This window comes from Leucopleurus acutus (genome assembly GCF_964270905.1).
Source record: "Leucopleurus acutus genome assembly, chromosome: 1".
In the NCBI taxonomy this organism is placed as follows: Eukaryota; Metazoa; Chordata; class Mammalia; order Artiodactyla; family Delphinidae; genus Leucopleurus; species Leucopleurus acutus.
The window spans coordinates 73,644,578-73,713,154 of record NC_139142.1 but is presented as its reverse complement, the minus strand read 5'-3'; the positions used below and the strand labels follow the sequence as shown (position 1 = coordinate 73,713,154).

Below are 68,577 nucleotides of genomic sequence, written 5' to 3'. Positions count from 1 at the left end.
CTCTCAACGCACTCGGGCACCACGTTGTGCAGGTGGCTGAGGTGGAAGTGCAGGGCAGGCCGGCCCACCAGCTGCTCCTGGCACAGAGGGCACCGGTACTTGGGCTGCACTGCGTGCTGGGAGAGCGCGTGTGCCCTCACCTGCTCGGACTCTGGGCTCAGGAAACTGCAGTATGGACAGCAGAACACCTGGGGCACACAGGCGGTGGGGGGAGGTGTCAGGGAGGGGTGGGACTCACCATCACTCACCCGGACACAGCCTGGTCCTACCCCTGCTGGAGGAGGAGTCCCAGTCCTGAAAGCTGGCTCCTCCCTCGCTTCACTTGGACAGGGACAAAGGCCTAGGCTGGGCTGCCCCGGCTGGCCCGCCTTCTCTGTCCTGCCCTCTCCCTCCATCCTGGCCTCTCTCTTCCCCTGTCGCTGCTGCCCTACTCCGTTCTCCAGCCGACAGGACGGCCCTGTACCTACCTCCTCTGATTTAGTTTTCTTTTCTTACCTGCCCCCACCCTGCCTGTGCTCCTCCGTGAAATAGCTCCCCTTGCTTCTGGCACTTCCTGGACCCAGAGGCTGCTGAATCCCTGCCACTCGGCCTCTCCAAGGTCCCTGGACTAAGCGGGGCGCTCCCTACCTGTCTGCTCGGAAGCCGGCTTTTTCTCCCTCCTTCCCACTTTCTTTGCCTGCCTTTTTCTCCCCTTCCCTTTTTAATGTAAACAAACACCACAGCTCCCCCAGTGGCCCTGGAAAATTCTGGCCTGGCGCTGTTGGCGCATTCCCGCCCGTACCTCCAGAGGGTGGGGCTGGGGAGCCTGGGGTGGGGCGTGAAGGCCCCCCTACTTCCGCCTCAGTCACCTGACTGCCTGACCTGCAGCCTGCATTTCTGTCAGCCTGCACTTCCTCTCCTGTCGCCTGTGCCACTGGTCCAGGCCCGCATGTCAGGGAGGGGGTGGCCGTAAAGGAAAGGTATTCGGACGCTCATCTTAACGCACCTAGAGCCCTGGGAGCAGATAGCTGGAACAGGAGTTAGGAGGCAGGGGAGCTGAGGACATAAGCCGTCACTGCAGCAGTTTGCAGTCGTAATACACACGGCATATTGCAGTCCGGTTTGGAGAGCTGGGAGGCACAGGGTGGCACTTCAAGACCAAAGGCTGGGAATCCCCTCAGAATGAACCCTTTCAGGCCACAGAGCTAAGCTACTCTTGGGCCCTGCCTAGGTCAGCCACTCGGAGACTTGCAGAGCTTCCTGTCTGCGTGGATCATCTGGGTCAGTTCCTCTAGCCTGAGGAAGGAGGTGCCAGGGCAGTTCCACCCAGGCTCGGGGTTCTCTGTAGAAGATGAACTTCACATCTTTCTGCTCCCAACAGGAATAAAGAGCTGGGCAGCAGCTAGTGTTTTATTTTTGCCTTTCTCTTTTCATTCTGTCTCCCTCTGTGCTCCACCCCTCAGGGCCGGCTCAGCTGGTGCTCACATCCGGTAACTGGACCTAGGTGCAATTTCTGAAATGTATTTGGAGTGACGTAAGTCACAAGCATGATAAAATTAGATCTGCCTTTGGTCTGAAATCTCTTGTCTGTAAAGACCTACTAATTAGAAGTTCAGCCTTTAGGATATGAGCAGATCTCAGTAAAATTAGACACCCTCCCCCAAGATCTTCCCAGTTACCCCGGTTCTGACCGTGGTCTGGCCGGCACTGTCTCCAGGAGGGCCAGTCTTGTTCTCTGCCTCTTCAGAAGCTGAAGATGAAAGGAGAGATTAAGAGACTCTGACAGCCCCTCCCTCTTCCTTTCACAGACCCCCGGCCCTTAAGATGACCTGATTTGTAGCAGAGGGCTTCCAAGGTAGGGGTGGGCTCTAGTGAAAGGGAGAAAGGGCAGGGAAGCACAGAACTGCGCTCAGTACAGGGAGTGGAGCTTGGCAGGGCTGAGCCCGGTTAGCGGGATGGCCAGAGGGCAAAAGCACCCAGCTTTCTGTGGCTCCACCTCCCTTCCCTCTGATGAGCCCTTTCTTTTGATCACTTTAGCTCCTTCTGCACAGGAGGCCTTGCTGGGTGTCTGGATTACCGCAAGGTCCCATGAGCACCTCAGAATATATAATATTAGGACTGGGGGGTGAGGAGGGCAAGGGATGGAGAAAGAAATGGATCAGACGAGCAACTCACCCAATTGTTCTGTCTTATTCTGGGCCTCTTTCTCAGGGGTGGGTGGCTCAGCTAAGGGGGTGACAGGAGCCTTCCCTGTGTAGGATGAAGAGAGAGTCAATTTAAAAGGATGAAGCATCAGAGGAGGGAGGACATAGGGCAGAGGAGGGAGGACATAGGGCAGAAGAAGCAGGACAAGCAGCCAGGCAGTAAAGGGAGAAGATGGATAGATGAGTCAATAGGCAGGAGAGGACAAAAAGCCGCCAAAAAGAAATACAGAGGATGAGGGGGGAAATTACAGTGTTGGAACTGGTAGAGCCTAAGAAATCATCTCTGCGAGTCTAGCCCCGTCATTAAAGATGAGGGAACAGGTCCAGCAGCAGGCGATAGAAACAGGACCAAACTTAGCTCCCTGTCTTGACTGATCCTGGAAGAAGGGAGCCCAGAATTGTAGAGTGAGGGGCGCCGAAGAGGGCAGGTGAGGTTGAAAGGAAGCAGCTGCAGCGAGCAGGAGGCGGCAGGTCTAGCTGGGAGAGGAGATTACCACTCAAGCAAGAATTGACAGATGTGTAGGAATTTATTTTCGGTGGCGGCCTAATTAAAGTGCTAAAGTTCCTTAACTCCATTCAGTCCTGCTCCAGGATCGTTAGCTATTGATCTGGGCCCCTCCGGCACTTAACTCCAGCCAGTGTATTGGCAATTCAATTAGCACCAGTCAATGCTGCCTGTTCCTGGTTCCTGCTGCCCCTGCCCTCACCCTTGCCCACCGCCGGCCTCTGCAAAGCCCGGACACCTGTGCCCAGCTCTCACAGCCCCTTCCAGGCTCTTCTGCACCCTCTGGGTCAATGGTGCCTGGCGGGCTCTGCCCAGTCTCTCTCGTACAACCTCAGCTGCCTAAGGGGGACCCTAAGCCCAGCCTTCGGACTGAAGACCTCCTAGGAGACAGGAAGAGGCTGGGGAGCTCATCAAGGGCCTCCCATCCTGCTGCCTTCGGGCCATGCCCCCAGCTCCCACCTCCTTCTGACAAGTCCCGGCCCAGCCCAAAGCTGATTCTATCTCTGTTTTTCTCCCTTCCTCTCCTTCTGACCAGCTGCTGCCACACCCCACACACGCCCCGCCTCCCGCCCACCCCAAGCTTTGCCAGCACACAGTCACCACTCGGAATCACTGGGTGGTTCCTTCTCACCTCCCTTCCTGCTCTACCTCTCCACCCAGCAAAATCCCTGCTCTTCTCTGCCTCCTCCTCCAACAGCCTCTTCTCCCCCACTTCCCTCGGCTGCCCCAGTGTTCCTAAAAGCCAGTTTCAGCAGCCTTCCCAGCGCCTTTCCGCTTGCTCTGGACTGTGCACGGACCCAGTTCTCGTCCCCGTGCCACTTTCTCCTGGGACCCCAGCTCCCGCCCTGGCTGCCCTCCCCGCCCACCTCTTCTTCTCCAGTCCCCTCTTCCTCACCGGGAGGCTGGAGCTGCCCGTGGCTGAAGCTCAGGATGCTCTGAAGAGCTGAGAGCCCCTCATCGGCTGCGGGGCCACTCTGTAGCAGCTGCAGGCGCCGCTGGGCCTGGGCATCGCGGTGGGCAGGGGCGCGCAGGTGCTGCAGCACAGCCAGGCGGGAGGGCGTCTCCCAGGCGCACAGCAGGCAGCGGAACAGCCCCAGCTCCGTCCCCGCCGCTGCCCCCTCCATCTCCAGCAGAAACTGGAAACGGGAGGGAGGCTGCTCAGGCACAGAAGGACAGATGGATGCCCCCAGGTCCTGGGGGCCCCTTTGCCTCCCCGGGGGGCCTGACCAGCAGCACCTCGACACCCCTTCCTCCCTCTTGGACTCTCCTCTTCCTTCCTTTGGCCACCTGAGTGTGACTGCCTTTTCTCCACCATCTCCTCCTCTTCCTACTACCAATCCTGGACTCCCTCCTAGTATATGAATGGAATCTGGTTCCATCCTCTTGAACTTCTGGGGACAAGATGGACTGAGCAGACACAGAACCCTCCCGCCAGTCCCAAACGCCAGAAAAGTTGAATAAAGTACCGGAGTCACTTGGTCAGAGTCCACCATCCTTTGGTCTTTCTCCACGTCTGTCTCCAAATAGTTTTTCCCCTGGTGCCCTGGCCTTTTTTCTCCAATCCCGCCCCCCTGGGTTTTCGCATCACCTTCCCACTCTGCATCTCCTTGCTCCAGCCCCGTCCGTCCCCTTCTCCTCTCCCCCTCAGGCTCTGTGCTGTGCCCTTCAAATCCCAGACCCTTCCTGCCCTGCTCTCACCTTATAGATCTGGATGTTCTCTTCGTGGGCCGCACCCCGGGCGTGCAGCTGCATCTTCTCCTTGCTGTTGGACTCAAAGTCACAGATGTTGCAGCGCAGGTGCAGGGTGGGGACAGACCCATAAGGAGCCCCATCTCCCAGGGGCACTGGGGAGGGGGTGCCCACGGCCCCGCCCCCCTCCCTCAGGTGGGCCGCCAGCTGGTACTTCTGAGCATGTTTGTCGGTCTTGAGGTGGAGCTGGAAGTTGGCCTTGAGCTGGGTGCCATAGCAGCAGAGCTTGCAGCGGTGGGTGTCACCAGCTACCTCCTTCCACTCGGCCTCCGGGAGGCTCCGGCCCACGCTGCAGTGGTAGAGCAGCAGCTCCAGGCTGTCTGTGCTGAAGGCCTGGCACACGAGGCATCGGAACACCTTCAGGGATGGGCTGTCGTCTGGGGGCGGCGAGGCAGGCAGCCCGTCGGACAAGGGGCCCAGAAGCTGACTTTGAGGCAGGTGGGCATCCGGGGAGGGGCTGCCGGGGGCTACGGGACAGAGACAGGTTAGTGGCCCCAGGAAGGAACAGGGAAGGGTCAGCTTGCTGTGTGGGAATGGGAGGGGTGGATGCTGAGGGAGCTGGGGTTATTTGAGCGGCGGGGCTGGCCCTGGGGAGAAAGCAGGGAACTGAGTTTGGCCCCGAGGAAGGGAAAAAGAACAACCAGGGAGCTTACCAGCTGTGGGGAACTTGCGGGCAGGTGCTCCGAGGTGGTGGAAGCCATTGAGAAGCAGCTGGGCTTCCAGGGGCTTGTCTGGCCTCAGCCCGGGGCCAGGCAAGGGAGCCTGAGGCTGCCCTAGGGCCTGCGGTCCGAAGTACTGGAAGAGGTCAGGGGAGGTGGCAGGGGCAGCCCCTGCTGGGGGAGGGGGGCCTGGCCCCACCATCCCCGGCGGCAGCCCCAGCGGCAGCCCCTGGTGCAGCATGAGGACGTTCTGCATGTGCTTCTCGGAGGTCATGTGGATGCGCAGATTGCGGGAGATGTTGGTCTCGTAGCTGCACACCTTGCACTGCCAGGACGCTTTGGTCTTGGGCTCCTTGTCCCCCACGGGGGGCGGAAGCGCTGCCTCTTGGGGGCTCCCCTGCCCCACCGGCCCCGCCTGGAAGCCCTGCAGGTTGGCCAGGTGCTTGTCGGACTGCATGTGGATGCTGAGGTTGCCCTTGGTGGTGGTGGAGTAGTTGCAGACGTCGCAGCGGTAGGGCTTGTAGCCACAGTTGTAGCTCTCCCCCCGGGCGAGGCGGGGGTGGGCGCCCCCAGCGCTGCAGTAGCTGCAGTGACTGTTGCTCTCAGGGTGCTTCTCCCGCATGTGCACATCCAGGGTCTGCTGGTACTTGTAGTGCCAATTGCACTTGGGACACTTGAGCGTCTTGCAGGAGTTGCGCGAGTGTAGCAGAGCCATGTGGCTGGACAGGCTGAGGCCCTGGAAGGCCGCAGGGGCCGGGGTGTAGTCGTCGGCTGGGCGATAGGGCTGGGGCGGGTCACCGGGGTCTTCGGGGGAGCCCACTGGGGCAGGGAGAACGCCCCCGTCCTTGGAGGTGGGTGAGCTTTGGTTGAGCGAGGGGCAGAGCCCTCCATCCTCCTCTTGCCCCTCAGGGAACCAACCTGGCCCTGCCTCGCCTGCCAGCGTCGGCGATTCTTTGGCTTGGCTTGGGCTGGGGTTCCAGGCGGCTGGGGTTGTCAGCGGGGAGGGCGGGCTGAGGGCCATGTCTTCTTCCACGGGCAGGACAGGGGCCTGGGCTTCGGCCGCGGCGGGGCCATCCTCGGTCTGAGCCGCGTGGGCCTCCATGTTCACGGCGCTGCTGTTGTCGAGGGGTATTTCTAAAGGGGCGTGAGCAGGCAGCTGTGGTTCCAGGAAGCTCAGGAGGGCCACGCAGCCCTCGTCCCCCTCCCGGAGCACGGCTGGGTTGCCTGGCAGGCCCTGGTATTGAGCAGCGGTTAGCTTCACCCCGTGAGACTGTGTGTGACCCACAAAGGCCTGGGGCCTGCCGAAACCCAGGCGGCACGGGAGGCAGAGCCAGAAGAGTGCCCTGGGGTCTCCTCCCTTGCTCCCCATGGGGCCATCTTTGGGATCTCCAGGTGGGTTTGGAGCCAGCTGGTAGCTCCAGAAGGCTCCATCCCTTCCCTCACAGGTGGCCGGAGATGGCGCTGAGGTATCGTGGGACAGAATTTGGTCAGAAGAGCTAAAGCCTTGGATTGGGTCAAAGCCATGTTGGATGTGAAGGGCAGTGAGGTGTACAGGGGGTGGGTGGGCAAGGAGGGGCAGGCTGGGCTCTTCCTTGATGCCTGCCTCACCCCAGGGGAAGCCCTTTGGTAACGGGAGTTCGCTGCCACCTGGCAGGGACAGCTTGGCCACTAGGCAGGCCTCACCGCCAGCCGTGAAGACTAAGTGGTCGCTCAGGTCCACAGGAGGGAGCCCTCCTCCTCCCTCCCCCTCTTCCGCCCCCAGGCCCTTTGGCGGGGAGCCACCACGGCCAGGCTCCTCTTGGGGCTCCCCTATCTCCTTTGGTGGGACGAGGCCACAGCCTGGCTCCAGGGGCTGCCCCCCGGGCTCTGAGGACCTCATGCTCTCAGAGGCGGAGGGGGCCGCAGGGGTATCTTTGGTGACAGGATCAGAGGGGGTGCGGGGGGAGGAGGTGTCCGGAGGCGGGGACGGGGCATTGTGCCCAGGGGAGGGGGTGGTGCCAGCGGTAGAGGACGAGTTAAGGGTGGCCATGGCAGACGGAGGAGAGCTGGGGGTTCATTTCAGCGTGACAGCCAGGACCCTGTGGGGGAGACACGGAGAGAGCGGAGCTGTGAGGTGGCAGCGGAGACACCCAGTCAGGCAGTAGATTCTCCGGATCCTCCGGCCCCACCCTCCTCCCTGAGCGCCGGATTCAAGCACCCCTTTGCCAGCTTGAGGCTTCATTACCTTAGCGTCTAACAGACTTCAAAGTGAACATGTCCAGAATCAGAACTCTTTATTTCTGCCCTGAACTTGTTTCTTCCCATCTTCCCGATCTCAAAACTTGGTACCACCATTTATCTGGTTGCTTAGGCTAGAAACCCAAAGTGTCCTCCCTCTCACCCACAGGCAGGCAATTCGACAGCACCCTCTCAAGCGAGCGCCTCCGCCTTCCATTCATCCACGTCTCCCGTCAGCACCAGCCTGGCCCAAGCCATTACTGTCGCTTGCCTGAACGAGTGCAACAGACTCCACGTTGGCCTCCACTTCCACTACTGCCCCTCCTTCCGCTCAGAATGATCTTTTATTTAATTCTCATTATGAGAAATGCCAAACATACATAAAGATAGACCAAACAATATGAGGAACCCATTTGTACTCATCACCCAGCTTCAACAGTCTCCAAACTCAGGGCCAATCTTTTTTTTTCTTTAATTGAAGTGCAGTTTGTGGCAATCTCTGCTTACAGCAAAGTGACTCAGTTACACACACAGAGACATTCTTCCTTATATTCTTTTCCATTATGGTGTATCACGGGATATTGAATATAGTTCCCTGTACTATGCAGTAGGACCTTGCTGTTAACTCATGGCCAATCTTGTTTCATCTATATCCTCACCCACTTCCCCTTTTCCTGTATTGTTTTAAAGCAAATTTCAGGCATCATAATCACCTTTCAAAATGTAAACCATACTATATTCTGCTGAGAACCCATCAGTGAGTTCACTGCACTGTAAATAAAATCCAAACTCTGCTCCCTGATCTACGAAAAAGGCCTATTTGATCTGGCACCTGCCTACTTCTGACACATCTTTAATACTCTCCACCCCACCTGGCTGGCTAACTCCAGCCCACTGACCTTCTTGGTTCCTCAAACACACCAAGTTCATTCCCACCTTAGCAGCTTGCCCGAGCTGTTTACTCTGCCTGCAGTGCTCTTCCCCCGGACTTCTGCCCAGGGGCTCCTTGTCATTCGGTGTCTGCTTAAATAGCACCTCTTCCAACAGGCCTCGCCTCTCTACAGAAGCTAACACAACCGGCGGCGGGGGGGGGGGGGATGGGGGGAGGGGGGGGAGGGGGTATTTTCTTCAGAGATTCATCACTACCTGATATTTCCTGGTTTTCTTATTTCTCCCTTCTAGAAACTAAGTTCCATGGGCGCAGGAACTCTGCTTTATTGGTTGCCCTATCATTGGTACCGAGAAAGATGCCTGCCACATACCCATACATGTCTGTTGAATAAATCAGCTCTGGGAAAGACCCTCAGATTTTCCATACCCTGAAGAGTTAGTTTCCCAAAGTCAAGGTCCTCTTGCCAGAGAGGCCACAGTGACTTTCCTCTGGCCTGCAGACACCATGCTGCTCTCAGATGCGTTCCATAGCCATCTCTCATCACAGGTGGAAGAGCTTCTGGCCAATTGAAAGACAATGGCTTGTGTGAGATGAGCCGCACCCTCCTCCTCCCCAGGGATTAAAAAAAGTAACAGTAATAATATTAAGGTACATATAGCATGGTCCTGGCACTGTGTTAACTGCTTTAATCAATTATCTCATTTAATCTCAGGACAACCTTATTTTATGGGTGAGGCACCCAAGAAAGAGAGGCTGAATTAGCTGCTGATTGTCACACAGCTCCAAGGCGGTGAGACTAGAAAAGGACTGGCGGGCACGGAGCTGGACCCCAAAGCTGTGGCCTGGGCTCCTCCATCTACCCGGACTGCCCCGCAGACACAGTACTGGCGAAATGAGCCTCCCGAAGTCTAGAAGTCAGGATTCCTGAGCTGCCTCCAGCTGACCAGGATTACCGAGCCCCACCCGCTTTTTTACCTTGGTCTCCCCTCAAACTCACCAATTCCCCCATGCCTCACCATCCCATGCTTCTCCCAGTGTCCCAGGTGGCCTGACTCCTCTTCCGTTCTCAATTATCAGCAGATATCGAACGATTAAACCTTTAGCGCTCAGGCCAGAGTGCTGCCAGGAAGTGGTGTGGCCTCTCCCGCCTTGGGCAGCCTCTAACCCTCACCTTCAGATTCCCTGATTTGGAATGGGTCCTTGGTCTGGCCGCACTCAGCCTGGAGGCCCCCATTCCCACTTCCCTCCTCCTCCTGGGGGGCCAGCCAGGCCGTGAAGTCGAAGGAGGAGCCATTAAGGCGCTCCGCGAGGGGCTGGCTCTGCATGCTAATGAAAATGCAAATCAGCACCTGGGCCGAGGTGGGTGGAGAACTAACAGGGAAGTAAAGGAATTGGACGGGGGGGCGGGGCGGGGGGGCAGTTATCTTACATAACCAGAAAGTAGAAGCCCTGAAGTTGTGGGATAAAGGTATTCTTCCTATGGAATCCTTGGGGTGCCGGGGGAAGTGGGGAGATACATGTGCTGGAGTGTGAGGGCCTGACATTCCACTGTCACCCCCATAATGGGGGCTCACCTGGTAGGAAGAACTGAGACCGGGCAAGAGCGGCCCCTCCTGGGCCCTGACACTGAGGGCTGAACCTGGTGGGTGCTCTCCCCGTGCTGGCCCACCTCACATCCGTCAGCAACTTCTCTCTGGCTCCCGAATCACAACTGTAGATCAAACTGCAGAGGAGGGCTAGGAAGACCTAAGCCCCAAATCCTCTCTCCAAAGCTTTTACTTCCCAGGACTGGAAAAAAGACAGCTGATTCCTAGCTAGAAACCAAAGGAGCTTAGCTTTGGGCTAGCTAGTGGGTGAGACCTGGATCAGCGGAGGGAGGGTAGGTCTGAAGCTGTTTAAAATTGCAAATCTCTTCCCCCCCTCCCCCTCCCCTCCCCCCTACAGGAAAGAATTTCAATTGCAAATTTATCTCTGCCTCAGTGCCTCTCTTCCCGCTCCCCCCACTGCCACCAACTCCCCTCCCCTCTTCTTCTCTGTGCTTCTCCCATCACCCACTATTTATTACAAACCTTGAACTGCAGCAATTATTTTTTCACTTTCCCCCCCTCCTTCCATTTTTCTCCGCCTCAGTCTTTTCTTCTGTCCCTCTCTGAATCTGTGTCCCTTTCTCTGCCCTTCCTACCTTGACCTCAGTTTTCATCTCTTTCTGGAGACAGGTTCCCACGCACCACGACCAGGCCCAGAGTCTTATTCTCCCTCAGACCACTGTCATTCTTCCTGTGGTTCCAGGCTTTCCTTAAGGGCATCTCCTCTCCCTCAGGGTACACCTTAGACGTGGGGAAAGGGAGAAGGCAAGCCCTTAAAGGCCCTGGCATTCCTGCGTGTGGAGGAGGGAAGGAGGAAGAGGGCGGATCGGGTGTAGGGTGGAGGTGGGGGGATAGTCAAAAGGAAGGACCTGGGTAGAGGCGAGGGCCGGGGGCCCGCGAGGAAAGGGGTTAGGGGAGACAGAGCAGGCAGTGGTGGCGGTGTGATTAGAGCGGAGATTGATGTGAAGGGGCGCCACAGACGGCAGAGAGAGTCAATAAAACGAGAGGATCACATTAGAGGCGACAGAAAGAGCTTTAAATTACAAGGCTGCTGCCACCGAGGGGGATGGGAGGAGGCAGGCCTGGAGCCAGGGGAGGGTGGAGAGTTCTGAGGGTGTAGTCATCCCCTAAGATGAATCATCTAGCTCCAAAATGGCCCTCAGCCTCCAGAGCTCCCTTGCTGCCCCTTCATTCCATCACCCTCCCTAATGCTTCCTTCCCTCACAGCGTGAGGCGAAAGGGAAAATGGAGAGAAAGCTATGGGGAAACAGAAGAGATTTTTGGGGGGTATTGCCCTCTTCCTCTGTCCAGACCCAGGTCCCTTGCTATTCCTCAAGGAGAGAAGGAAAGGATGGCAGTGCTACTTCTTTCAAAGCTCAGCTAGGGACTTGTTGCCCCATCAACATAATCCCTGAACATAATCCCTGAGATATTCTTCCATGGGAGGTGGGCAGAAAAGCACCCTGTAAGTAGCTGGACAAGAATTCCTACTTCTTGAAATGTACCGTACTTAGAACAGGAAGATGCCAGGGAACCAGGAGGCTTCAGGACAGACAGTAGGACCCAGAGAGCTACAAAGAAAGACGTTATGAGAGGGACAGAAAAGCTTGGATGTGAAGTGGAAAGCTGCAAAGGCGGGCTCTGAGACCACAAAAGACAACACTCTTTGAGACTTCAGAACCCGAGAATTACAGGAGCCAAAGGAGCAAGGGCAAAGGAAGGACCAAAGAAGTGAGGCCTGAGAAAAGGAAGAATGTGCCCCTCACCGAGGAGGCGCCAGGCCGTGGGGCCTGTAGAACTGGAGGCAAAGCTGGCCAGGGGCACTTCCTCTGGAGCTGGAGCCCCAGCAAGACCAGGACTCCCCTGGGCTGGAGCCCCCTCCCACCTCTGGCAGAGCTGGAGTGGAAAAGTGACACGACTTCCCCCTAGTGGTTATGGAGGGAACATCACCGAGGAGAGGACAGGCCCGCAGGGACAGACTGGCTTTCTCTTCCCAGCTCCCCTCCTTAAAATAAAAAACAAAAACCCCTCTCCTTTCTTTTCTTCAAACCCAACGACAGGGCAAAGTCTTCCCCAGCAAAGTCGGCCAGAGGGCACTGGCACATTTGCTTACAGTTTGCATACAGTGATTTCCAAGTCCCAGCCCTCCAGACATTTTTGCCTTTCACTTTTCCAATTGTTCCATCTATCCTCTTTCCTTGGAGCCCATTTTAGGGACCTTTTCTTTCTTCTCTCTGAAATCCCTGCCTCCAGCCTGCCCTCTTCCACACTAACTTTGCCCTGCCCTTCTCCCCTTTCGGTTTCAACCTGTTGCTTTTAAGAGGCAGCCACAGAGGGGAGGGGAAGAGAAGCAGGAAAGATGGAGTGTGTGTGCCCACATTAGGGGGATCAGTCGGTACCAACAGCAAATAAACTCTAAGCAGGTGAGATTTCTTTTCTAAGGCAGTGGAAGAACATGGGCTATGGATTCACTTAGACCCAGGTTCAGTCCTGGCTCCCTGCCACTCACCAGCTGTGCAGCCTTGGTAAGTTACTCATCCACTCTGTTTTCTCACCTGGAAACTCCCTGGCCCTCACTCCCAAGTGCTCTTACAGGACAAGGGTTTACAGCTGGCTTTGTGCTGTTATCTGAGCCTGGGTCTCTCCAGTACACCTACAAGGTCACATAGCTGCCACCGCTGTCCTTACCCAGCTGTTGTGAAGACTAGTACAGGTAACATGTGAAAAGTGCCCATACTGGTGTCTATCAGGTCAGTTTCTTTCCTTCTCTCTGGCTCTCCGCCCTCGCCACCCCAAGAGGGGAGCAAGGTGTGTGCAGCTAGGCTGACGCTTTCCTTCTGTCTTGCCCCTTCTTGACCTGGACTCATCCTCTCATCTCTGCCCTTTTTGACTGAGGGCAGATTCTTTGGCGGGCAGGATTTAAATCTAGTCTGCCCAGCAGCAGACCTCATTTCTCACCAGGCCCTCTTGATTGCTGCGTCTAGAGACATCCCATTATCCCAAACCAGAGACTGGAAGCTTTGCCCAGGCTCACACTTGCATCAGAACTATTATGGCCTCTCCTTGCATTAAAACTATCACTTTCTCTGTCTCTAAAGCTTACCTTCTGTATTTAAAAAGAAAACAAAAAAAGGTACTCCTATTCCTCCATTTTAATTCTACCTATCTCTCCTAGACATCTCCCTGGCACCCCAATACTTGGGGAGTGTTTACTTTGTGCAAGAGAATTTTTGTCCTAAAGAGAGAAAATAAGAATGGCAGGAAATGAGACAGGCAGGAAAAGGAGTATCATAGAGGGTAAAGAAAGACAGCCAAGGCAGAGAAGAGGACGGAGGAAGAAGGGAGGGAGAGGGAGGGAAGGAGCGGGGAGCTGGATCTCGATCTGTACATGTAAATACCGAATCTTGGAGAATCTTGAATCTCGTTGAGGGCTCCCAGTTTTGGCAGCAGATTGGGCAGGTGGCCTGTCCCCAGTGAGAGGGATGGAGCAAGTGAGATGCTTAAGGTGGGTGGGGGGGAACTGGGTGGGGTGTGAGGAGAAAGGAGAGGCTGAGAGGAAGAAGATGGGGGTGGGAGGGAGTAGACAGGGCTAAAAGGGAAGCTGTGCATTAAAACCACAACCAGAGAACATCCATCCACATTTGTGTGGCTTTGTTGAGAATGTGCTGCAGTATGTCTGCTGCTAGAGGAGAGGATGTTGTGGAGAGGAGTGGAGCCTCTTGCCAGTGCATCTCCCTCAATGATGCCACAAGTGTTAGGACAGCAGTGTGGAGCTGTGTGATCTTGTAGGTGCACTGGAGAGACCCAGGCTTAGATAACCACGCAAAGCCAGCTCTGAACCCTTCTGTATGAGCACTCCAGAGCCAGGGGACAGGGAGCTGTGCCCTTGAACTTAGATTCAGGATCCTATCTGATCCTGGCATGGGGGACCTCTGCAGAAGACCTTTGATCTCCCTGAGCTTGAAAAGAATTACGTGCGATTCTTCTAGAATTACTTGGAAGGATACCATTGTAAGTGGCTGTGTATATAAATAAATCCTTCTGGTTCTCTGATTCTGCATGAACCCTTGTGATAGTAATGACTCTGTTTAAATACTATTAAAACAACAACAACAACAACTAATAATAGTATCTTTAAATGTTTACCTTGTGTCAGGCACTGTGCTGAGCCCTCTGGAAGCATCACATCACCTAATCCTCCACTACAATCTGATAAAATACATACAGCTACTCATTCCCATTTTACAAACATAGAAACAGAGTTAGATGGGTTATGTAATTTTTAAGGTCTAACAGTTGGAAAATAGAGTTGAGATTGGCCTCAGGTAGCCTGACCCCAGTGCTCTGCTCTCAAGTTAATTTGTAAGCTTCTGAGCTCTGGCTGGTAAGCATTCTGAATGAGATCCTTGAGTCTGAGTGTGTTACTCTGCTCTTATGTGTGTTGCTTTGAGCATATGTGCTGTCATGCTCTCCTTTGAGCTTCAAAGTGTTAGATGGCCTTCTCCCAGTTGTTAGTGTTAAGATGGGCCAGAACAGGCCACTGCTTTGTGCGACTCCAGGGGGCGCTATTCGCATTGCAGTCTATGCACGGGCCCTGGCCATTCTGTGTGTGTGTGCGCGCGCGCGCGCGCGTGTGTGTGTCTCTCTCTCTCTCTCTCTCTGCTGGGGGCGGGGTTGTGGTGGGTATCAGATTTCTGATAACCTCTCTGAAAGTTGGAAGTCTACACATGTGTATTCTTAATAGCATATGAACTTCAGAAAAAACGGTATGGTATTATTTTAAAACATAGCCTTTAAGGTCAGACACCTGGAATCAAATTCTAGTTCTAGTCCCTATGATGTAGATGTCCTCGGGTAGGTTGCTTAAAGCTTGTTGCTTCATAAGTAGAATGGGGAATAGTTCCTCCTGGAGTTGTGCCCGTTGAGACGATCATTACTGAGACTGGCACTTTGCATGTGATCAATAAATGGAAACGATAATTGCGCGTCCACGTGCCTTATTCCCCGAGTTCGGGTGTGCGTGTATGTTTATTGCTTTTTATTGTGTGTGTGGCTGAGGGCCTGGGTGTAGCCCTGTCCCGGCGCCTCTTCGGGGTTAGTGAAGGGTCTCCCCGAGGCTCTCGGTTGCACCCGCGTGGGCCCTGGGCTTCCCGTTCAGCGGGAAGTGGTGTCCTGTGCGGGTGTGCTGCCACGTGCCTGGCGTGCCTGTTTGTGCTCGGTGGCCCGGCTGGCGCGGGCGTGTTTGGGGTGGTGGCAATTACTGGATGGCCCAGCCCTAATGAGTGTGATCTCGTTACACTCTCACCGCCTCTAATGGAGCTAACCTCATTTCACAGCCGTTAGAGATGGAGATGAGGCCCCGCCCCCGGCCCCGCCAGCTGCAGCTCCCGCACCCCGGCCACGTCCTTTCCCTCCGGCTCGCCATTTCCCCGTGCCACCGCTCCTCTCCCTCCCGGTCCTCTGCTCCTCCTTCCAGGCTTCCCTCTCCCGTTCCCCATTGTTCTCTTCCCTTCCCGTCTTTCCGCGCCTCTCTCCCCTGCCCTCCTCTTCCCTCGTCCCCCGTCCCTCCTCTCCTCCATTCCTGGCTTCCTCTCTCCTTTCCTCACCCCCTCCCTCTTTTTTCCCCGGGTCCGTCTGTCCTCCGCGCCCTCTTCTCCGCGCCCCTCCCCCGCCCTTCCCTGCTGCTGGCCCTCCCCTCCCCCACGGTGCCCCGTCTGGCCAAAGGACAAATCTCAAGGGGAAACCAGCAAAGACAAACAAGGTGCAGTGACTTCATTATCGTCGTTAATTTGCCACTTCAGTTGCTCCCACAAGGGTCAAAGCCGGCACGGCTTGAACTCAGGACTGACGCGGAGGCTGAGCCGGCCGCCTGCCTTTTCCGCCTTAAGCCTCTTCCACAACCGCTCGGCCTCCCTCCTCCTCACAGCCGTCATTTCTCTGCAGGGGGTCAGGCTCCGGGTTTTTTCTCTTCCGTTTCTTAGTCCTCGCAGCCTCAGCCTACCGCCTTCCTTCCTTTTTCATTTAAACCGTGGCCTTCTCTCCACCTCTCTCCCGGCTCCAAGTCACATGGTTTTTACCTTTGACTCCCTCTTTCTCGTCCTATTCAGCCTGCTTCCGCTTTTCCCACTCCTCCCTGCCCCGTCCATCCTGAACCAGTATCTTGGTCTTCCCTCTTCTTAACCTCAAGCACACTCCTTTCCCTAAATCACCGGGATTTATCTCTAGGTTTTGAAAACCACATAGCCTGATGAAGCTGGGGATGGGAGGAAGGAGCAGTTTGTGGTCCAAACAGGAAAAGTGGTACAGAACATGGAAATGGCTGGATAGAAAGGAAGACAACTGTGATGGGGGGGGGGGGGCGTGACAGGCACACGAGTCAAAGCAAGCAGCAGAATCTAGACTCAGACACCTGAGACTCAAGACACACTGGGCCCCAGAGAAACAACCTTGCCAAGACCAGAGAAAAAGGAGGGTGGGCCAGAGGGCCTTGGGCTTGAGACTGGGGGCTGGGGTGGGGTAGGGGTGCATCACCAACAAAACAAGGAGTGAAAAATCTGAGGATGGAAATGGCGTTTACCCCATCAGTTCCTCAGGGAAACACAACCTAACACTCCTGTCCCACCCTCTGCCCTCCTTCACTGAGAAGCCAAATGATTGGCAACTGACTCTTGACCTTTAGCCCAATGCCAGCCCCAAAGGGAGAGGCTGAGGGTAGTTGGCTGTAACTGGAGGAGGCACCAGGGAAATGTCCACACATGAAGTAAACGTTTCTTCACCCACCCCTGTCCCACCTACTCTGCACATCGAAATGCCACAGAGGACCAGACACAGTATATGAATGCCCTCTTCTCTCCACAGAGAGTGCTTGCTACTTATGGCCCTCTAATTTCACAGGCCCCTGTGCCAACACTGTACCACTGGGTGGCCCTGCTGTGATTCCAAGGCTGGAACCCTGGCTTCAGTGTAATACCATATTCCTGCCCCAATACAGAGGCAGCTCCTGTTCTCTCTGAAAGAGAGATTTTGAGGGGTGCCGAGCTGTCTTGGGAGGGATTAGGAAAAGGTGTCTTCTTCCAGGTGCACGGCAGTGGTACAGCTTGGTGACAGGACAGCAGGTGGATCTCAGCCCTGTTACCCCTTAACTGGGCACCCTAGACAACTGGACACAGAGGCCCTGGTCTGCACAAGAGCTTATAAGAGGGGGATACTGAGAGCCAATGGGATTACCTCAGGGTGCTGAAAGGCACCTCTAAATCCTTCACCCTGTCTCACCAGCCTGGCGGGGGGGAGGACGGGTGGGCAGGCAGTCCCCTGGGGCTTTCCACAGTGAGGCAAGGGGCTCTAGAAAAGTGAGGGGTGGGATGACTGAGAAGCCAGAGAAGAAAGATGGAAAAGTCAATGAAATGAGTTTCTAACAGTGAGGCAAAGGACCGCCGTGTCGACAGCCTGTCGCCTGCTGCAAAATATGTGCTGCCCAAGTCCATGGCGGTGGCTGACAGTGCATCCAGCCGCCGCTGTCCTCCCCGCAGGCCCCCGCCCACTGGCCCCTTCTCCAGCTGCCCTGGCCTTTCTTATTATAGCTAGACTCTCCCCCAGGGCTCCCAGCTCGCTTCCTCTCATCCCGAGCTTCTTTCCTAGATTCCTTTGATCCATTTGCCACAGGAACAGGTTAAGTTATAATTCCTGATTGGGTGCATCTTTCTCCTCTATGGCTTCCATGTTTAGACTCCCCGCCCTTCAGACCTCAGAGCTGTGATGAGCTCCACATCTCCTGCCTCTCCCTCTTTTACTTTATGTCTCTCGACTCCAGCAACGCATTGCGTAGTCAGATGTCAAGGCCATCCCTCACAGGGTTTCTTACATCCAAGTCTGTGCCTCTTTCTGCCTTTTGGCCCACTTGGCCAATGCTGACTTCCTTGTAAGTGTCTGGATTTGGACAGGGTGTTTAGGATGGGCCTGGAATTGATTTATGAACTCTTTGTGATCAGCACGTGCATGCGCACGTGTGTGAGTGTGTGTGTGTGTGTGTACTTAATTTATATATGGCAGATTCAATTGTGGTTTCACGATTGGGAATGGGGCGGGGTAAGGATGCTACTTCCAATTCAAAATCTCCGACTCTATCTTTAGAAACAACTCTCAACCTTTTCTGGAAACCACCTCCTTTCTCTAGCCTCCTCCATATCTTCCTTCTGGGCTCCTAAGACTGTTCATTCATGTTTTCCTCCCATTATCTCTGCAAAGACTCCCCAGATCAGCCCCTAGAGTCAGCCCTGGATGCTTCCAAGTGGGCCCCTAACCCAGTCTCTCCTCTCTCTGCCTCAGATCTCACAGTTGCTCCCCTCCAGCCTTTTCCTTCAGTGTCTGCTTTCCCAGCTTGCCCATTTATGCAGACTTAGGCCTGAGGGGCGGGGTGAGAGGAAGGTGGGCAAGTCTTTTCCTTAGCCTCTCCCTATTAATTTGACCTCTTGATCAATAGATATTAAGCATCCTCTGTGTGACAGACATTGTACTAGGTCCTGGAAAACGATGGGAAACTAGACAGATGCAGCCCCTGCTCATATGGCCATCAGGACTCACCCTGGATCTCTCACCCGACAGCTTCTCTCAGAGTCCCCCTTTTTTTTCCCCTCCCTCCACAGCCAAGTTCCACCATGCCCTCTGGCATTTCAGAATCCTTCCCTATTCTGTATCCCTGCTTCACACAGCTCTCACACAGCTCCTATCCCCTCTAATCTGCATTTCCAGCTTCCGGCTCCATTCCTAAACCCAAAGCAAGGTTCATCTTACATTTTCAGGGACTCCCCTCCCTGCTCACAGAGCCCTTCTCCTTTCACATTCTGTAAATGCCATTTCCAGCTCTCTTCCTTCTTTCCTGCTTTTCAGTCCCACCATCCCGTCCTCAATGCCCCTGTCTCCTGAGGTCCCTTTCCCTTGCTCCTGCAGGCTCTAGTGAACCTCAGGTGCTCACAAACAAGACTTCATTTGGAGCTAAGAACAGCTCCAGGGCAGCAAGGTCAAGCTACCAGATGCAGGAATCCTACAGATTTGACTCTGGCCCCGGCCCCATATGTGTGCAGCTCCCCAGCAAAGCAGCAAGTTGCTCCTCTATGGGTCTTAAGGTAACACCGGCTGCTCTGACATCATGGAGGGAGGACCCCTGTCAGGTTGCCAAGGCAACACCAGCAGTTTATGACATCAGAGGCTGGAGGTCTTTGGTGCTCAGGGGGCTAGAAAGATTCCAGTTCCTATCAGCTGAAGTAAATGGGAATTCTACTTTTTCATGTCTTTGCTCACGTTGCCCTGGCTTGGGGTTGAAAAGCAAAGGCCTCCGGGGGGTAGTGAGGGATTTGGCCAATGGAATGAGCCAAATCTCTCCTTCTCTTCACCAGATATCTCTGCGCTCTCTCTCCTCTCCTTTGGCATCTCCCTCTTTTGGGGCTTCGCCCAGTGGTATTTCTGCTCTGCCTTTTTTCCAAATCGCCCCTCCTGCTGTGCTCTCTTTGCATCCATCATGCTGTGTCCTTCTCACACCAGAGGCATTTGTTTCCTTTGATATCTCATCTCTCCTCTCTCCCCCTACCAAGCTCTGTGCAGCTCTGATCTGCTTCAGCACTCCTCCCTTTGCCTTCCATTTCCCTTCTTTGTACCATACCCTTTTCCCACCTCATCTTATTCTTCCATTCCTCCTTTCCCCCATTTTACCACTGTATTTATTCAGTTCATATTGCTTTTTGTGATGACCTTCCTCTTGAGAAATAATCTATCCTTTCTCTCCCTCTCTCCTTCTGTATCACTATTAATTCATGTTTTATTTCATTCTCCCAGTTTTTCATTAATCACCCTTTGGTTCCTCCCCTGCCCCCCCATTCCACATGTATTTTCATCCCTTCCTTTGCGCGTTCCTCACGTCATGCATTTCTCTACCCCATGCATTTATTGCACCCGGCCTCCCCTTCCTTTCTGTCACTCTATTCACCTCTGAAATTTTCCATTTTCTGCCCATATCTACCTCCCCCTTTTACCCTTCAAGCTCCTGAAGTCTGGAAAAACAATAATGGGCGTAAAACAAGGTAAACTCTCCAGACTCTCTATCCACCTTTCCCATTCTTCAGGCTGAATGAACCTGGCCCCTTGCATAAGATATCAATCGCTTCCGTCACACTAATGAAAACTGCCTCGTAAAGAATTATGCTGAATCCAAATATGATAAAGAGTGAGGACCCGGAAAAAAGATGAATTAGAAAGTAGAGAAAGAGCCACAGATGTCTAGAATGAACTGAAAGATAAGGGGCAACCAAGCAGGGTGGAGCTTAGAATCCCAGAGAACGTCCCTTTACAAAATCAAAGTTGACAGTGAATGAACATAATGGCTCTGACTGATGAAGGGGTTATATGCCCCTGGAAGTCCAGTGAGTTGATTTCTTGGCCTGTTTACGTGCTTTCACAAACCATACTTCCCAACTCTCCCAGCCCCTTTGCTCTCTGGTACATTCGCTGCTGCAGTTAAAATGCTGGGTGAGAAGGTAAGGAATACAAGAAACTTAGGGTGACCAAGGATAAATGGTAGGAGGAGTGCAGATTGTGGGAACAAGGGTGAAGAAGAGGCAAAGGAGATCATGGGAGACAGGGATGGGGAAAAAAGGGGGTGAAACAAAATGGGGAAATGAAATGATATATAATGGTAAAGTGAGGGAAGGGAGGAAAACCAAGTCAGAAAGGAAGAGGTTTGTGGTGGGAAGCTCCTGGAGAGGCAGATGACACACAGGAGACCAGAGGTGAGGTCCTGATGGGGGACACAGGCACATGGCAAAGGGGACAGTCAACAATGCTAGGAAGTTCCAAAGCTCCCTGGGTGAAGATGGAAGAGGAGGCCATCCTGGCCATGCTGAAAGGGCACTCGAATCCTTGGGGGAGACACATCTGCTCCATCCCTCCACTCTTCCAGGCCTCTGACCAGTGACTACCACAAACATCAGTCATGACTGATAAGCAAACTCCAAAGCGGCCTGAAAAGGCCAGAGATATCCATTCAGACCCTGAAGGAAAGGGCATGGAGTCCTAGGTGGGTAGAACAGTCAGGCAGCCAAGGTGTAACACACAGTGACAGGGACACACAGGGAAAGGATCACCCGGGTAGGAGGTCACATCCGGAGATAGTGACACACACACAGACTCGGAGATGGATGGGTGGGGAGAATGAATGAGGTGCAGAATGGCAAAATCCAGAGGTAGGGACACATGGACAGAGACCAGCGGGGCAACAGGAGCAGCAAAACGCGTGGTCGAGTTCTCGTTGATAGGGCTATTCAGAGAGAGGGACAGACAAGAGCAGATCGAGAGCTGGGGGCCAGGAGAGACACACTTCACCTTGAATAGGAGTAGAGGCCTCCCCTCACCTACTACTCACACCTTTCCAAAACAAAACAAAACAAACAAAACCCAACCCCCCAAACCAACAAACAACTCAACTTCTGGCAAAACCTAAGATCGAAGATTAAGGGTATCCACGTCCTCTCCCACCCTCCCACCCCCCCCAGCGCGCTTGCCCATCCATCTGCCTGCCTGCTAGCCGCCGTTCCTCCCCCATCCTGCGGCCGGCGGGGGGCCACCGAGACCCAGGCGCCTCCAGACTGACAGCTCCGAGCCCCCGCACTCTCCGGCCTCCCCTTCCTTCCAGGACCCCCGCTCCCTGCACAGCTCGGCGCGGCCCGTCTAGGCTCTCGTTACCCTCCATCTGTCCGGCTGGCTCCTGGTCCAGCCTCGAAACCTTTCCCTTCCCCGTCTCTACCTCCACCCCGGCATCTCTCTCTTCGCCCCATTCCCGCTCGCAGGCCCTCTCCTTCCCTCCCATACCCCTGTCCCTCCTTCTCCTCAGGCTCTCGGTGTGTCCGTCTGTCCGTCCGGGTCCCCTCCCCCAGTCCCTTCCCGTCCCTCTCCGTGCCCTCCAGCGGCAGTCTCGGAGCGCCTCCTCTCCCCTCCGTCTCAAGCTTCCAAAGAGCAAGGAAGGGAAGAAGAGAGAGGGAGAGGAGAAAAAAAACCAACCCAGCAGCATCGGAAATCGATGCACTTACACCTCAGCTGGAAGCAGGGACGGGAGTCGAACCGCGGCCGCCCAGCAGCGCGAGGCGGGGAGGGGAGGGGGTGGCTCTTGGAAGGGACTTCTCCGATGTGTTGATTCCTTTTTTTCCCCTCCTCCTCCCTCCCTCCAGCGCTCACTCCGGGGCGTCGGGGACGGAGATGGAAAAAATAAATAAATAAATTCACGGCGGTGAGGGAAGTGAAGGAAAATAATCAATGCTATTTGGCTGCGGCTGAAGTGTTTTCCCGGCTTCGTGAGGGGGTTTCCATTGATTCACCCTGGGCACTCGCTCGCTCCCTGCCTCCTCCTCCTCCTCCTCGCCCTCCTCCTCCTCCTCCTCCTCGCCCTCCTCCTCCTCCTCCTCCTCGCCCTCACTCCTCCGCCTCATTCACTGGCTGGAGCCGAGGCGTCCCACACAATGGAATAATCAATACCCAGGCGCCCGGGGCGCCCCACTGAGCAGGTGCAGCGGCCCGCCCGCCGCGGAGTATGCCGGGAGTTGTAGTCCGCCCGCCCCCGCCCCGGCCCCCAGTTTCTAGAGCTTGTGTCCGCCTGCTTGGCTGGACTGTGGGCGGGACCCGAGGCCCTGGGACAGGCGGACAGCGGTCCCGGCCACCTACTTGACTGTGGGGCCAGGTCCAAGCCGGTGCCTGCAAAGAGGGCAGGCTCCTTTAAACACTTTCCTGTCTTCTCCTCCTCTTCCTTCTGCCTGCAGAAATCGCACACGTGTTTTGTAATTTTGTTTTAAATCAGCTCTAGAGCAAGTCCTGGCTTCTGCCAGCTTCCCGGAGCCACTCGAGGCCTATCTCTCTTTCTTCACTCCCTTCTTCTTGCTTTATTAGTTCCTGTCCCTTCCAATTGGGCACTAGAACCTTATCTTCCATAGCAATTAGTCTTGGTCCCTGGGAGCTTCTGTCTCCTCCACGTGGTCACAGAGTCCCCAGAGTTGGGTGGGGGGAGGGGAGGTTCTGGCTCCCCATCCTCATCTTCAGTTTATCAGCTCCTATAAGCTCTCCTATATTCTAATAACAATAGCTGCTAAAATTAATTGACTGCATAGGGACAGTTCCAAGCACTTTTACATATATTAACTTATTTAATCCTCACAACTAGTCTCATTTTACAGTTGAGGAAACCAGGGCACAAACAAGTTAATTAACTGGCCCAAGGTCACACGGCCAATAAGTGACCCCTCCAGGATTCAAATCCTGATAGTCTGACTCCAGACCTCACACTAGCTGCTATAGCCTACTTCTCTTAAAAGAAAAAAATCCTGGAGTTCACAGGAAAAAAGGAAGGAGAAAGAAACTAACATTTTGAATCTCTGTGATGTGACAGTTTGTCACTGAATTCCTCACACTTAACTGTGAGACAGTCCACATTTTACCAAAGAGAAAACAGAGGTTTAGGGAGGTGGAGTTGCTAGCCCAATGCCAAACACCAGTAAAGTGAAGATGGGACTCAACTCCAGGTCTGTCTAGCTTTGGAGTCTGGTCTTTCCTTTTCCTTAAACTGCTGCCTTGGCCCTACTGGACTGGACTTTATAACTCACAGAAGAGATTAAGTCTTCTTCCTCTGGGCAACAAAACTGATAAGCAAAGGACAGATGAAAAGCAGGCCAGTGAAAGGAATTAGGAGCTGGGGTCCCTCCCCTCTCTGCACATTGGTACCTGTCATAGGATGTGGCGGGGTACGCCTTAAAGAGATCCCAAGTTCAGGATGCCATGTCTGTAAACCAGTGTCCTCTCCACAGTACCTCCCATGGGTCACGTGTTTCCAGAAACATACTGGGGAGAGGACAGGTATTGAGAACCTAGCACTTCGCACCCATCATAGGAGCAGGCCCAGGAGTTGACAAGAGCCACTGTTCTTCAGCAAGCTACCTTACTCAAAGAATCAGACATGCAGTTGATGCCTCCAGCTAATCATAGCCCTGGGAGGGAGTAAGGAGAAGAAGCCTTCTCTATTTTGTCTCCCAAAGCAAAGGGCCATTCTCATGTCTTCCTATATTTTAAATGAACATAAGTATTTCTCCTATTCCTGACAAAGCCTGCTCAGGGGCCACTGGACAAACTCCTCAGTCTGACACTCAAAACCTTTTCCAACCTGCCCTCAAGTGTATTTCTAGATTCATTTCTTTCCTCTTACACATGGGCCAGGTGCTCTCCAGCTTCTGAGCCTTTGCTCATGCTGTTCCTGTCACCACCTTGGTCTCCAACCGTTGAAATCCCATCATGTCTTTAGTTTTCATCCAAAATATCACTTCCTCCTCTTACAGAAAGGCTCCCATCCACCCTTCTCCTGAACATTCATGGGGATGTATTAACTCCCCTTTAAAACTCCAGAGTCTAGAGTAGCTGTACTGGTCTTAGTTATCCTTTTTTTTTTTTTTTTTTTTTCCCTAGCTCATTCCCACTGGCCTGCATTCAGTGGGACACCATAATAGTTAATAAAATATTTGCTGGACAGCGTCTGAGTGAGTGGCTTGTATTCCAGGCCCATCTGCAAACGGGGTGAGGGGGTTGGAGACAGGACTGGGGCCTCAGCTCCTTTTCCATCCGACTCTCTCCAACTTTAGGTGGAGTCCCGCTGGCGTTAATCGCAGCTTTCCTGTCACCATAGCGACGGGTGGGGCAAGAAAGCAAAGTCTCCCTTTGGAACTACATCTCCCATCATGCACGCGGGCCCCAGGGTGCCGACTCAGCCGGCGGCCTGAGAGCCGGGCCGCCCCCACCCCCGAGAGCGGCAGGGGTCTGGGAAGAGAAGCAGAGCGCAGGGAGATGGCCTCTCTCTCGGCCCACCGCGGAGGTTGCGGCCTCCCATAAGCTAGCAGGCTTCTCGGGCCCCGGCCTGCCGTCGGCTTCGCCACAGCGGGCCTAATATGGCCGCTCGTGCCGGGATCTCCCGGGTGTGCAGAGAACCGGGCCGACGTCCGGGGCCAGGAACTGCTCCCGGCATTCCTCGCGGGCGTGGCGTGGGCTCCCTTCCCCCTTCTCCAGGTCCCGCGAGAGGGAGATCCTGGGGCTTTGAGGTGAGACCCGAGGCTCCGCTGGCCGTTGCTGTGGGGGGATCGGGCGGGGTCGCCACCGGCAGTGAGCCGCCGTCCTCCCGGGGTAGCATGGTGTCTAGCGGGCGCGTTGAAAGGACACCCGCTACCCGCTACACCTGCTTTCTAGAGAGCCCTTTGGATTGAGGGCATTTTCAGCAGTGGAAGGGGTTTAACTGGAGACTTATCCCTATTGCTGAACCTTAGAACATCAGAGACAAGAAGGGGCCATCCATCACAGGCAGGGAGGAAGGGCCCCCAACAGAGAGCCCTGTGACAGTGTGTGCGCTTCCTAACTTCTTCCGGGGGTAGGGGTCTTTGGGAGCTCAGCCAATGTTTGTTGATTGACTGATTGCAGGTAGCATGGCCCAGGGCCTGATTGAAGTGGAGCGAAAGTTCGTTCCCAGCCCTGGCACAGAGGAGCGGCTGCAGGAATTGGGGGGTACCCTGGAGCGCCGAGTCACTTTCCGAGACAGCTACTATGACACCCCTGAGCTGAGCCTCATGCGGGCTGACTACTGGCTCCGACAGCGAGAGGGCAGTGGTTGGGAGCTCAAATGTCCCGGAGCAGCAAGTGTCTCAGGACCCCACACTAAGTACATGGAACTCACAGCTGAGCCTGCAGTTGTGGCCCAGCTCTGTGAGGTGCTGAGGGCTGAAGTCCCGGGGGCTGGAGGCGTGGCTGCTGTGCTGGGCCCGCTGGGGCTGCAGGAAGTAGCTAGTTTTGTGACTAAGCGTAGTGCCTGGAAACTGGTGCCGCGCGGAGCTGATGAAGAGGAGCGGCCGCTCAGGGTGGACCTGGATACAGCTGACTTTGGCTACGCTGTGGGTGAGGTAGAGGCCCTGGTGCAAGAGGAGGCCGAAGTCCCAGCTGCCCTGGAGAAGATCCACAGCCTCAGCAGCATGCTTGGTGAGGGAGACAGGCCCTTCTGTGCTTCCCTTGCTCCTCTTCTGGGTGTACCCGCTGGGCCAGTTAGTGGGGAGGGTCTCGAGGCTATTTCTGGGGAATTACTTTAGCAATTTTCTAGAGGACCCGGTTTGCTTAGGGCTCTATCAAATCCGGTTTCCTCTTTTGCAGTAGTTGTTTAACCTGGATTGAATCCTTCCATGTGTCTCTAATCCATCCCAGTCGTTGTAGTTCTCATACCTCTAGTCACTGCAAGTGTCCTTCAGTTCTCTTTGTCAGTTGTCCTCTTCCATCTTTCCATCCATCCTTCCTTCCCCCAACTCCTGTCCTCTCACTTTTACAACTAAATCCTCATTTAATTTGTCCTGTTGGCTTGAGTAAAAGGCGAGAACGTTGTGTCTATGTGACAGCGGGGCAAACGTTAGCAGATTAGTTTTTCCATTCCCAGGCTTAGCTCCCTTGTACACAGTTCATCCACAGGAGTATAGTGTCGTGCATGCCGTCGGGCCTTACAGCCCTAGAATGCTGCTCTTGCCTCCCCAGCAAACCCACAGCGAGTTCCCTGCTATCTGCCCGGCATGCTGCCAGGCACTGACATTTCAGACACTGGCTTATTGTGACTCCACAGCACACAGGCTAGAATTCCCCGTGAATCCCAGCCCACGGCTGTAGCTGCGTCTCTTCTTCCTACGTCCCTTAGTTTCTCTCTCTGTGTGCATCTCTGCATGTGCTTCATTACCAAGCTAATGAGCTTTGGCCTGGCTGGATAGGCTTTAATCTTGATTGGGGGGCAGACGCAGTAATTGAAAGGAGTCGCTATTGAGGCACCCTCTGTCTTCATGGTGCCCGAGTGCCTTTCACCACTTCTCGCTGGAGGAGAGGCTCATGCTTGGCTTCCCAGGCCCACTCCTGCCTCAAGTGGCCCTCTTAGGCCCCGCTTCCCTAGGCTAATCAGGGAGTGGGCTGGCGAGTTAGAGAAGCTGGTTGGACGGTGTTCGGAATCCCAGTGCTGCCTTGGAAACAACTTTGGGGTCCAGCTGCGTGGGCAGGGAGAGTCAAAGCATTTTCGGCTCTGTCTGGTTCTCTGCTCATTCTCCTTTTGCCTGTAGGTGTGCTGGCGCAGGAGACGGCACCTGCCAAGCTGATTGTGTACCTACAGCGCTTCCGGCCTCAGGACTATCAGCGCCTGCTAGAAGTGTACAGCTCCACAGAGAAGCCTTAGGGGACTGGAAGATCCAGACGTGACACTGGGCTAGGGTGTCACTTGCCCGATGGGGAAGAAAGCTCGGGGTCGAATGAGGTTCATTCCTGGGCTCACTGTGCCTCTTCCTCTCTGGCTCCCCTTCCCACGGTGACTCCTCTCTCTCCAGCTCCGCCTGTTCCTTCCCCCTACCCTCAGCTATCCTTCCTGGAGCCCTCCCTGGCTGCCCCCTCTCCCTCATCCGTCAGATGCAATCTGTGGGCCGCCCCTCTCCCCTGGCCGCTAAGCAGCCTCCATTGATTTCCGCTCGTGTTTATAGGATTTCCACTTAGCCGTGATCAGTAGTTAAGCACAGGAAAATCCCTTGCCACCCTCCCTCCCTTGGTCGATGCCATTGATTCTGCCAGCGGCTCCTAAACCGCCTTACAGCTGAGTTAGAGATGAGGGGAGGCAGCAGGGATTTCCCTGCCCTGGGGTATGGGGAATAGCAGAAGGCTGGGGAAATGGGTGGGAGTCCCTGTTAGAAATCTAGAAATTCTGGTTTGATGTTGCCCCTGTGCCCTGCTCTGGCCCAGAGGGTAGAGTGCCTCCTGTGGAAGTTTAGGGGCACATTTGCCCCCCAACCTGGAAAGGGGTAAAAAGAGAACCTTTGTTGAAACCAGTTCCAAAGGCTTAGGGCAAGATACCTACTTCCTGTGTAAGAAGGCTCTTCCCTGGCTGTGCTTCACATACGTTTTCTACCTCAAATATGGCTTCCCCCCTCAGGCTTTATTGGGCTTTCACTATTTGTAGGGTTGGGGGCAGCCCCCCCACCCCAGTGGCAAGTACAGACCAGAGTGCCACCTGCTGGCTGTCCTCAGATAGCGGCTCCCCTGGGCTTGGGGACACAGGAGGGTTTCAGGCTGTGAGTGGAGGCCGAGTTACTGCCATGTCTCCACAGGCAAGTTGTTCACCTCAAAGATTTCCTGCACCGACTGGCCAAAGTGGTTGTAGCTGAGGCGCAGCTTCAGCCGCAAGGGGGCCTAGGAATAGGAGAGCAGAGACCAGGGTAAGCGCCAGTGACTCCCCCTTCACTGGGTCTTAGCCTCGAGGGGCTCCTGGACCTCACCTTCTTAGGATTGAGGATTCTGAGGAGCTGGGTCATCGGAAGGCCACCCTGAGCTGGAACTGTGTCCCCACTGGGAGCCTGTAGCTGCAGCTGGAAACTCTGAACACAGGAGGTTGGATGGAGCACACCGCAGGGAGCTGGCTGGGCTCAGGTAACCCCTCCACACCCAACAGTTTTAAACCCTCTTCCCATAACTCCCCAAGTGCCTGTCTCTGGCAAGTCACTCCCTTCTCATCTCATCCTCTCCCCCACCCACCTCCTCTACTTAGTGGCCTTTTCTCCTAGAGTACCGAGGCCACCTCTGAATCCCAGTCTTCTACAAACCTTGGGCACAGCCGCCTGGCAGATGAAGTGGGTGACATCACCCCCTGAGGTGTTGGTGGCAGTGACAGTGATCAACAGCAAAGTAGGGGTTCCAGGGGGTCGAACAAAAGAAAGATCCAGCTGTAGTCCTTCGCGCTCAAACACTTTGAGATTTGGGATGGGAGCTACAGCAGGGAGAAAGAAGTGGCTCAGCGTATGGGCTGAAGATAACGGTTCACTCATTCAATAAAAATTAAACGAGCACGCATTGGGTGCAGGGCCCTGCTCGAGATGCTAGTGACAGAGTGGAGAAGATGCGGCCTCTGATGGAGCTAACAGCCTAGTCGGGGGGAGAGAAACAATAAACAAGAAAGACAATCACAGACTGTAACTGGTGCTCTGAAGGAAACAAACTATGCCAGGATAACGGGGGGACTAACTGAAATAGGAGAGGTAGGGGAAGGCATCTGACAGTTTAGCTGAGGCCTGAAGGTTGAGAATGAGCCAGTCATTTTGATGTGCTGGGGAAAGGGCAGTCCATGTGAAAAGAATAGGAACGCCAAGGGCTTGAGGTGAGAGGGCCTGAGGAGCTGAGGGGGCCAGTGGAGCGGGTAGTGGGAAAGATGTGAGGTGGGCAGGGAGGAAGCAGGGCCCGCAGGCCAGGGTAAGAAGTCTGGAACAAAGGGAAGATACTGGAGGGTGTCCAGGAGGAGACTGGCATGATGTAATGAAGCCTTTTACTAAGATGGGGATGTGATGGGGGTACACAGCAGGGAAGAGGGTATGAACCTGTCCTTGGCTTAGAAGGGGAAGCAGCCTATTTCCACCGCCCCTTCTTTAAGACATCTCCCCTTTGCTGAGGCTTACCGGGGGGTGGGGGAGCACAGGGAAGGTTGAGGAGGTTTATCAAAGCGCCTCCTGGGGTGGGATCCAGAGGGGGAGGGTGCTGGGCGTCCCCAGAAGGGCCATCCAGGAGATCTAACAGATCCAAGAGCTTTGAGGCCTGGGGGAGAGGGCAGAAGTGTCAGGGCTGGGTATGGAAGCTGGACCATGCTCTTCCCCCTGGGACTCCCGGCCTCCTCACCTCGGGTTCTGTGGGGACAGGGGCTGCTTCCGAAAGCTGGGCTGTTTCTTTGCTTTCCTTTGCTTCCTCATCAACCTGAGAGCTACCTCGCTCCACAAGAGGTATCTTTTCCAGGATGGCAGCCCTGGGAGGATGGAATGCAGGTGTATCCCTCTGGGTAGACCCTGGGCTTTGCGCAAGAGGCACGTGGGAGGAGGGGTAAGAACATGGGGAGTCCTGGGCACATGGTGGGTCAGAAGTGCCCCTCTGATTTCCTAAGGCGGCACAGTCTTGCTGGCCTTCAGATGAACAAGGATGGTGGGAAGCCCACTTAGCTTCAGTGAACTGTGAGTAGGAGGCTCTGACTGGATGAGGAAGGACACAGGTGAGGATGAGACCCCTGCACCCAGAAAGGGACAGTGGGGAGTGGGCCAGGGGTTGGGTCCCACACTGCGGCAGAGTGGCGCGCACACCTCATGTGGTCATACTTCCGGAAGAGGGTGTTATACTCCACCGCCCGCTGCTGCAACTCCACGTCCAGGCAGCTGCTGTAGATGGACACAACCTGGCAGATGCGGCTGGGCCGCAGGGTGGTGCGTGAGTGGGAAGGCTCGTCTGCCATGCCCTTCACCTTCAGGATGCGGCAAGAAAGGAAGAGGCCCCACAGACCACGGAGATACCCATGATTCTTGGCTCAAAAGGAAGAAGCTGGGCTTCCCTGGTGGCGCAGGGGTTGAGAGTACGCCTGCCAATGCAGGGGACGCAGGTTCGTGTCCCGGTCCGGGAGGATCCCGCATGCCGCGGAGCAGCTGGGCCCGTGGGCCATGGCCGCTGGGCCTGCGTGTCCGGAGCCTGTGCTCCGCAGTGGGAAAGGCCACAACAGTGAAAGGCCCGCATATCGCAAAAAGAAAAAAAAAAAGGAAGAAGCTAAGGACGGAGGAGTGGGGATCGGGGTGTGGGCCTGGACAGAAACTCAGAAACTGGGGGGCACAGTGAAGGGACATCTCTCAATGGAGGCACCAAGAAGAGGCTCTGTGGGAGGGGTTGGGACCCACTCTTACTTGTTGTCCCCACGGAGCCGGGTGCTGAGCTTCACGAGGGCTGTGAGGGCATATCCTCGGGTGGCCGGCAGGGACATATGGGACTGCAGCACCCTTTCCAGCAGTGCCAACACCTCCTCTTCCTCCACCTTCCAGGGGGACACAGGGAGTGACCCTGGGGCCAGCCCTGCCTCCCCTGGTATGTCCCTCCTCAGTGTATCCTCAATGCAGGACCTACCTGCAGGGGCTCAGTTTCCTCACAGCTCCCTTCCAGCAGGAGGTCCCCATATTCCCCGATGCACCAGGTTGCCACCTGCACCAGCGGTTGCTGCATGGGATGAGAAACATGATGGGCCTGTGTCTATGTCCCCTCCTCACTTCCAGACCCCATGACATCCTTTAGGCAGTGCAGAGATGGTGGAGTTTGGAGGGGTGGGGAAAGGGAGGGGCCTCAGCACAGGGAGCAGTTATGAGCAGTTTTGTTAATTCGCTCCCAGCTCTGTCCTGGCTCCTGGGCTTCCTCTGCCCTCTGGTGGCCAAGTTTCAGAACTACATGGCCTAGGATGGACCTACAGATTATCGTACTAAATTAAGCCAGACATAGAAAGACAAACATTGTATGATATCACTTGTATGTGGAATCTAAAAAGTAATAAAAATGAATCTATATACAAAACAGAAACAGACTCACAGACATAGAAAACAAACTTATGGTTACCAAAGGGGAAGGGTGAGTGGGAAGGATAAATAAGGAGTATGGGATTAACAGATACAAACTACTATATGTAAAATAAATAAGCAAGGATTTACTGTATAGCACAGGGAACTATATTCAATATCTTGTAATAACCTATAATGGAAAGTAATCTTAAAATATGTATGTATAACTGAATCACTTTGTTGTACACCTAAAACTAACACAATATTGTAAATCAACTGTATTTCAATTTAAAAAAGTATCCTAGAATAAAATTCAGAAAGTAATGCAAAAACAAAAACCTACATGGCCTAACCACAAGGGGTGCAGCAAGGATGGGGAGAAGTGAGGGGGGTCCTCCCTTGAGAAAGGGGCGGGTAGTTTCTGCCTAGCCTACTAAAGTAATATGGAAAGGGGGCTATACTCGTTGGCATCTGTGATTTCAGTCAGCATTCAAGGTAATAATAAAACCGGGGACTTCCCTGGTGGCGCACCGGTTAAGAATCTGCATGCCAATGCAGGGGACATGGGTTCGAGCCCTGGCCCGGGAAGATCCCACATGCCGCGGAGCAACTGAGCCAGTGCGCCACAACTACTGAGCCTGCGCTCTAGAGCCCATGAACCACAACTACTGAGCCCGCATGCCACAACTACAGAAGCCTGTGTGCCCTAGAGCCCTGCTCCACAACAAGAGAAGCCACTGCAATGAGAAGCCGCACACCGCAACGAAGAGTAGCCCCCGCTTGCTGCAACTAGAGAGAAAGCCCACGCGCAGCAACAAAGACCCAACGCAGCCAAAAAAATACCTATGGGGGACTTCCCTGGCAGTCCAGTGGTTAAGATGCCATGCTTCCAATGCAGGGGGCACGGGTTCGATCCCTGGTTGGGAACTAAGATCCCACATTAAAAAAAAAAAACAAAACCTAATACATGCAGAAAGAGCTTTTATCTATCTCATTTGATCAAGGCAGCTCCGGGAGATAGGCAGGGTAGAATGCTGAGTGGACCTAGCATGAAGGTAAATGAGTCATCTGTGGTTGCACAGACAGTAGGTGTCAGAGCCAGGACAGAAGTCCAGGTGTTCTAACTACAAACAGGGCTCTGTCTTTGTCTCCTCTAAGTAGAGAGCTGTGACCCTGAGGGAAAAACAGTTGGGAATCAGATATATGGAGCAGGTGGCCCAGGAAGGGCTGGGCAGCCCCAGGCCTGGTGGTGGGAGCAGTACCTGGGAGATGTCCTCAGCCAGGGCGCTGTAGAGACAGCGCACAGAGTAGGCATGGAGCTCCTGGGCGCCCCCAATCAGCTGGGTCAGGTTGGCCACTGCGTCATCGCGCACATGGGTGCCTGCCTGGAGGGGTGAACGTGGCCGAGTCAGTGTGGTGAACCCTGCATGCTCCCGCCCAGCTCTCAGTCCAGCCCCTGCCTCACCGTCCTCAGCACACGTAGGGTGGTGTCTATGTGCCACCGCTTGGTTGGGGCAAACCTAGGGGACATATGGCTCTTCAGTCCTGGTGCTGACGGTCCCTGGATTCCACCCTCTCTGCCTCCTGGGCACCCATCCCCTCACCTCTCTGCTGCCAGCAGGATGCCTGAGGCACAGTCGGCCTGTAGATCAGGGGGGCAGGACTCCAGAAAACCCTGCAGCTCCTGTGTCATGGCTTGCACGTTGGAGCTATTCACCAGAGCCAGGCTCAGTTCCAAGGCCCGCCTGGCAGGAGAGATGTATGTTTATACAAGGTAACCCAGGTCACCCTGACATGCCTCAGGCCCCCGCTTCCCCAGGCACCTGTCTCCTTAGTCCCCTTTCTCCAGCTGCTCTGAGCTGGCTTGGGTCTTGGCCACCAGGTGCTGGGCCCTCTGCCCTGCCCTCTCGTTCCTCTGTCCTGCTCACCGGCTGAGGGACACATCAGGTTCCCGTAGACATTCCACCACGGTGGGGCGGTGCCGCTGCACAGCACTGTGATCAGACTGCACCAGCCTCAGCAAGGACGTCAGGGCTACGTACCTGGCCAGAGCAGGAGAGGCCCTGTCATGCCATGGCCGTCAGCCCTCCCCCACCCCATCCTGCCCTGGGTATAGGAATAAGAGGCTGGTGAATCCGGAGACTCTGGAAGAAGGAGGGCAGAGGACCCAGGGCTCAGTGACACAGCCCAGCCAGACACCTGGGCCTATTACCTAATGTTCCTGTCACTGTTGAGCAGGAAGCGGCCAAGAATGTTGACAGCTAGAACCTACAGAGGCAGAGGTTGGGGACAGTCAGGGAAGGAGCAACCTGCTCATTCAGGAGTGGGGACTGCGTGGCACAGGATGACCAGGGTGGGGAGGAGAAACCAGTGAACAGGACCTTTCTGCCTGGCTGGGGCGGGTGGGAGGGGCCCCACGGGGGAGGGGCACACGGAAGGGTACCCGCAGGCCTGCTGCAGAGCGAATGTCCATGATGGTGAGCACTGTCTCAAACAGGACCGCGTTGCCCGCATTTCGGCTGGTGTCTGTGTTCGTGGCTACCTGTGTGGATGCGAGAGAAGATGCATTCTAAGGGGCTCCGTCCTCTCCTCAGGTCTCTGAAAGGTCTCCATCATATCACCCCTCAAACAGCTAACAAGGTTCCCTGAGCTCCCGCTATGTGCCAGGGGCTACTGCACTGAGACAGACTGTGTCCCTGTCCTCAGGGAGATCCCGGTCCAGAGGGAAATGGAGACGTTATCACATGGCCACCGCACGGTGAGTGGTCATGTGAGGGATGCGCAGGGCCAGTGGGATCACAGAGCAACACACTTAACTGGCAACCCCACCCCACCTGGGCCAGCAAGTCATTCATGGTCTCACTGCTCTCCTCGTGGTTCCGGCCCAGAATCCGAAGCAGACGAAGTATCTGGACCTGAAATTGGGTTAAAGGTTGGGGGGGTGGTTCTTAGGGGAAGGAGTCGTGGGGCTGAGGAGAAAAGTCCAGCACTGAGGAGAGCGTTGTGGTTCCCGAGAACCTCCCTGGCCCTCCCCCCACCTCCACTGGTTCCTTGGGCCCTGGGAGGGGTTCAGAGGTGTGTGAGGCCAGGGGATTTGAGGACAGGCTTTTTAAACATATTGTTACCAAACTGGATTTTCTGGCCTTCAGGCATCCCCCTCCCCACAATGGTCCTGGGAGAACCTGGTGCCTGCCACCCTCCCGCCCAAGACACTGACTGAGCCCAAGTGTTCTCTGGGAAGCGACCACTAGCCATGGGCTTACTAAGCTCTTTGTTCTAGGGATATAGCAGGGAAGGGTCAGCCCACCTGCAGGAAGGGGTCGCTGACTCCAGATATGCTGTGTTCTGTGGAGTATCCAGTCGTCACCAGAGTCCGGAGGATGTGCACCAGCTGGGGCACCATCTGGAGAGAGGGCAGTGCCTGGTCTGAGCATTCTTCCTAATCCTCTCAATCTTCAGCCCCATTCCAACCCTACTGCCCTTTTCTTCCTGGCCCGGGGCCCGCCCCTTCGCCAGCCCACCTTTCGAAAGTGCTTGAGGGCCGCAGGGCTTCGTTCGCAGAGCTCCGTGATCAGCTTGATGGTGCCCAGCAGGATGCCTGGGTCAGGGTGGGGGAAGTGAGTGGTGGGCCGGAGTACAGGGGAGTCTACTCCGTGCGTGTGTTTGTGTGCACGTGCCACCCTTCTCCTAGGAGCTGCTGTTCCCATCCCACGTCTCCCTTCTGTCCACAGACAGAGCTGAGGCAGGGGACGAGGAGCCCCATGGCCTTACCGTGGTGGTGTTCATGAAGCAGTTGGGCACAGGGTGGGAGGAAGATGTTGGAGAGCTCAGGGGCCTTCCGGATCATGTGCACTGCAGTCAGAACAGCCTGCAGAGGTCAGGGGTCTCAGAAGGGGCAGGGGTCTGCTGGGATGGACTGCCCTCCACACCTCTGCCACGTGGCAGACAGGGGACAGTTTCTGGAGGCGCAAGTGCCTAGAACCTGCCATCTCACCTTCTTGCGCACATAGGCGCTAGGCTGCAGGAGCAGTTTCTCCACCTCAGTGGCCAAGTCCCGGCACATCTCAGCAGAGCCCGTGGCACTCAGAGTGCACAGGGCCAGGCCTTGTACAGCCTGAATCCCTTGGCTCAGGTCACTGCACAGTTTTGGGAGGATGGTCAGTCAAGCCTCTGAAACACCCAGCCCTTCCCAGTACCTACAGCAGGCAAGCCCCTGGGATTTCCCAGTTCCCCACTCTCCCATCTCCCTGATTCCAAGCGCTTCCCAGAACTCTCTCACTTCTTGATGCTGTTGGTAATGAGCAGGTGGGCATCCTGCCTCTCATCCAGTAGGAGCATGGCCCCCAGGTAGCCCACCCTCTTGTCTGTGAACCTGGGGGAGGCGATCAGTTTCAGGCACTCCATCTACAGGGAAGGGGGCAGACCAGGAAGGGGCAGGGGTGAAACCAGAGGTACTAACGTCCCTTTTCCATCTTCCTCCTTTACACCAGATTAATCTGTGAGGGCAGCATATCCCATGACCCTCCCGTCAACAAGAAGAGAGGTCTAGGAGATTCAGTTAGTGGGTAGTTTCAAGGAAACAGGAGGATGGGAAGAGAGGAGGAAGTGCCCTGAATGGCGCTGGCCAGAGAATGAAGGGTTCAGCCCAGCTGATGACCAGTTGGGGTTATACTGCGGAAGGAGGTCTGCGGTGCATACTGTGAGGGCTCAGAAGCTTTGTAGAATAAAGAAATCGGGACACAAATAAGTGAGGGGGTCCGAGACGGTGCTCCACTAGCTTCTCTCATCAAACTTAGAAGGGAGGCGTCCCTGCCCGGTACCTGTCCAAAGTGGGCGGGGTAGCCTAACAGGTGGACGTAGAGCAGTTTGGCCAGCTGGCGGTGCCTGTGCAGAGGGTCCCCATCGCGGAAGGAGGCCCGGATGTGGGCGCACTCCTTTTGGATCACCTCCCGCTCCTGGGCCTGGGTCTTGGCCTCACGAATCTCCTGGATTAGATCCTGAAGCTTCAGCAAGGACGAGGACGCCACCATCCTGGGGGGCAAAGCCCGGGAGCGGAGAGGGCTTTAACCCTCCGGCTGGAAGCGTCTGGCCTTTCTGCACAGGCTTGCCCTGTACCAAGTTCCTGAGGGCTTGGGTCCCACCGCTACCCTAAAACTGAGCCCTTTCCCCACGCGGGTCCCCAAATTCCGCCCCCTCCTCACCGCGGGAGGAGACCTCCACTACGCATGCGTCCCCGCCCCACTCCACGCCCGTTGCTACCGAGCATGCGCTGGAACCCCGCCTATTTCCCCCCCGCCCCCCCCCCGCCCCACCTCTTTTCCCTCAGTGTACACCTGGTTTCCCATCTCTAGGTTAGCCATTCCCTTCCTTCTAGAGCCCAGCGCTGTTTCTTCCTCCGGAACCGCCGTTCACTTCTCAGGCGGCCTCAGCTTCCCCACACCAGGACGCCAGCCCTAACGCCAGCCTCACCTGGCTTCAGTCTCAACTCCGCTCCTCTCCCCACAGCGCTTCCTGGTACTAGTCCCGTCGAGCGTTGGGACTTGGTCTGGTCCTTCCCTCTCCCCGCCCCCATCACGGGACCCCGCCCCTCCTGAGCCGACCAGCAGAGCAGTCTTGAATCCTCTAGCTCAGGCCTTCCTGGTTTGGAGTTGAGGGGAAAGAACTCTTAACTATTTAGGGCCGGCGAGAGTGTAATAACAGGCCTGGGGGTCCCCAAGAGGGCTCCTTTACCCGGAGAGCCTCTGAGAGCTTGGTTTGAAGCCATCACACCCAAAGGAGAGGACAATTTCCCCCCCCTTTTTTTGAAATTTTTTATTAATATATTTTTTTTTGTTAAATTTCTTTGTATATTTTTTTTCCTGCAAGACTTGGTGTTGGTGGCACTGTTGTAGTTTAACTTCAATCCCAAATTCCATGAAATACAAATTAGAAGTAAAGGTTGAGAGGGGAGGAAGAGGGAGGCAGGCCAAGGAGTGAACAGAGTTTGACTAGAAAAAAAGAAGAGTTTGTGTGTGGTGGGCATTCCCAGGCAAGGCCATTCCTTGAGGGAGGGGGTTGGCAGGCAGCTTGCCTCTGCCTCATGCAGGGGAGGGAGGAAAGATCCTCTGGGGACCCTACAGTACCCTCTTCCTAGGGCTTCCTGCCCCCAGGGGAAAAGCTAGTACCAGGGATCAGCCACAACCTCAAACAGGGCTCTCCACCCACCTCTCGCCCGGGTTTGACTCTCACCTCTGCTGTGCCTGGAAAGTGTGTGAGAGACTGGCTTCCTTTGATCCCCTCCTTCTGTTGGTTTCCCATTTCACAAGATTCTGATATGATGGGGGAAGGGATATAACCCACTTAGGGCCTACTAAACAGCTTCTGCTGCCCTGTGATTTCTTATTAGCTTGTCTGGTTTGTTCTCCAGAAATGCCTTCCCAGCCACTACTGCCAGAGTTGGGGAGTGGGGTCCTTGCTCAGGTGCCTCTAACCCTCTGCAGTAGAAGTGCCTCCTTCAGGTCCCTTAGAAATTTAATCAAAGGCCACACGTGAGTCCAGACCAACCAAACAAACTTTTAGGGGGAGAGAGAAAGGTAGGAGAGGGTGGGCTTGGCCGCATTGGACATTTTCTTTCCTTTACACGTTGCTCTTGACGTGGCATGCCACCCTAGGGGGTTGGATGAGGGGCTGGCTGTTGAGGAAAGAAAGAGGGAGAAGATGCTGGGGAGCCATTCTACTTTTCATCCCCCTCATCTCCTTCAGGGAAGGATGGAGCTCAGCAAGAACCTAGCTCAGTGCTTGGAGGTGAGGTAGGATCCTCCAACGTCAGAGATGGAGGCTGCACCCCCTCCAGCTTTATCACTAGGCCTCAGAGGGACGCCAGGCCCCTTGGGTCAGGGAGTCCCAGCAGCACGGCCAGTGCCTCGCCCAGGATACAGTCTTCTCCCGTATAGAGTATACCCCTTCTCCATGTTCTCCTTCCTTTCTGCTCAGCTTCTGGGAGACTCCTCAGGACACCAAACCCCAACCCTCATCCAAGTTCAGGTCTAAAGAAAAGGCAGGGAGGGTGTGGGGCAATGGTCTGACTTAGAATTGTGTGTCTCAGAGAAGAGAGCGACTCTGAGCGAGAAAAGCCCTTCATATGTAAACAATCTAGAGAGAGGAGAGAAGGGAGAGAGAAGGGGTGGGTGGGGAAGGGAGTGAGGAGGACGGAGACAGAGGCAGGAGGGATGAGAGAATCTGAAAGGAGAGAGGGAAGGAAAAAACAAGAGAGAAAACCAGAGGGGGACAGAAAAGAAAGGGAAGCGAGAAGAGAAAGAAAAGAGAAAAAACAACCAGGAGGAAGAAAAGAGAAAAAGGCAGGTCAGAGGAGTGAAGAGGCAGCAAACCAAAGCCAGAACTAGGCCAGGCAGGAGCCTCAGGTGAGGAGCTGGGAGAACAGGAATGCCAGGCTGAGGTCCAGGAGGGCCACGGCTCCCACCACCAACGGGTTGGCAGCTCCCTAGAGAGATGAGGGAAAATGCAGTCTCAGTGCCTGAGGACCGGGTCCAGCGACGGGTCCCACCTTCCTGCCCTGGCTGAGGTGGCAAAGCAGAAGGGTCCCAGGCACCTCTCCTCAGAGGCCAGAGCAGGGAAATCTCCAACCTTTGATTTGGATGGCAAAACATTCCTCTGCTCCCAGGCAGGGCCCCACCTTCCCTCTGGCTCCCTCAAGTCAGCCCATCCTCCCTTCTCCTTCCACTCCCCTCCCTGCAGCACGTGGCCCCGGCAGAAGGTGCCTGGCCTTAGTATCAGACGTTGGCAGCAGCAGCCTTTACTGCAGTGAAGCAGAGAGGGGATGAAGGGGTGAGGATGTGGTTGCTAGGAGACAGGAGAAGGCCTGGAGTCCAATCAGAGTGGAGGGTACTGGGGAAACTCCACCCCTCCCTGTTTTCTGCCTTCTTCCCTATTTCTCTTCTTCCCAGGAGAGGGAGGGAGAGTCAGGGTAGGGAGGGAACAAGCTTTTCCTTTTTTATTTCTGGGCACCAAAGAGAGAAAGTGTGGAGGTGGGGGTGGAGGTGGAGTAGGAAACCAGGAGCCGGAAATGATATGAAAGGAGAGCAGGCAAAGATGTTCTGGCTGTACTGTTAATTATTCGTAACCTTGGTGAGTTACTGTAAGTGCCTCAGTCCTCCCGTGTGTCAAATGAGGGAGTTGGACGTGAAGGTCTCTAAGGTTCCTTCCAGCTTGCAAATTCTCTATTTTTTTGAGGTGGGATATAGTCCAAGACTGGGCAGGCAAAAAGGAAGCTAAGTGCAAATCAAAGCCCCTCAGGGGATCAGAGAGAAGTCTGGAAAGGATGAGAGGCCAGGCTTTGAGGAGAAGAGGGACCAGGAAGGATGGGCGACTCAGAGGGCACAGGGCAGAGTCGGGGAGGGGAGGGTCTCTCACCGGCTGGGCGGGCCTCTCGGACGCAGCAGCCTCCTCAGCCTCTTCCATCAGGCACCCGGCTTCAGGACCCCTCGAGGACAGGCCCCTCAGGACTGGCAAGGCCGTGGGCTCCGGCTCCGAGCGCCCTGGGGTCCTCATCTGGAGCAAGGGCTCTTCATCCTCCCCTTCCTCCTCTCGAAGACTTCCGGAACTGTCGCTGCAGCCTCCGAGGAGTGGGGAGCCATCTCTGGGCTCTGGTCCCTGCAGCCCAGCCTCATCCTCTGCCTCATAGCCAGCTAGTTCTTCTGCCTGCTCACCGGGGCCCCCCCACTCCTCAGGCCAAGCTTTGGGGCTGGAGAAGGGACCTCGGTCCCCTCCAGAAGGCAGTGGGCTCCGGCAGGCAGGGGGTCGCCAGGGTTGGCGGGAGGAGGCAGGGCTGCTGGGCAGTTCAGGGGAGCCCTCTGAGGGGGTCAGTCCATTCTCGTACACCCCAGGGCTGTCCTCATCCAAGGGCTCTGTGTCAGAACCTTCTGAGTCCTGCCTGGGTCTGCGGCCTGGGGCAGGGATAGCTAAGAATCAGAGGGGACGAACTGGCCTTGGGCTGCAGAAGCTACAGCTTTATCCCCCTGCCTGGGCGCCTCCCAGGACTCTGGTACCCCCAGGTTTACAGCCTCTCATTGCCAGACCCCAACCCCCTAGTCCTATGACCCTATTACATAAATTCCTACTTCGCTCCTCAAACAGCTGGGCCTGGTCCCCACCCCCTGTCCCCGTAGATCCTCATACCCTGGCCTTTCCCGCCCCAGTCCCCTGCAGGGATTCCCTTCCCCTTTCTCCATGCCCAGGCCCCCCAGCCCCCCAGGAAGCCACCCCCTTCCCCGGCCCCGCCCCAGGCTGCCCACGCCTCACCTGGGGCCTCCAACATGGGCTGCAGGTCCTGGGCTATCAGTTTGGCCATTCGAGCTGCCTCCACAGCCTTCTCGGCGACACTGCTGGCTGCCACTGCCTTTAGAAGGGCGTCTGCTGCCCTGTTGGGTTCCAGGGACACTGTCTTAACAGACCTACTCCGGTCCCTTGGCCCAGGTCCCCACTGCATCACACCCCCCAGATCTGAGCTCACCTCTGGACTCCTCACCCTTGCTCACACTCTGCCAGCTGCTCCCCTTCCCCGGCAGGGCAGCCAGCCTTCGGTTTCCTCCCCTAGATCTGGGCCACGCTTGCTGTCATCACACCTTCCTGCTCCTCTCTCACTCCCTCCACCATTCCATCCAGTAGTAACATTTCCCTTCCTCCAGCTGCAGGGCCAGGCCCTCCCCACTGCCCTCAGCTCTGTTATTCCATCCCTGTCCTGCTCCCTCCCAGTGACAAATGAGGCCTCACTCTCTTAGCACATCTCTCTGCGGCTGCACCTGCTTGGTGCTCACAAGCTATGCCTCTTTGCCGTGTTGCTACCTCTTGTTATGAGAATTTTACGTCTTGTTTTCTTCAGCCACTTCTGTTATCACATCGTTCTCCCTGCCCCGATCACTGCCACTGCCCCCCGCCCCATTTCCTCATTTCTGAGCTCTGGAACTGGAGTAAGGGTGGGTCTCCCCTTTCTGCTACTACCTATTCCCTCTCCCTGCTAACATGCATGCTTTCTCACCATTGTGATTACACCTTCTAAGAGGTGAGCTCTTAATCTCCCTTCCACAACCCCCCTTCAACCCTGCTCTGCTCCTTAGTTACAGGTAACCTTGAAGCATTATCAATCCTTTCCCCTCTGGTTTTTCTCAATTCTCCATCTGATGTCAGATGTTTCCTCAATTTTCCCTTCCCTTTTACCTTCTGCTGTTAATCATAGATGCCTTGTAATTACTATTATTATTTAACATCCTTATTGGAGTACAATTGCTTTACAATGGTGCGTTAGTTTCTGCTGTATCACAAAGTGAATCAGCTATACATATACATATCCCCATATCTCCTCCCTCTTGCGTCTCCCTCCAACTCTCCCTATCTCACCCCGATGCCTTGTAATTACTAAATTAGTTCTGTAATCTTGACTGAAGGTGGGGCGTAAAGGATCAGAGGTAGAGGTAATCAGATATGCTTGCCAGGGGCTTGAATGCATCAAGACCCATGACTCCCTCTGGCCCTGGGCCTGTTGTATCTGGTCTAAGAAAGCAATCTGGGTATGGGGGTAGGGAGAAGGGTCATGGTGTCCCCTGTCATCTTAGGTCTACCTCCTCTCTATATACCTTGGGAGATATGGTCAGCCTCCTCCCCTCAAACCTGGTGGGTCAAGACCTTTAGAACCTGCTTTGAGGGATCTCAGATAACCCTGCTCTTCTGTCTTAGGGCTTTCAGGATCTATACGCCTAGCCCTGTCCTGAAACTGAGCTGGTCTCAGAGTTTAAGGCAGGGGATGAGGATCACAGTTTTGGGTTGCATTGAGTTCTGTCGGCAGCCAAGAAACTGCAACATTGACAAGGTCCTGTATTTTTGACTTTGGAGGGTATGGTTGATCAAATCCTAGCCAGTAGACCCAGTCAGTGCTCAGGCATCAGGCCAGGCTCAGGCTACCTGGCAGAGGCACCTACTGCTGGGGCCCTGCTGTTTCCATGGCAACCAGCAGCCAATCAGGTTTGCCAGGCCTGTTGCTGGGGAGACCAACCAGCCTCCTCCCACTGCCTGATCTTTCTGGCTACTGAGATCAGTTTTTCCTGCACATGCCCACTCCCCATCCAGCCTGAAGTGCTCCCTGGTGCTCTGCCCTCCCCCTTCCCTGGCTTAAGGCCCTGGACTCTAACCATCCAGACACTCGGATATATCTACAGATAGACATTCTCTGTTCAGGCATCTACTCTGGATGTGACCTGTTTACTCACTCACATACACACACACACACCCCCCTTGTCACCCATTTTACAAACTCACTGAAGCATACTTGGACGTATCTTGACTTTTCATCCTCTGAAACACTCTCAAATTCAAACAAGATCCTTCAACTGTGCCCTCCCTTTTAAAGAAAAACCAATATCTAAAAATTCCTATGTGTAAATTGTATAAATCAGGGGCTTATGAACTCCTTACAAATAGATTTTTGGTTTTCTTTAGTCACAAGCCATATGCAGCTATTAAGCACTTAAAATGTGGCGAGTCTAAATTGAATGATGTACTCTAAGTGCAAAATACATATTAGATTTCAAAGACTTAAGAAAAACGGGGGGGATGTAAAATCTCTCCTTAATTATTTCATATTGATTTTAGGTTGAAATGATAATATTTTGGATATATCGGGTTAAATAAAAATATATTATTTAAATTAATTTCATTTGTTTCTTTGTAATTTTTTCATACAGCTACTAGAAGATTCAAAATTATGTACTAGGCTTACATTATATTCCTACTGGACTGCACTGCTTTAGATAATGAGGTTCCTGATGCATGAAATGTAATCTGATTTGCAGAAAGAAAATTTCATTTATAGGCAAGTCTCCTCCCCTTCAACCTTTATCCGTTGGGTTAAGGGAGGCAGAAGAGACAAAGCTGAGAGGGACTATCTTTTCAGGTGGATAGATCTGCTGTACAAACTAGACCTTCCCAAGGCCTAAGGCTGAAATGATAGCAGACTGTGGGCTGGCTTGGATGTGGTTACTAATGTACGCTCCCTGTCTCTCTGCTGGGGGCTGCTGCTCCCAGCAGCAGAGTCCTGGAGGCCGGATCAGCTACAAGAAGAGGAAGACTAGCGACATGTCTGAGTTCCAAGAGGTTTCCTGGGCCGGCACAAGGCAGCGCTCATTGCTACTCCCACACACAACGACACACATCCCCACAAAAGACACTGAGACACGCTTACAGTCTAACAGGGCTTTCCTCAAATACCCAGCCACCCACAGTTACACCCACGTCCACCTGTAGCCTCAGATATAAACACCTCAAATACCCAGGGCTACAAATGCCTGGCCCTAGGCCTGCTCTTCCCCACCGGGCCCTAGGCCTTGTGTCTTGGTCCTCCCTCCTTTAGGCATCGCCCCCTTCCTTATCCCCAGGGTACCTTCTCCCCTTAACCCCGCTACGGCCTCTGCACCGGGTGCCCACCTGGCAGCGGCGATCTCCTGGCGCTGGCGGGCAGCGCTCACGGCTCGACGGGCGCCCTCGACGGCCCTGTCCACCTTCTCCTTGACTTTGCCCCGCCGAAGGGCCAGAGGAAGAAGGCTGCGCACGCGCCCCCCGTGCACCAGCCGGTTGCGCTTGTACTTGCCCTCCTCGCGGGAGCCGTCGGGGCGGGTGGTGCGCCCGTAGCCGTGCCGCCGGTTGCCCAGCCACTCGCCCTCGTAGCGCAGCCCGTTGGAGCGCTGGCTCACGCCGTAGCCGCTGCGCCGGTCGGCGCGCCATTCGCCCGCATACACCTCAGTGGCCGAGCCCTCGATGAGGGCGGGCGGCGCCGGGGCCGGGGGCCCGCTGGCCTCGGAGCCTGGGGGTCCCGTGCTGCCCACCTCGCTGCTCACCTCGCTGCGCAGGGAGCCCCTCTTGCTGCCCAAGGAGCTTCGGCGCCCGCCCGCCCGAAGCCCGCTGAGCAGCAGCGAGCGGCGGAAGAACCCGCCGGCCGCGGGGGTGCGCTTTCGGCAGGCCGCGCTGTCAGCATCCCCAGGCCCGGCCAGCACGAAGCCTCCCCGGGAGCCGGAGGCCGGGCTGCCTCCTTCGTCGCCGGTCAGGGGCAGGGGCGGGGGCGGCGTCGGGGGATCGCTGTGGCCCGAGTCCAGGGAGGTGCGGCGGGGCGAGCGCAGCAGCGCCGCCTGATGGTAGGGCACACTCTGGCGCACCCCGTAGCCGTGGCGCTTCCCAGCCTGCCACTGGCCCTGGTAGGTGCCTGCGCGGGGCGGGGTAGGAGGGAGAGAAAGAGTCAGGACCCGCCGCTCCTTGCCACCCCCAGCCCCATGCGCCCCTGGAAGCCTAAGAGTCGGGTGGGAGCAACTGGCGTGGAGGTCGGGGAAGGGCACTAGGAGCCGGGGACAGGCCAGGTGGGGTCGGAAGGTGTGGAAGAGCAGAGGGAAGACAGGCAGGGAGTGGGAGATCCGTGGATTAGGGCCGTGCAGGTAGGGGAAAGGGGGAGGGACAGACAGGCTGGGGTGTGTGAAGGACAGACAGTCCAGAGGGTGTGAGGGACAGGTTGACGGGGGTGTATAGATGGCATATGACAAGCAAAGAGAACTGTCAGGGGCTGACTGAGGAAATGTGAGGGGACAGGCAGAGCAGAGGTGTTAGGGACAGGCAGGTGGAGAGGGGAGGTGTGTGGGACAGGCAGACAGGGTGTGTGTGAGGGTTAGGTAGATGCGGGGTGTGAGGCTCAGGCAGACAGGGAAGGGGTGAGGGCAGGCAGATTGGGGAGAGGGAAAATCAGGCAGGGGACCGACAAATAAGGAAGGCGTGTGTGATGATGGGAGGAGAGGGCAGAAAGATGGGCGCAGGGGCGCATATTGATAGGGAAGGCGTGTAGGATAACAGCGGGGCACCGGGGGTTGTATGGCTGGGGAAGGCATACGCGGGGCAGGCCAGCGGGGAGGCGCACGCGGACGAGCAGACAGACAGTAGTGGGCAGGGCCCCGCACCTCCGTCGGAGTAGGTCTCGGTGCCGTAGCCGTCCTGGAAGCCGTCCTTCCAGAGCCCGGCGTAGCGCAGGCCGGACACGCTCTCCCACACACCGCTGCGCCCCTTCAGCCCGCCCAGCCACTCGCCGCGGTACGTCCAGCGGCTCTTGCGCTCCACGCCCAGCCCTTCGCGCTTGCCCTGCTGCCAGTGGCCCTGGTAGCTGTGTCCGCCGGGCCCCGTGAAGACGCCCAGTGACTCGAAGCCCTGCGCCCAGCAGCCGCTGTACTCGCCCTGGGCGCCGGGCCCCGTGCACACGCCGTAGCCATGTGCCCGCCCCGCCTCCCAGCCCCCCACGTAGCAGCCCCCGTCGTCAAAGTCGAACTTGCCCCCGGGGGACATGCATGTAGTTGGCGCGGCCTCAGCCCCCCGGTGGCTCAGCGCATCCTGGGGCTGGAGAAGCCGGCTGGGGGCCTGGGAGCCGGGCGAGGCCTGGGGGCGGGGGCAGTTAGACCGGGGCCAGGCAGGGGGCGCCCAGCGCGGGCAGGCAGGGCCGGACCCTCATCCTGAGTGGCTGCGGAGAAAGAGGGGGGAAGTGGCGAGCGAGGCCCCTCCTCTTTGCCCGTCGCTCCCTGGCCCAGTGGCTCCGGAGCCTCAGCACCGCCCCCCAACCCCCCACCCTTCAGCAGCATCTTCCAGCAGCTCCCAAGCTTTGGAGGCACGGGGCTCCCCCATCCTCCGTTCTTGTAGAGGGCCCCTCCCAGGGCTTGGGGTCCTAACCCCAAGCAGGAGTGCCACTTCTCCAACCTGGAACCCCAAAGCATCGAGTGAGGATGACAGTTGCCGGGGGGGGGGGGGGGTCCTGAGAGGGGGCTGGGCAGAATCGTAAGCCACCCGCTTCCCTGGCTGCTGTCAGGACCCCTCTACCCCGGTTCTTTGGCTTCCCTGGCAAAGGTCGGGGGTGTGGGCGGGTTGAAAACATAGGGGGGAGATCGGAGCAAGGTGGGCAGAGGATTTGGTGGGGGAAAGGATGGGGGAGGCTCTGCAGGGGAAAGGCGAGGGTGCGGATGGGCAGACGGGCAGAAAGGAGGGGGCAGGTTACTCACCATGTGGACTGGGGCTCAGGCTGCCTCCCAGGCACAGCATCCATGGCAGGACACCTCCACTCCCACCTCGCCCAGGCAAGACAAGCCCCCTCCCCTTCCGGAGAGACTGCTCCAACCCGGAGAGCCCAGGTGGGGGAGCCGCAGGAGAGAGTCCCCTCTCTCCCCAGTCGGAGGAGCAGGCAGTGGGGGGCGCGCGAGGTGGTGGCAGGGGTAGGGGGAGATGAGAATAGTGTAGGGGAAAAAATCTGCCTTGGATGGAGGTCAGGAAGAGGAGCTGGGAGCTGGATGGGAAGAGAGAGGGGGCTATCAAGAGGGGATGTTTTTATTATTTTCTTCTTCTTATGGTTGGGAGAGGAAAAAAAAATCAAAATTCTGATTCCATCCCAGCGCAAATCAATGTTTGCTCCATCCCAGCATCACGGGGGAGGCTGGGCCAGGCAGATTTAAAGGGGCAGGGAGAAGAGAGGAGAGGAGAGGGTGGGGAGAGGAGAAGACGAGGAAGAAGAGACAGTGGCGGTGATAGCGTTGGGGGGCGGGGATGCCTGGGCAGAAAAGGATGGGTGCCTGCCTAACCTGCGATGAGGGAGGAGGCAAGCAGAGAGGAGGATGAGAGGCACAGAGACCCCCAGGGTGGAAAGAAACCCTGGGATGCTGGCAGGGAGTGGGGTGAGGCTGAGGGGAGGGGAGAGGAGCCAGGGGGAGGAGACTGAGCTGAAGATGGGGAGGCTGGGGGAGGTCGAAGCCAGCGGGGGGAGGAGAGATGCTGGCGAGGCCGGGAGAGGGCGAGAGGAATACAAAGAAAGAGGTGCAGGGGTGAGAGCTAAGGCAGGGGGAGATACTGTTGGAGAGGGAGAAAGGGAGGGAGACCCATTCTGGGGCTGGTGAGGGATAGCAAGGAGAAGAGAGGCAGGGGAGGAGGAGAAGGAGGGAGAAGAAATAGATATGGAGACTGAGAGAGCAAAATAAGGGTTGTGAGGGAGGGAGAAAGCTCTGCACAGGGAAGGCGGGCTTGGGCAGAGACATCTAGCCAGGAAGAGCCCAAGCAGGGGCTGGAGGGCCGGAAGTGGTGTTTCCGGGGCCCTGGGGAGAAGGATGAACCTGCCAGTTGCTTGGACTGAAGCCAGGAAGCCTTTGGGCCTGGACGCCTGTGTCCACCAAGTCCACTGTCCTCCCTAAGAAACTGCTGCAGGGGACCAGGAGGCTCCCCACTTGTGCTTTCTGAGCAAGCTTGAAATGGGGCCCTTCCAGGAAGCCCGGACCCACAGGGCTTTTCCAGGCTGCACCACCTTCCGCCCCCCACCAGCTCTTTCTCCCTGGGTTCTCCCTCTGACGGAGGTGGGCAGACATGAGGGGGTGTATTGGGTTTGAATGGGGAACCGGGGGTCATGTTTGGCAGCGCCATCAAGATGCTGAGGCTTTGGAGTCGTCTCTTTCGCAAACCTAGAGGCAAGGACACACCTGGGGAGGGCCTTATCGTGGCAAGGCCCTCTTCAGCCTTCCACCGCTCCCTGACCATTCACCCGAGGGGCAGCACATCCTGGGCCTTCCCGTTTACAGACAGAAGTAGGCACATACTGTCTTCCCTCCCCTCAGCTTACTTAGATGCTGCATCTACCCTGCCCCTAAGCATTTAGGAAGGAGGACACCATCCAGTTACAGCAGGGTAGATAGTCAAATGCACTCAGGTCCTTTTCTTTCTTCCTTTCTTCCTTCCTTTCCTTCTTCTCTCTCTCTCTCTCTCCACCCCCCCTCCTTCATTTCTTTGTTTCTTTTTCTCTCTCTCTTTATTTCTTTCTTTTTTGGCCGCTTGCAGGATCTCAGTTCCCAGACCAGGGATTGAACCCAGGGCCCCAGCAGTGAGAGTGCCGAGTCCTAACCACTGGACTGCCAAGGAATTCTCTGAAGTGTGTTTATTTTCATACCAGGTCTGGTCCACCCCATCATTTTACTGGAAGAGAACTGAGGCCCAGGAGGGGAGATCACTCACCCGAGGTCACACAGTAGAGGTGGCAGAGCTAGGATTAGAACAGACTTCAGACCTTTTGAACCCTGTAATTCTTCCCAGAATTCCTGGTACTTGGGAACCTCTCTTAAACTCAGGAGATCTATTTTTGATTATGGTGGTAAAATAAAGAGCATGAGGTTTGGAATAAACAGGGATTTCCCTTGCACTTTGTTTTTCTAAAGGTGGATATGAGGTTTGAGAAACATGTAAATTTTAAGCCTTTAGGGCTGGGACCACATCCTCTAAGGATGTGGTCGCAGCACATGGAACATGTCCTAGCGTGGAACAGGGCAACTGTGGGTCTACTTGGGACAAGGGTGATGGTGGAGAGGTTCTTCCTTCCTCCTTCCCTTCCTTCCTTCCTTTCTCCATTCATCAAACATTTATATAGTTTACTGTGTACCAGGCACATTGCCCTGGGCTACAGATCTAGCGGTGAACACTGCAGTGCCTGCTCTCGTGGAGCTCACTGTCTAGTAGAGAAGACAGACAACTAACAAGCAACTCTAGAGTAGTTTGTGTTATGACAGGGGTAGAAATAGAGAATAGGGATGGAACCTAACTTCGGCTGGCTCCCTAGGGAAAGAGGCATTGAAGAGGAATCCAGAAGGAGTACTGGGGCAGGCCCAGCTGCATCGCATGACTCACCCCTAGATATTCAGGCCTTTCTTCTCCACACAGTGCCTTGTACTATTCAGACCCTAAGATTCCCCTTTTCTCCAAAAAGACAAAGTGGGGGTGGGGGGAGGGGGGACTGTGAGGAAACGAGAAAAGAAAAACAAAGCTATGGACCTGAGGAGATGTGTGCCCTGTTCTTTAGGGAAGAAGGATGGCAGGGTAAGTGGAAGGTGGGGAGCGATGCTTGTTGGTAGGGTGAGTCGGTACTGAATTCTAAGCTGCAAATCAAGGTATAGGTCTGATGACACCCTGAAGAAGTCACTGGCAAAACTACCCTGGCACTTGTGGGGCTCACAAGTCTTAGCCCCCCCATATTGCCCTGAGAGAGGCAGTTTTCCAACCACTCTCTGGTCTGTCCCTACAGGTCCTATAATCCCTTCTTTTAGGGTAAAGATGCTTTTTTTTTTTTTTTTCCTTTCGGAGGATGCACTGGTTTGTTCTGCCACAATTTACCAATGCCTGGGGGCCATAGAAAAGGAAAGCAACATGAAGTGAAGCAGCTCTGGTCTTGGAGCTGCACTGTGGGTGGTCCTCCACCTGCATTTCTTCATTCAATCCTCACAACAAAACCTAGCTGTGAGCAGCCCAGACTGGAGGCCAAGAGCTGGGCTTGCAAAGATGGACAGACCTCAGTCTGAATCCTGACTCTACTGCCTGCTAGCTGGGTAAACCTGAGCACATTCCCTAACTTTTCCGAGCTGCAGTTTGTGTATCTCTAAAATGGGAACACCCTAACCTATCCCCCAGCTTATGGTAAGGATTGAAATGATCATGTATGAATAGCACGTGTGATTGTATATAGAGGGAAAAGCACCTGGTCTAGTGCCTTGTACATAGTAAATGCCCAGTAAATGGGGCTTGAAAAATAGGTGGCATTATGCCAGTCTTATAGGTGAGGAATCTGGGACCCAGAGGTTAATTTGCTCAATGTTGCACAGCTAATATATGGCAGCATTTGGAGTTGAATATCTGTCAGACTCCCAAGTGAGTATTATTTTAACAAATGCAATTTGGGGGCCTATTTCTAAAAGTAAAACATGCTGATTGTAGAAATAGGAAAATAAAGCACAATGTCAAGGGTAAAAATCACGCATAGTCTCACCGCCTGACAAACACTTGAGCGTATTTTCATATCGTCTTCTCTTCTACGCATTTTTTATTTAACATAATCAGCTAAATGATTCATAGACAATTTTGTATCCTACTTATTTGCTTTACATTACACTGTAAGCATTTTTTCATGTCATTAAAACATCCTTGAATTTTTAATGGCTGCATAATATTCCACTGTTTGGATGCAGCATAATTTGTTTAACCATTCTAACATAGCACTTTTATGCCATTTGCATGGTTTTTGCTATTAAAAATTAACATCTTTGTTTTGGGGCTGCGCAGCAGGGCTTGCGGGATCCTAAACAGGGATTGAACCCATGCCCTCGGCAGTGGGAGTGCAGGTTCCCAGCCACTGGACTGCCAGGAGATTCCCAAAGCATTTTTAAAAGAAAGCATCGGAGATACAAAGATTTGTATAAAAGATGTTAATTTCTGGCAGTTCCCTGGGGGTCCAGTGGTTAAGACTTGGCACTTCCACTGTGGTGGCCCAAGTTCAATCCCTGGTGGGGGAACTAAGATCCCACAAGCTGTGCGGCCCAGCCAAAATAAAAATGAAAATAAAAATGCTTTATCATGGAAAATTTCAAAGATATACCAAGATAGACAAAAGTAGAATAAAAACTCCCATGTGCCCATCCTTCAACTTCAGCAGTTATCACTTTTGGCTAATCTTATTTTCTCTTCTGCCATTTATTTCAAAACTTAGGTATCATGTTATTTCAGTCTATGGTTACTTGAAGTTGGATTCTAACAGTATTAACAGACCCAGAATTGCTGGGTGAGAGGATAGAAACACTTTGTAAGATTTTGGATTTATTTTGCTAGAATCGCTTCCAGAAAGGTTGTACAAATTTGTACTCTCCCCAGTGAGAGTGCTGGTATTATTGCATATTGCACCCTGACCTGTATTTCACACACACACACACACACACACACACACACACACACACACACACACACCCCTTCTGCCAACTTGACAGGTGAAAAGTGCTTTTTTTCATGCACTTCTGTTTGATTGCCAGGCTTAGACTGAGAAGGCACTGCAGTGGAGTGAACCCCCTGAAGGACCCTTAGAAACATGCTGATACCTCCTGGGGACCCCAGCCAGGGCCTGTAGGCTTGGGGGTTCATCTTGCAATTGAGCTGCCCCCTCTCCTCCGCAGTGCAGGGAGGAGCTTGGGAAGCTCTCCCACCTCATCCCACCGGCAGCCACCAGGGGTCAGGATGGGGCCAGAGATCCCCATGGTGGGAGAGAGGGTAAGAGTGGCCTGCGTGGCCAGACACTGCATTTCCTCTATTTGGCCACTGCTGGCAGGACACACAGCTCCCCTCTGCCTATCAGATCATGGTTCCAGAATGTTCTTCCCTGCGTGACCACCCCTGCCTCTCACCGCTCCCGTTTTTGGCTTGCTGAGAAGGGAAAGGGTGTTTGAGAACTCGTTTCTGCTTCTTTCTCCACACTCTCTGTGGAACTGGGTTCTCTACGGAGCAGGGGTTTTTAACCCAAGGTCTATGAACTGAGGGACCCAAGGATGGGCCTTAGGGACTGTGAACCCTCTGAAAAATGGGCAAACGGAGCAGGGATATCCATTTTTTCCCCTCTGGGGAGAGGACAATAGCTTTCATGAGATTCTGAAAGGGGCATCCATGCCCAGCAAAGTCCAGCATCTTCTGGTACCCCCCTCATCCGTCCTAAGCCCATTTGTTTCCTATGGTGGCTGTGAAGGGAGCAGCCTGGTATTGGAAAGAGAAGTAGTCCTGGGGGTTATGCTACGGGGTTGGGCCTTCTACATCATCCAATGGAGCTGAGAGAAAGAGCCTGAATTTTCCCTGGGGTGGGATGGGGAGGACAAAGGGAGACGGGCAGTCACTGGGACTGAATTGGATTTGGGTGCACATTAGGTACCATGCCTCACACTGAGGGGCACATGTTTGTATGCTTTAAATGATCTGTGCGGGGAGCAAAGGATCAGGGGAAGCAAGGCCTGGGATCACCCAGGCCATTGGTCTTAGAGCCTGTACCTCTGAGCCATGGGTGGCGGCAAGGGTAAGATGCCCAAGAGGTAGAGAAACCAGCCGGGTGACATTCCACCAGGGCACTGCTCTGTGTCTTATTTCATCACAACTTGCTCGAAGTCCTAGCCCCTGTACATGTGTGGATGGGAGATGGGGTTAGGACCCCCAAGATCCCCAGAGCAGTGCAGCCTGGCTCTACCACAGAGGGAGGAGCTGGGGGCTTGGAGAGGCTGAGAGTCAAGGCTAGAGTCATCCAGCACATCAGATATGAAGAAAACCCTGAGCATTCCTAAATCCCACACGAATACCCTGGTTTATCTCATAATAATGGTTTATATTTGTACATAAAGGTAACCTGAGGATACAGCAAATCATGATCCTTACCCACATCCCTTTCTGGCAGCAGAGGAGGAGGCAGCCAGTAGAGACCTCGTGGCTAAACCACAATTATCACACGGGTGTGAATACACGGCCTTCTGCTTCGGGCGCCTCAGTATCTGATGTTCACTCCGCACTCAGTTGCCTCCTCATCTTATCCTCCAGGGTGGAATTTCACCTCTTGCAGCTGCAACTGCTATTTCCCACAGAATTTCCTCATTAAATGGGAAATTAGCATGTGTGAAAGACAGATTAACATCTAGTTGACTCTTTCTCTCTGATGAAAATAGAAAAATGGAAAATATATTTTAAAAGTGACATCTTCGAAATAAAATGGGAATGACGATTCAAAACACCGTGTGCCAGGAATAAATGCAGGGAGATATGCCTCTCTGTGAAATTCATTTTCAGGTAAAGAGGTTTCTCCTTCTGCCCCTTGGAGCTGGCAGTAAGGTACCCCACCCTTTCTTCCCTTTGCCCTTGTGCAATGCCTCCTTCCAGACGTGACAACCACAGGCTCAGTTCCTGCTGTTCACGCTCTGGTCCTCCTGGACCAGGCTGTTCTTGGGAACCATAGAGAGTAGAATGTGCCCTTGTAGTAGCCTTAGGTGGGAGAGCAAGGGCATTCACACCATTAGTTTAGCCTCCCCCCCTCCGCTTTGCCTAACAGTGTCTCTGCACAGGCACCTTTACCTATTCAATCTGTAATTTGAGTCATGGCTTTCCAGCAACTCCGGAAGAGGTGGTGGTGCAGGCTGATCATGATGTGAGACATGGAGAAGTTGAGGTCAATTTCACCCTTCAGTGAGGACTGAGCAGCCAGTGTGTCCCTGGTTCCGTGGTGTGGGAGGTACAAAGGGAAGCTTCACACCTGACAGCTTCACACAGCTGGTAGCTCTCGAGCTGGGGCCTGAACCAGGGCACCTCCCAGCCCCTTCCCCTCCCTCGATACGCAGTGAGCACTCCCCTGAGAGAGAGGTGCATTAGGTATCTTCCTGTTAGCACTGGCTGCTTGAAAGTGACACTGACTAGGTGACCCAGGAAGAGGGCAACATTAGGATCCGGATTCTTTTTGTTTCTCAGACCAGGTGGGAGATGATAGTACTAACCGGTTAGTAGTAACCAGTACTAACCGGTTAGTACTAACCAGTACTAACTAACCTAACTAACAGATAGTTCTGTCCTAGGTTAGCGGTTCTCAAACTCTGATACACAGCAGAATCAGCCAGAGTGCTTGATCAAACATAGCGTGTGGGACCTCACCCCCGGACTGTGATCCAGAAGGCTGCGGTGGGACTCAAGAATTTGCATTTCTCCTGAGTTCGCCGGTAAGGCTAATGCTACTGGACCAAGGAGCACACTTTGAGAACCACTGCCCTAGGCCTTACAGCTCCTGAGTGTAGAGTCATGGCTTTAGAGCAGTTTCTTTGGTTTCTAAAGACTGTGGGGTTTTTTTGTTTGTTTTTTGTTTAGGTCGCGCTGCACAGCTTGCGGGATCCTAGTTCCCTGTCCAGGGATCGAATCTGGACCCCGGCAGTGAAAGCACGAAGTCCTAACCACTGGACCGCCAGGGAATTCCCTAAAGCCCGAGTTTTTTAGCCACTGCACACACTGCCTCATGGCAGACTTTTCCATGAAGATTCCCCCGAAACCCTGCCCTTGGGGGGCACGCACTGGGTGAGGAGGGCAGTCAGCCTCTCTCTAATCTCCCTCATCACACCCATAGCTTTCTCCCCACCTGGAAAGACCTGTCCCAGCCTCCCAGCTCTTTTTCCTTGTGGCTCCGTCACCCTGTTGGGAATATCTGCCTAACAGCACGACTCCACCCTCTCCTCTGCTCTCAGTTCTGGGAACCATCCTGGTCCTACCCTGCAGATGGGAGGAGCGATGGTGCTCATTGGCTAACTTGGCTTCAAGGCCACGCGGTGGCTGGTGTTGCTGTGATCCTGTTGTTCCTTTGTGCTTCCAGGTCTGTCCTTGTGACTTCATGCTCCAGACCACCTAGTGACCGAGGACCCTTCCCCGGCGTCCCTGGTGGCCAGACCTCTCTTGTGCTGACCTCCTGCTCACTGGAATCTTGGCAGGTTCCCTCCTGCTTGAGTGACCGCTGTGTGTAAGGTAGGGCCGGAGCTGCCCTGAATATGTTCAGAGTGACTGGACATTCATCACTGGGGAAATATCTAAGGTCATAATCCCATCCTTGGAGCTGGGCTACCCTTCATCTTACCCACCACTGTGTCCCTGTGCTGATAAGCTACAGGAAAAGGAGCCTAAGTTGGCTTTTATTGCTAGTATTTAGTGGTGATCCTGGTACCCCTCCCCGATCAGAGCAAAGTCCTGGGGTGGGAGTGAGGGAGTAGCGTGACCTTGTAGTATAGCAGAAAGCATCACGCAGGGACAACGTGAATATTGGGACCCAGATGCCACATCCGGCAGCTCCAGTGCCTAGTGAGGCTCCCACTGCAAAAGGCCACTGTCTCATCTTTAATAAATCAAGCATTAGATTAAGCACATTAGAAGGCCAAGTGTCTCTTTTCTATTTCTGGCCTTCAGACACTAGTGACAGTGGTGACCTCAGGCTGTGGACGGGAAGGATGGTTAAAGGATTTGTGGCCCCAAACCCTTCCCAGGAGAGCCCTGAACAACTCAGGAGAGTCTGACAGTTTTCATTTTGGCTGATGACACACCAGGCCCTCTGTCTTTGCCTTGGTTCAGATTTGATTTCTGGGCCTTTGTCTCTATGAGCTTTACCCTTGAACAGCCCTGTCTGTCACACTCTTACAAGTTTCTGGACGGCTCTCCAAGCAGAACATGGGACTCTTACGAGGGCCATAAAGTAAGAGAGTTAGGAGCACACATTCCACAGCCAGACTACCTGGGCTTGCCTCCCAGCTTCACCCTTTACAAGCTGTGTGACTGTGGGCAAGTTGCTCTGCCTCTCTGTTCTTGAGTACTTTGAAACAAGGAGATGTTTATAGTGCAACTTTTTAGGATTGTGGTGAGGATTAAATGAGTTTACCTGTGTAAAAGTGCTTTGAACGGTACCTGGTATAAAATAAGAGCTACCTAAGTGTTATTATTATTTGCTTAGGGAGCTTACGCTCTAGTAGTGGAGGTAGTAAACTAATAAACAAGAAAAAAATGTGAGGCAGTGACACGTGCTATGAAGAAAATAAAAGAGAATGGTGGGAGAGACTGCTGCTGAGGGTCCCCTTGTACCAGGTGGTTAGGGAAAGTCTCTATGAGGAGGTGACGTTTATCGACCATAAAATGTTTGTGGGAAGAGCTTTCAAGGAATAGCAGATGCAAAGACTGTGAGGGCAGGTTTGGGACAGAAAGAAGCACGGGGGTGAAGGACAATGCGGATGAGGTGCTCTGAGAGATACGCAGGAGCCGGGGGCTGCACGGCTTTGTGAGTCAGGGAAAGGATTTAAGTTTTGATTCTAAGTGGATTCTAGGTGCAATGGGAAGCCACTGAAGAGTTTTAAACAGTGGAGATTTATGTTTAAGAAGATAACTCTAGGGAACTCCCTGGTGGTCCAGTGGTTAGGACTCTGTGCTTTCACTGCCGAGGGCCCAGTTTCAATCCCTGGTTGGGGAACTAAGATCCCACAAGCCACGCCATGTGTGGTCATAAATAAACAAATAGAAAAATAAGTAAATAAATTAAAAAATTTTTAAATTAAAAACTAAAAAACTCTAGTTGCAGGGTGGAGGGAGAATGGCTTATGAGGGTTTAGGAGAGAATGAAGGAGGTCAGTTAGGAGCACTGCATTCATAGTATAGACCAGAGATGACAGTAGAAGTGGAGAGGAAGAGAGGATTTGAACTGTTTTGGATGTGAAATCAACAGGACTGGCTGATGGATTGTTTATTTTTGTTGTTTTTTTTGTGGCCTCTCCCGTTGCGGAGCCTGTGCTCCGGATGCGCAGGCTCAGCGGCCATGGCTCACGGGCCCAGCCACTCCGCGGCATGTGGGATCTTCCCGGACCAGGGCACGAACCCGCATCCCCTGGATCGGCAGGCGGACTCTCAACCACTGCGCCAGCAGGGAAGCCCATGGCTGATGGATTGGCTGTGGGAGTTCAGGTGCAGAGAAAACTCAAAGGCAGCTCTCATGCATTTGGCTGGAATTCCTTTCTGAGATGGGGAGATATGGAAAGCCAGGTTTTGGTGTGGGTGGGAATCAAGAATTCTACTTTTGTCATGTCTAATCCCTTAAGCTCTGTGATCTTCAGTTTCGTTATCTAGAGTATGAAAATAATACTAATGTCTCCAGGGGCAGAAGATTCCTGTGATGGAGAGAATGGGTTTAAATCCCAGCTCTTCCATTTACAGGCCTACCTCGTTTTAGTGCACTTCGCGTTTATCGTGCTTCACAGGTATTGCACTTTTTACAAACTGAGGATTTGTGGCAACCCGGCATTGAGCAGTTCTATCGGTACCACGTTTCCAACAACATTGGTTCACTTTGTGTCTCTGTGTCACATTTTGGTAATTCTTGCAATATTTTGAACTTTTTAATCATTATTTTGTTGTAGTGATCTCTGATCAGCGATCTTCGATGTTACTATTGTAATTGTTCTGGGGCAACATGAACTGGGCCCAGTTAAGACAGTGAACTTAATCGATTGTTGAAATGACAACAAAAGACTTAGAATACGACACAAAGTTAGTTGACAAAGCAGCGGCAGGGTCTGAGAGGATTGACTCCAATTCTGAGAGAAGTTCTGCTGTGGGTATCAAACGGCATTGCACGCTACAGAGAAATGGTCTGTAAAAGAGTCAATGGATGCGGCAAACTTCATTGTTATCTTATTTTAAGAAATTGTCACAGTCACCCCAGCCTTCAGCGGCCACCACCACCCTGATCAGACAGCAGCCATCAACACTGAGGCAAGACCCTCCGCCAGCAAAAAGTTATGACTCGTTGAAGGCTCAGATGATGGTTAGCAACTTTTAGCAACTATATATATATATAGGTTGTGCTGCTGCAGGGCATGTGGGATCTTAGTTCCCTGACCGGGGATTGAACCCATGCCCCCTGCATTGGAAGCGTGGATTCTTAACCATTGGACCACCAGGGAAGTTCCAGCAATAAAGTATTTTTAAATTAAGGTATATACTTTTTTTTTTTTAAGGTATATACTTTTTAAAAAGTTTTTATTTTTTTCTTCCAGTGTTATTGAGATGTACTTGACATACAGCACTGTATAAGTTTAAGGGGTACAGCATAATGATTTGACTTCATATATCATGAAATAATGATCACAGGAAGTTTAGTGAACATCCATCATCTCATATAGTTACAAAATTAAAGAAATAGACAATAAATTTCCTTGTGATGAGAACTCTTAGGAGTTACTCTCTAACAACTTTCAAATATGACATACAGCAGTGTTAATTATATTTATCGTGTTCTACATTACACCCCTAGTACTTATTTATCTTATGTCTGGAAGTCTGTGCATTTTGACTGCCTTCATCCAGTTCCTTTTTCCTCCACCCCTGTACTTGTTTTATTTATTTATTTATTTATTTTGCGGTACGTGGGCCTCTCACTGTTGTGGCCTCTCCCGTTGCGGAGCACAGGCTCCGGACGCGCAGGCCCAGCGGCCATGGCTCATGGGCCCAGCCGCTCCACGGCACGTGGGATCTCCCCGGACCGGGGCACGAACCCGTGTCCCCTGCATCGGCAGGCAGACTCTCAACCACTGTGCCACCAGGGAAGCCCTATTTTTTTATTTTTCATTTTTTATTTTTTGCGTTACGCGGGCCTCTCGCTGCTGTGGTCTCTCCCGTTGCGGAGCACAGGCTCCAGACGCGCAGGCTCAGTGGCCATGGCGCATGGGCCCAGCCGCTCCGTGGCATGCGGGATCCTCCCGGACCGGGGCACGAACCCGCATCCCCTGCATCGGCAGGCGGACTCTCAACCACTGCGCCACCAGGGAAGCCCCCCTGTATTTGTTTTAAAGACATAACGCTATTGCACACTTAACAGTATAGTGTAAATGTATCTTTTGTATGCACCAAAAAATTCACGTAACTCACTTTATTGTGATATTCACTTAATTGTGGTGGTCTGGAACCAAACCTGCAGTATCTCTGAGGTATGCCTATATTGGCTGTGTGACCTTGTGCAAGTATTTATCTGTGTCTCAGTTTTCTCATTTGTGAAATAGGAATGATTATAATACCTACCTTAAATGGTTGTATGAGGAGTAAAAGAATTAATATTTACAAAATGCTTGGAATAGTTTCTGGCACATAGTAAAAGCTATACTAGCTATACTAGCATTACAGAAATATAAAAACAAGTAGGACATAGTTGAACTTCATATTAGGTGAGTGGTTCACCTCCCCCAGATAATCATTAACCATTGTGACAGAAAAAGAAAGAAAGAAAGAAAGAGAACCCTGTTCCTTTTGGAGTATACTAGATAGATTCGACCAATTCTACATAATCTCTCCCAGAATATGGAAGAGGAAGGAAAACTTCCCAATTCATTTTATAAAGATACTATTACCTTGATACTAAAATCAGACAAAGACCGTAGGAAGAAAAAAGGAAAGAAAAAGAAAACTATAGCTCAATAACCCTCATGAATATAGATACAAAAATAGGTACAAAAAGCCTTAATGAAAAATTAGCAAATAGAATTCAGCAATGCATAAAAACCATTATACATCATAGTCAACCAAGGATACAAGGCTCATTCAATATTCAAATATCAATCCATGTAATTTACCATATTAACAGACTAAGGAAGATTGTTCTATGTTTTAAAAGTGTTATAGTTTTATGTTTTACCTTTATTTATTTTTTTAAAGATTTTCTTTTTTGACGTGGACCACTTTTTAAAAAGTCTTTATTGAATTTTTTACAATATTGTTTCTGTTTTATGTTTTGGTTTTCTGGCCGAGAGACGTGTGGGATCCTAGCTCTCCCACCAGGGATCGAACCCTCACCCCCTGCACTGGAAGGCAACGTCTTAACCACTGGACAACCAGGGAAGTCCCCATGTTTTACCTTTAAATCTGTGTGCCATTTTGAATTAATTTTTGTGTACCGTGTGAGGTTTAGGGGCAGGTTGACTTAATGGACACACCTGGAGCTGGGAACCTGGGAGGGAGCAGCTGAGAGTGGGAGGGCAGGAGGGAGCACAGGGGGTGAGTAGAGTCCTGGGGACATCCTTTATATTACCTTGTGAAATGAACACCTTACTGATTCTTAGAAAAATAATATATGACTCGGTGACAGTTTGTTGAGTCAATATTTAGGATTGACAGGGAGAATATATTCTCAGGAAAGAGGAGGATGGGGGTAAAAGGCTCTGGAAAGTCCTTGATATGCAGCCTTGGAGGACAGGCTAACAGTCTTCTCCTTAACGACCTGTAATTTCCAGGGGCCTGACCTGTACTCAGCTGGGGAGGCCTTGGGGTAGATAGGGATTATCTACCCTATAATAGTTAGGGTAGAGTCTCGGAGAGGAGGAGGGTGGAGCTTTTTGTCTGTGGGGGGATGGCAGGAAGTGGTGGCCGTGTAGGGAGCCTGCCCTCTGAGTAATTTTCCTTGGGGCAGGAACAGGGTGGTGGGAATCTGAGGGGAGCCCTGTCAAGGGCCTGGCTCTCTGCCCGGGCTACCCGCTCCGGACTGTCGCAAGGCTATTGTATTGCTCTGCCCGGCAGGTCGCCCGGTGGACTTCTTAGATCTGAGAGGCTGGGGGCAGGAAGGCTGATGGGGAGTGGCTTCAGGAAGTCTCAGGCAGGTACAGGCTGGGAGGTTAACATCTTAGAGAAAATGGAAGCCTCCACCCCATGGGCCTCACGGAGTTTGGGGGCAATGGCACCATGTTCCCTTCTCTGATCTTTTGTAAGGCAGGAGACTGCATCTTCCCGATTCACTGCAAACCACAGGGCGAGTCTGGGACGGAACCTTCTCCAGGCTCCAGCATGGGGTGGCCAGAAGTATTGGGGTTGGCCGTGTAATGTAGGGAAAAGAGGTGGAGAAGAAGTTACCGTCTGATCAATTCTGGGTACGCTCCAAGCACGCTGCCTGGTGCTTCAGACATTACCTGACTCAGCCCTGCAATAATGCTGGCCATATCATCACCTCCCCTACATTTGACAGATGAGGAAACCTATGTGCTGAGACTCTTAATGTTCTCATCCTGTCAACAGTGTGTTCTGTTTACGTGTGCCAATGTCACCGTGTCTGATTCTGCAGGCCTTGTCACAGTGGGTCTGGCATAGCCGTTCTGACTGTGCTTTCTATTGACGATGACAGACCCAGGACTTCCTTTTTTTCTTTGGCCACTGCATCGTGTGGCTTATGGGATTTTAGTTCCCCGACCAGGGATTGAACCTGAACCTGGGCCCTCGACGCTGAGAGCATGGAGTCCTAACCACTGGACAGCCAGGGTATTCCCCCCAAAGCTTCCTGATTTATCTGCATCCAATGTCAGGCACTGTCACCCTGCCCTTTCCCCTGATACATGAATCTAAGCCACCTGTGATAACCACTAATTACCCCTGTATTAGAATGTTTTCCTTGAGTAAAAAGATTTTCTTATACTGTGCACAAAGAGATATGTACAAAGATGCTTATTACAGCATTGCTTACAGGACAAAAGGGAACATTCAGAAAGTGCCCATCAATAGGCAAATAGATAAACCAGGGAAGGCAGGGTTCTCAAACTTTTCTGTCTCAGGGGCCCTGTAGGTTCTTCAAAATTACTGAGGACTCCAAAGAGTCCTCAGTAATTGTGAGTTATAACTGTCAATATTTACTAAAATAGAAATTAAAACTGAGAAATTAAAAATTTTAACTTATTCATTAAAAACAATAAGTGTTCACATAAATAACATTTTCAGCTTTATTGAGTTATAATTGACAAAAAGAATTGTAAGATATTTAAAGTGTACAGTGTGATGATTTGATATATGTATACATTGTAAAACGATTCCCCCCATTGAGTTAATTACCACATCCATCATCTCACATAATTATCCTTTTTTTGGTGAGAATATTTAAGTTCTACTCTCTTAGCAAATTTCAGTTATACAATACAGTGTTATCAACTATAGTTACCATGTTATATATATATTAGAGCCTCAGAACTTTTCATCTTATAATTGAAAATGTGCCCTTTTACCAACCTTTCCCTATTTCCCCATCCCCCAGCCTCTGGAAAATACTTTTCTAACTCTCTGGTTCTATGAGTTTGACTTCTCCTTTTAGATTCCACATGTAAGTGATACCATGGAGTACTTGTCTTTCCATGTCTGGCTATTTCACTAAGCATAATGCCTTCCAGTTTCATCCATGCTGTCACAAATGACAGTATTTCTTTCTCTCTCTCTCTCTCTTTTTTTTTTTCAAACAAACAACTTTTTATTGAAGTATAGTTGATTTTCTTTCTTCTTTTTAAGACTGAAATATTCTGTGTATATATAAATACATATACATCACATTTTCTTGATACATCTATCTGTTGACGGATACCTAGATTGTTTCCATACTTTGGCTATTGTGACTAATACTGCAATGAACATGAGAGTAAAGATATCTCTTCAAGATAATGGTTTTATTTCTTATAGACATTTACCCAGAAGTGGAATTACTGGATGATATGGTAGTTCTATTTTAAATTTCTTGAGGAACTTCTACACTGTTTTCCATAGTGGCTGCACTAGACATTTCTTCATAAAATACCATGTTAAATGAAAAATAGTTATATTTTCTAAAATAAATAATTAGTGAGAAGAGTGGCATTGTTGTACATTTTCACAAATCTCTTTAATGTCTGGCTTAATAGACGACAGCTAGAGTCTCATACCTGCTTTTGCATTTAATCTGTTACAATATGCTGTTTTGATGGAAGAAGATGAAGCGTATCTGGACCCACAGATATGCAGTTGGAAAGAGAGGTGTATCAGCTTTCTCAGATAATTGTGAATATTTTTCTTTGATACTACACCAACACTTGACAACTGGTAGTTTCTTAAAGGTTAGCTGTGATGTGGAATCTGAAACCATATCAACTAATTTTTCTACTCTGTTACATTAAAATTGCTCTGGTCTGTCTTGCACTTTGAGTGGATTGTTCATCCATGTGTGACTTTGTAACGTCATGCATTGGTCACCTGGAAAATTTTGGTTCACTGAACTTTGCATACCCTCCAAATGTTGATATACTTTATTGCACAATATTAAAAAAAATCACATTTATTAATATCAATATTGATCTCATTGGAAAACTCTTATAGTGTCAGGCAGCTGTCAAACTCAGGATGGCAGATGTAGATTTTCTACAACTCTAATTTTTGCTGGAAAATTCAAATGTTATGAATGGCAGCAAATATTGTCAGTTATTTTCCTTGAAGTGACAGTCTCCTTTGTTCTTTTTTTTTTTTTTTTTTTTGCTGTGTGCGGGCCTCTCACTCCCTCCCGTTGCGGAGCACAGGCTCCGGACGCGCAGGCTCAGCAGCCATGGCTCACGGGCCCAGCCGCTCCGCGGCATGTGGGATCTTCCCGGACCGGGGCACGAACCCGCGTCCCCTGCATCGGCAGGCGGACTCTCAATCACTGCGCCACCAGGGAAGCCCTCCTTTGTTCATTTTTGAGAAAATATCTGCCAAATACCCAAATATGAATCATAGTTTGCCTATCAGTCATTCTCTCCAGTAAAAAGAGTGGTGCATGAAGAAAGCAGGTAGTTCAGCTCACATCTCAAATGATTGCACAAGTGCTTTTTATTGAGATAAACATTGTTCTTCAGTATGCAGCAGCAATGTTTTATGTGTAATTCCCATTTCTTCACAGTATACAGTGTTTTATGTATACTTCCCATTTCTTCACAAAGAATGTGAATGTGTTTTATATTCAAGATTTTTTTGGGTGTGCTAACTAGCTTTTTTAAAAAAATTGAAGTATAGTTGATTTACAATGTTTCAGATGTACAGCAAACTGATATATATTCTTTTTCAGATTCTTTTCCATTATAGGTTATTACAAGATACTGAATATAGTTCCCTGTGCTCTACAGTAGGTCCTTGTTGTTTATCTAATTTATAGATAGTAGTGTGTATCTGTTTATTCCAAATTCCAAATTTATCCCTACCCCTCTTCCCCTTTGGTAACCATAAGTTTGTTTTCTTTGAAAGTCTATTTCTGTTTTGTAAATACGTTCATTTGTGTCATATTTTATTTTATTATTTTTTTATATGGAGCGGTTCACAAATTTGCATGTCATCCTTGAACAGGGGCCATGCTTATCTTCTCTGTATTGTTCCAATTTTAGTATATGTGCTACCAAAACGAGCACTGTATCATATTTTAGATTGCACATATAAGTGATATCATATGATATTGCCTTTCTCTGTCTGACTTACTTCACTTAGTATGATAACCTTTAGGTCCATCCATGTTGCTGCAAATGGCATTATTTCATTCTTTTTAATGGCCAAGTAACATTCCATTGTGTGTGTGTGTGTGTATATATATATATATATATATATATATATATATATATATATACACACCATATCTTCTTTAAAGGATCAAGCTTTAATAAAATGATCTTAAGTGACACTGACATTTTTCCCTAAACTGCGAGTGTGTGCTATGAAGAATCTAATGACTACTTGGACAGTTTTGTGCCACTGCTTTATCTGTGGCACCAAATAACCCACCATTGCTTTTGTGCCATTGGTGGAAATATCAAAACCGTTGTTTCAGGAGAAGCCATGACATTCAAAAAAGTTAGTCAGCACTGAGAATTTCACCACCACATTTGTTCATTGCCAAGTATTCACATAGAAGAAGATCTTTAACGATCAGTTGGTGCTGACATGAGATGAATACAAGAAAACAGCACGTTTCTCCTGTGTATGTTGATTCATTCATTTATGAGGCACAAGTACAATTCTTCAGGCAAGAGATTAACTCAGCCTTCATATTTGCTGCTAAATCTTTAATATGACGAGTGACTGTATTGTTGTTAAGTGGAAGCTCAGATTTCTTTCACGACTTTTCATCTAGCAGGTGTTCAGCTATGTCAAGGTATGAGGCTTTATTATCTCTCAGCTATTGAGTTCACTTCTTCAGCGAATGCAGTGTGATAAGTTATCCTGTACGACGCTTCAGTAACTTTTTCATTTCTACTTTGAAAAGCTGAAAGAAACAATTTTTAGCTTTTGAAGAGCTCAGCATATCTACATTTAAACTAAGCAATTCCTTTTTCTCTAAACTCTGAATGATTGGTCTCACAATGATGCTGCAACTTACCTAGTGCTATAATACTATTCAAAATGTTCTGTTGCGTAAGACATGATAAGATAAACAACTAATATCTATATAGTTGAGGGAAATACAGATTTCATCATATTTTTGTTTCTTACTTAGTTTTGCACAGTTGCTTTGGAGTCTATCCCTCCTTTCCACTAGTCAGAGAACTCTGACATGTCAATTTCATCTTTTTCAGTATTTTTAGGCATAGGTGGTGTAGAGGTGGGTTGAAGAAGCAAGTCTTCTAATCTGTCTTTCTTAAGCCAATGATAAATTCTTGAACATAAGAAGAAATATATTGTAAAGAAATGATGGGGACTTCCCTAGTGGCGCAGTGGTTAAGATTCTGCGCTCCCAACGCAGGGGGCCCAGGTTTGATCCTTGGTCAGTGAACTAGATCCCGCATGCAGGCCGCAACTAAGTTTTTGCATGTCACAACTAAGGAGCCCGCCTGCTGCACCTAAGACCTGGTGCAACCAAATAAATAAATATTAAAAAAATAAAGAAATGATGATGTGTGTTAGAATAAAACATTATTGCATTTATTACATTTCAAAGTAGCAATTTTAGATAAAATTTTTATTTTATTATTATTTTAGATAAAGTTTTAAAAAACTTTTTATTTATTTTTTTATATAGCAGGATTTTATTAGTTATCTATTTTATACATATTACTGTATATGTGTCAATCCCAATCTCCCAATTCATCCCACCACCACCACTCCACTCCCGCTTTCCTCCCTTTGTGTCCATATGTTTGTGCTCTACATCTGTGTCTCTACTTCTGCCTTGCAAACCGGTTCATCTGTACCATTTTTCTAGATTTCACATATATGCGTTAATATATGATATATTTTTTTCTCTTTCTGACTTACTTCACTCTGTATGACAGTCTCTAGGTCCAACCACATCTCTACAAATGACTCAATTTCATCCCTTTTTATGGCTGAGTACTATTCCATTGTATATATGTACCACATCTTCTTTATTCATTCGTCTGTCGATGGGCATTTAGGTTGCTTCTATGACCTGGCTATTGTAAATAGTGCTGCAGTGAACAGTGGGGTGCATGTGTCTTTTTGAATTATGGTTTTCTTTGGGTATATGCCCAGTAGTGGGATTGCTGGGTCATATGGTAAATTCTATTTTTAGTATTTTAAGGAACCTCCAAACTCTTCTCCATAGTGGCTGTATCAATTTTCATTCCTACCAACAGTGCAAGAGGGTTCCCTTTTCTCCACTCCCTCTCCAGCATTTCTTGTTTGTAGATTTTCTGATGATGCCCATTCTAACTGGTGTGAGGTGATACCTTATTGTAGTTTTGATTTGTATTTCTCTAATAATTAGTGATATTGAGCAGATTTTCATGTGCCTCTTGGCCATCTGTATGTCTTCCTTGGAGAAATGTTTATTCAGGTCTTCTGCCCATTTTTGGATTGGGTTGTTTGTTTTATTAATATTGAGCTGCATGAGCTGTTTATATATTTTGGAGATTAATCCTTTGTCCATTGATTCATTTGCAAATATTTTCTCCCATTCTGAGGGTTGTCTTTTTGTCTTGTTTATAGTTTCCTTTGCTGTGCAAAAGCTTTTAAGTTTCATTAGGTCCCATTTGTTTATTTTGTTTTTATTTCCATTACTCTAGGAGGTGGGTCAAAAAAGATCTTGCTGTGATTTATGTCAAAGAGTGTTCTTCCTATGTTTTCCCCTAGGAGTTTTATAGTGTCCGGTCTTACATTTAGGTCTTTAATCCATTTTGAGTTTATTTTTGTGTATGGTGTTAGGGAGTGTTCTAATTTCATTCTTTTACATGTATTTTATTATTTTTTTAAAAATTAAAAGAAAGTTCTTTGGCTGCACCGTACAGCATGTGGGATCTTTGTTCCCCGACCAGGGATTAAACCCATGCTCCCTGCAGTGGAAGCTCAGAGTCTTAACCACTGGGTTGCCAGGGAAGTCCCATAAAATTACAAATTTTAGGAAGTTTTTTTGAGAAACATTAAAAAATATTATTGCAAAACAAGATGAAGCATACTTATTTCTCGTGTTTCCCCAGGGGTCCAAGGAAAAATTCAGAATTTCAAAATAACAATATTGGATAATAGTACAGAAATTATAGCAGGTACAATTGAAGTTAGTGAGGAATAGCACAGTAAAAGTTCAAGAACAAACTGAGTTCACCTCTTGAAAATGTACACATTTATACTCTAATTCTACTTCTTCAAAACATTTTGGAAAATATTAGAAGTACACGTACATATTTCACTAGCTGTCAGAGCAATGAAATCATCACATGTCATGGAGCCTCTGGAAAACTCCACTGTACATTTGTGAGAGAGTGAGGGTGCAAAAGACAAATGATGCCTTACTATTATGAAAATAATTTTGACCTTATAGGCCCCCTGAAAGGATCTCCCAAGTGGTTCCCAGACCACACTCTGAGATCTGCTAAACTAGGGTAATGTTTGTTCTGTGGAATATTATGCAGCTTTAAAAAGCTATGAGGTAGATCTATATGTACTGTCATGTAACAAGAACAACGGAATAGCATTTACAATATGATACATACAAACACACAAAACAACTCTACATATTCTGTACTTACATATATGTATGCAAATGCATAGAAAAGTTCTAGAAGAACACACTATTAACTGTGGTTACTTTTGGGAAGCATACAGAAATTTGGTGGCTTACTTATGGACAACTTTTGCTTTATTTGGCTTTTTTTAAATGGTTACAAGGAGACTGTAGCCATGTATTGCTGGTGTCCTTTAAATATATTTCATAGGGAATTCCCTGGCGGTCCAGTGTTTAGGACTCGGCGCTTTCACTGCCGGGGCCCGGGTTCAATCCCTGGTCAGGGAACTAAGATCCCATAAGCTGTGCAGCACAACCAAGCCAAAAAAACCCCATTATATATATATTATGTAATAGTTAATTTAATATAATAATTTGTCTTCATCTTTCTCCTGGGTGATATGTAAAATTTACACAATTTTGGTATTTTTTTCAGATCAGTGAATAAGTTGACAGCTGTCGTTGTTCTCTGGAGAATCACTATCACTAGGGTGAAAGGGTATGGTTGCTAGGTAAAATACAGGACACCCAGGTAAGTCTGAATTTCAAATAAACCAGGAATACGTTTTTAGTATAATTATGTCCCATGCAATACTTGGGACATACTTATACTAAAAAATTGTTTGTTGTTTACCTGAAATTCAAATTTAACTGGGCATCTGTTTTTTAAAATTTGCTGTTTGTCAATCTCATAAAGGGGATATGGGGGATGACCCTTAGGTGCCAAGTTGTGGAGTAGAACCCAGATCCATTGGCAGCTTGCTGGTGCTCTTTGGACATCTTTGTGAGCCAAAGCTCACTGGAAGATAAGATAAGAAGCTCTGAGAGGAGGATATTGGGGCAAAGAAATGTTGGCAAACTCACTCTTCTGATAAATGCCTTGCAGCTTGTCAAGGTTGTGAGATGTTGTGGTGAAAGGGATGAGTAGGGAATGAATTGGAGGGAGGTTATAAAATGTTGCAATGGGAATTTTTGCTTTTAAATACATATAAACTTTCACAAGATGTAGCCTTTGGCATTAGGTTGCATAACTCTTCTGTAGTCACCATGAGACTGGTACTATGTCCTGGGCTTCTGGGCTCCAGCAGGTCCCTGTTTCTACATTACCCCATTGCTACCAAAGGCCTTGGCTACTGAGGGGGTTTTCTTGAGGCGGTAAAAGGTCACTCCAGAACTTTCTTCTCCATAATCTCTTTTCTTCCCCATCAGGGGAATGTATATATGCCATTTTTCCCAATTCTTCTTTTTCTCA

The 68,577-nt window shown here is 51.9% G+C and overlaps 4 protein-coding genes across 4 annotated transcripts in view; 1 reads left to right on the top strand and 3 right to left on the bottom strand.

Moving 5' to 3' along the window:
• Positions 1–10,444, bottom strand: part of ZFHX2 (zinc finger homeobox 2) — a gene marked incomplete at its 3' end in the record, with an annotated part of 15,843 nt that extends 5,399 nt beyond the window's left edge. Inside the window, exons 1-7 of the mRNA XM_082855571.1 lie at positions 10,388–10,444; positions 5,091–7,174; positions 4,387–4,904; positions 3,584–3,824; positions 2,155–2,229; positions 1,671–1,729; positions 1–188 (exon numbers count right to left, since the gene is read on the bottom strand). The exon at positions 1–188 is cut by the window's left edge and continues 13 nt beyond it. Of these exons, the coding sequence (XP_082711697.1) occupies positions 1–188; positions 1,671–1,729; positions 2,155–2,229; positions 3,584–3,824; positions 4,387–4,904; positions 5,091–7,125 (3,116 nt within the window). The 5' untranslated portion in view covers positions 7,126–7,174; positions 10,388–10,444. The remainder of the gene's footprint in view (positions 189–1,670; positions 1,730–2,154; positions 2,230–3,583; positions 3,825–4,386; positions 4,905–5,090; positions 7,175–10,387) is intronic.
• A 14,164-nt stretch (positions 10,445–24,608) lies between these two features.
• THTPA (thiamine triphosphatase) lies at positions 24,609–27,656 on the top strand. The gene is made up of 3 exons (XM_082841481.1): positions 24,609–24,904; positions 25,278–25,829; positions 26,936–27,656. The coding sequence occupies exons 2-3, from the start codon at positions 25,283–25,285 to the stop codon at positions 27,046–27,048; spliced, it is 660 nt and encodes a 219-aa protein (XP_082697607.1). The 5' UTR covers positions 24,609–24,904; positions 25,278–25,282; the 3' UTR covers positions 27,049–27,656.
• Positions 27,657–27,812: 156 nt separating this feature from the next.
• AP1G2 (adaptor related protein complex 1 subunit gamma 2) lies at positions 27,813–36,696 on the bottom strand. The gene is made up of 22 exons (XM_082841493.1): positions 36,671–36,696; positions 36,022–36,232; positions 35,481–35,605; positions 35,196–35,337; positions 34,973–35,069; positions 34,723–34,799; positions 34,509–34,604; positions 34,036–34,116; positions 33,645–33,743; positions 33,414–33,469; positions 33,130–33,243; positions 32,806–32,946; positions 32,667–32,721; positions 32,464–32,586; positions 30,780–30,869; positions 30,563–30,690; positions 29,975–30,079; positions 29,523–29,646; positions 29,306–29,441; positions 28,460–28,623; positions 28,136–28,234; positions 27,813–28,049 (listed from the first exon to the last, which is right to left on the bottom strand). The coding sequence occupies exons 2-22, from the start codon at positions 36,229–36,231 to the stop codon at positions 27,948–27,950; spliced, it is 2,364 nt and encodes a 787-aa protein (XP_082697619.1). The 5' UTR covers position 36,232; positions 36,671–36,696; the 3' UTR covers positions 27,813–27,947.
• Positions 36,697–38,597: 1,901 nt separating this feature from the next.
• Positions 38,598–46,306, bottom strand: JPH4 (junctophilin 4; the record flags this gene model as incomplete). The annotated part of the gene is made up of 6 exons (XM_082833818.1): positions 46,267–46,306; positions 45,184–45,734; positions 43,673–44,444; positions 40,499–40,617; positions 39,611–40,143; positions 38,598–38,681 (listed from the first exon to the last, which is right to left on the bottom strand). Exons 2-6 carry the CDS (start codon positions 45,560–45,562, stop codon positions 38,598–38,600), a joined length of 1,887 nt encoding a protein of 628 aa, XP_082689944.1. The 5' UTR covers positions 45,563–45,734; positions 46,267–46,306.
• Between the last annotated feature and the right edge of the window lie 22,271 nt (positions 46,307–68,577).

What these genes read in the sequence shown, in the direction of transcription:
- AP1G2 (XM_082841493.1), bottom strand. Translation starts at nt 36,231, where the DNA reads ATGGTGGCGTCCTCGTCCTTGCTGAAGCTTCAGGATCTAATCCAGGAG. An exon ending in TCAGCGACCCCTTCCTGCAG is followed by an intron (nt 34,117 to 34,508) that starts GTGGGCTGACCC and finishes ACCCAATTTCAG; the next exon opens with GTCCAGATACTTCGTCTGCT. An exon ending in CGGCTCCGTGGGGACAACAA is followed by an intron (nt 30,080 to 30,562) that starts GTAAGAGTGGGT and finishes CCTGCGGCCCAG; the next exon opens with CCGCATCTGCCAGGTTGTGT.
- THTPA (XM_082841481.1), top strand. Translation starts at nt 25,283, where the DNA reads ATGGCCCAGGGCCTGATTGAAGTGGAGCGAAAGTTCGTTCCCAGCCCT. An exon ending in CAGCCTCAGCAGCATGCTTG is followed by an intron (nt 25,830 to 26,935) that starts GTGAGGGAGACA and finishes TTTTGCCTGTAG; the next exon opens with GTGTGCTGGCGCAGGAGACG.